The sequence below is a fragment of the Canis aureus genome, chromosome X (assembly GCF_053574225.1).
Source record: "Canis aureus isolate CA01 chromosome X, VMU_Caureus_v.1.0, whole genome shotgun sequence".
NCBI classification, from domain to species: domain Eukaryota; kingdom Metazoa; phylum Chordata; class Mammalia; order Carnivora; family Canidae; genus Canis; species Canis aureus.
The window spans coordinates 104,837,554-104,902,830 of record NC_135649.1 but is presented as its reverse complement, the minus strand read 5'-3'; the positions used below and the strand labels follow the sequence as shown (position 1 = coordinate 104,902,830).

General features: G+C 39.5%; 1 protein-coding gene across 1 annotated transcript; it reads right to left on the bottom strand.

The window, feature by feature from the left end:
• Nucleotides 1–22,600: 22,600 nt before the first annotated feature.
• On the bottom strand, nt 22,601–58,245 carry KLHL15 (kelch like family member 15). Its single transcript, XM_077887418.1, has 4 exons — nt 58,153–58,245; nt 57,378–57,578; nt 43,207–43,918; nt 22,601–27,989 (listed from the first exon to the last, which is right to left on the bottom strand). Exons 3-4 carry the CDS (start codon nt 43,909–43,911, stop codon nt 26,880–26,882), a joined length of 1,815 nt encoding a protein of 604 aa, XP_077743544.1. The 5' UTR covers nt 43,912–43,918; nt 57,378–57,578; nt 58,153–58,245; the 3' UTR covers nt 22,601–26,879.
• Between the last annotated feature and the right edge of the window lie 7,032 nt (nt 58,246–65,277).

Here is a 65,277-nt window from a genome sequence, read left to right as displayed (position 1 = left end):
GTGCTCATCACAAGTGCCCTCCTTCATCCCCATCGCCTATTTCCCCCATTCCCCCCACCTCCCCTCTGGTGACCATCAGTTTGTTCTTTATAGTTAAGAGTCTGTCTCTTGGTTTGTTTCTGTCTCTCTTATTTTTTCCCCTTGTTTGTTTTGTTTCTTAAATTCCACATATGAGTGAAATCATATAGTATTTGTCTTTCTCTGACTGACTTATTTTGCTTAGCATAATACTCTAGCTCCATCCGTGTCACTGCAAATGGCAAGATTTCATTCTCTTTTACAGCTGAAAAAAATATATATCCATTCATCAGTCGATGGACACTTGGGTTGCTTCCATATCTTGGCTATTGTAAATAATGCTGCTATAAACATAGAAGTGCATGTATCCCTTTGAATTAATGTTTTTGTATTCCTTGGGTAAGTTGCTGGATCATAGGGTAGTTCTATTTTGAACTTGTTGAGGAACTCCATCCTGTCTTCCACAGTGGCTGCACTAGTTTGCATTCCCACCAACCAACATCGCCCAAGTGTTCCTTTTTCTCCACATCCTCACCAGCACCTGTTGTTTCTTGTGTTGTTGATTTCAGCCATTCTGACAGGTGTGAGGTGATAACTCATTGTGCATTTGATTTGCATTTCCCTGATGGTAAGGGATGTGGAGCATCTTTCTATGTGTCTGTTAGCCATCTGAATGTCTTTTTTGGAGAAATGTCTGTTCATGTCTTCTGTCCATTTTTTTATTGGATTATTTGTTTTTTGGGTGTTGAGTTATATCAGTTCTTTATATGTTTTGGATACTAACCCTTTATCAAATATGTTATTTGCAATTATCTTCTTCCATTCTGCAGGTTGCCTTTCGTTTTGTTGATTGTTTCCTTTGCTGTGCAGAAGCTTTTTATTTTGATGTAGTCCCAATAGGTTTTTTTTTTCCAATAGGTTTCTTTTTGCTTGTATTTTCCTTGCCTCAGGAGACATGTCTAGAAAAATGTTGCTATGGCCAATGTCAGAGAAGTTGCTGCCTATGATCTCTTCTAGAGTTTTTAGTTTCAGGTCTCACCTTTAGGTCTTTCATCCATTTTGAATTTTTGTGTGTGTGTGGTGTAAAAAAGTAGTCCAGTTTCTTTCTTTTGCATATTGCTCTCCAGTTTTTCCAATACCATTTGTTGAAGAGACTGTCCTTTTTCCATTAGATATTCTCTCTTCCTTTGTCAAAGATTAATTGACTGCATAATTGTGGGTTTATTTCTGGATTTTCTATTCTGTACTGTTTATCCATATGTCTATTTTTGTGCCAGTACTATAGTGTTTTGATAACTATAGCTTTGTTATATAATTTGAAGTTCAAAATTGTGATGCCTTTAACCTTGCTTTTCTTTTTCAAAATTGCTATGGCCATTCGGGGTCTTTTGTGGTTCCATACAAATTTTAGGATTGTTTTTTTTAGTTCTGTGAAAAAAGCTGTTGGTATTTTGATAGGGATCGCATTAAATGTGTAGTTTGCTTTGGGTATTATAGACATTTTAACAATGTTTATTCTTCCAATCCATGAGCATGGAATGTCTTTCCATTGCCTTATGTCCTCTTCAGTTTCTTTCATCAGTGTTTTATAGTTTTCAGAGTCCGGTCTTTCACCTCTTTGGTCGGTTTATTCCTAGGTATCCTACTGTTTTTGGTGTGTTTGTAAATGGGATTGTTTTCTTAATTTCTCCTTTTGCTGCTTCATTATTAATGTCTAGAAGTGCAACAGGTTTCTCTATATTGAGTCTGTATCCTGTGACTTTACTGAATTTGTTTATCAGTTATAGCAGTTTTTTGGTAGATTTTTTTTTTTTTGGTAGATTCTTTAGGGTTTTCTATATATATGGTATTATGTCATCTGCAAATAGTGAAAGTTTTACTTCTTCCTTACCAATTTGAATGCTTTTATTTATTTTTTTTAAAGATTTATTTATTTATTTATTCATGAGAGACACAGAGCGAGAGGCAGAGACGCAGGCAGAGGGAGACGCAGGCTCCATGCAGGGAGCCCGATGTGGGACTCGATCCCGGGACTCCAGAATCACATCCTGGGTTAAAGGCAGGCACCAAACCGCTGAGCCACCCAGGGATCCCCTGAATGCTTTTATTTCTTTTTGTTGTCCAATTGCTGTGATTAGGACTTCCAATACTATGTTGAATTGAAGTGGTGAGAGTAGACATCCTGGTCTTATTCCTGACCTTAGGGGAAAAGCTCCCAGTTTTTCCCCATTAAGGATGATGTCAGCTGTGGGGTTTTCATATATGGCCTTTATTATGTTGAGGTATAGTCCCTCTAAACCTACTCTGTCGAGGATTTTTACCATGAATGGATTACTTTCACCATTCTTATTCAGCATAGTACTGTGAGTCTTAGCCAGTGCTTTATTGTAAAAAATAAAAAGGCAAAGGGGGAAAAAGGAACTAAGATCAGAAAGAAAGATTGAAAACTATCCCTATTTGCAAATGGCATTATTGTCTACATAGAAAATCCTAAGGAATCTACAGGAAAAAAAAAACACAAAACTTGTAGTACTAACGAGTTCAGCAAGGCTGCAGAGTATAAGATAAATACACAAAAACCCATCTATTCCTGTAAACTAGCAATAAACATGTGGAAACTGAAATTTAAAACAATACCATTTAAAATCACTATCCCCCCAAAAAACTAAAACAAAGTAGGAATCTTAAAAAAATGTGTAAAAGATCTGTATGCTGAAAAATTCTAAATGTTGCTGAAGGAAACCAAAGATTTAAATAAACGAAGAAACACACTGTGTTCATGAATTGGCAGACAATATAGTAAAGATGTCAGTTCTCCCCAAACCTGATATACAGGTTTAACACAATTCCTATCAAAATCCAGCAAGACTTTCTTATAGACAAACTTATTCTAAAAGTTGTATGGAAAGGCAAAGGAACTCAAATAGCTAAAACAATTTTGAAGAGGAATAAAATGGAAACAATCACTCTATCAGAAGTTAATACACTCTATAGCTACAGTATAAATGACAGTGTGATTGATATTGGCAGAGAAAGAGACACATGGATCAACAGAATAGAACCCAGACATAGACCAAAACAAAAAAAAACAAATTGATTTTGGATAAGCCTGCATAAGCCATTCAATGGAGGAAGAATAGTCTTTTCAGCAAATGATGCTTAAATAATTGGATATCCATAGCAAAAGAAGAAGAAGGAAGACGGAAGAAGGGAGGGGGAGGAGGAGGAAGAAGAGGAGAAGAAGGGGAGGAAGGAGGGGGAGGGGGAGAGGTAAAAGGAGAAGAAAGAGGAGAAGATTACCTTGAACCTTACGCCAATGTTTCTCATTTTTGGAGCTTGTCTCATTTTGGTTAATTTTTCATATGCCATTAATAGTGCTTCCAGTTATCTTTTCCTTAAATGTCTGAAAAATGTTTGCCCTTGCACAGGAAGAAGAGCTGGAACAGGAGCTGAATTATAGAGTCACTTTCCTTTTCTGACAAAACTGCATTTTTTTCTCTCTCCTTTGGTTCCAGACTTGAAGCTCCATGGTGGTGAAATTAATAGTACCAATATTCTGGTCAGACTGAGATGAGAGATCAACAGTGATAACAGGCAAAGCAGTGTGAAAAAAAAATTTTAATTTAAGTTTTATGTTTTCTTACCTTTTATTTATTTCCTCCCTGACTTTCCTAAAATGGTTCCCATTTTGGCCAAATGTTGAAGTACATTGATTGAAGAAGTTTAAATCTGCAAGTAAAAAAATGAATAATTTTCAAAGAGGAGAAACACAACAGCCTTTTAATCCCTGTTTTTCTGCTTCTGATAACTAATAAATGGTAGGTGCCCAGTCAAGCATGACTATGATTACAATCTTCACATAGAAAATTGGGCCAGGGAAAAATATTCTCAATACACAATGCACAAATTTTAATTTAAAAAATTTCAACTGCTTTGTTGAGGTATAATTGACACACAGTGAATTGCACATATTGAAACGACAATTTGATAAGTTTTGACATATGTATGTACCTGTAAAACCACCGCCACAATCAAAATAGTGAACATATATCCTCCAACATCCACAGAAGTGTCCTTGTGCCACTTTAGACCCTCCCTTCTGCCTTTCCCAGCCCCCGTCTCCCAGCAACCACTAATCTGCTCCCTGTCAGTATAAATGAGTTTGCAATTTCTAGAGTTCTGTAATAAATGGAATCAAATAGCATGTGCTCCTTTTTGGTCTGGCTTCTTTCACTCAACATAATTATTTTGAGATTCCTCGTGTTGTTGCATGTATCAGTAGTTCATGTGAGAGGCATTCCATTGTTTGGATAGACCACGTTTTATTTATCTGTTCATCAGTTCATGGATATTTGGATTGTCTTTACTTTTTGGCTCTTGAGAATAATGCTGCTATGAATACTTGTGTGCAATCTTTACTCCCTACCTCTGGAAACCACTGATCTCTATTTTATCTTTATAGTTTTGCCTTTTTCCAAAATGCTGTATAAATGGAATCACACAGTGTGTAGCTTTTTGAGCTTTGCTTCTTTCGCTTACCATAGTGCATTTGACGTTCTTCCATTGTTGCATTCATCAGTATCTCACTCCTTTTATTTTTTTTTTAAGAGAGAGAGTGAGCGCCTGAGCCGGGTGGTGGGGGAGGGGCAGAGGGAGAGGGAGAGAGAGAATCTTAAGCACCATCACAGGGCTTGATCTCCTGACCCTGAGATCATGACCTGAGCCAAAATCAAGAATTGGATGCTTAACCAATCGAGCCACCTAGGCACTCAAAATTCATTCTTTTTAAACGATTAATATCATTCCGTCTTATTGATGTACCACCGTTTGTTTACCCACTCACTAGTTGAAGAATATTTGGATTGTGTCCAGGTTTTTATGATTCTGAATAAAGCTCCCATACACATTAGCATGCAGGGTTTTGTCTAAACAAAACATAACATATGTTTTCATTTCTCTTGGGTAAATAGGAGTGGGATCGCTGAGTGGTATGGCAAGTTATATTAGTTTCCTATTGCTGCTAAAACAAATTACCAAAAACTTAGTGGCTTAAAACAACTCAAATGTATTCTCTTATAGTTCCAGAGGACAGAAGTCCAGCATGAGTCTTATGTGGCTAAAATCAAGGTGTTACTTTTGGAGGCCTAGAGTAGAGACTCATTCTCTTTGCCTTTTTCAGCTTCTAGTGGCCACTTGTATTCCTCCTTCAGTTAGAATAGAGGAGGATGGATGGAGGCCTCTTTTTCCATCTTCAAAGCGTATCACTCCAGTCTCTACTTCCATCATCACACCACCCTCTCCTCTTACTCTGAATCCTTCCGTCCCTCTTAGAAGGACCATTGTGATTACATCATCCCCACCCAGATAATCCAAGATAATCTCCTCATTTCGGTATCTTTAATTGAATCACATCTGCATGGTCTTTTTTACCATAGAAAAGAACTTTAACAAATGCCAGGGGTTGGTATGTGGGCATATTTGGGGGGCTATTATTTAATCTATGTATATTTAACTTTATAAGAAACTGCTCAACTGGTTTCCAAAGTGGCTGTAATATTTCCAATTCCCACCAGCAGTGCATGAAATTTCTAGTTGCCCCACATCCTTGCTTTGCCCTTGATACTATCAGTCTTTCTAATCTTAGCCATTTTTGAGGGAATAGAGTGGTATTTCATTATGGTTTTAATTTGCATTTCCCTAATGACCAATGATGTCAAGCAACTTAACTTTTGCTTTTTTTTTTTAGTCATCCAGACATCTTGTTTAGTGAAGTGCCTGTTAAAAATTTTTTGTCTAATTTTTAGTTGGGTTGTTTGTGTTCTTATTACTGAGTTTTGAGAGTTCATCATGTATTCTGCTTACAATATATTTTATCAGATATGTGTTTTGCGAACATTTTTTCTCAGTCTATGATTTGTCTTCTACCTTATTTTTTCCTTTTTCCTTTTCTCAACAGTGTTTTTCCAAGAGTGGAATTTTGATGAAGTCCAATTAATCAATTTTTGTAGATTGTCTTTATAGTGTCAGAGAGAAGAAATCTTTGTCTAACCCAAGTCACAAAGATTTTCTTCTAAAAGTTTCATTGTCTTAGGTTTTACATATGGGCCTATGATCTATATTTAATTCATTTGTGTACATCATGTGAGATATCCAATGAGGTTCTTTCGTTTTGCATATGAATGTGTTTGTTTTGCATATGAATGTTCAGTGGTTCCAGCAATATCTGCTGAAGATATCATCTTTCTAAAAATTGCCTTTTCGCCTTTGTCAAAAATCAATTGACCAGGGACACCTGGGTGGCTCAGAGGTTGGTCATCTGCCTTCGGCTCAAGGCCTGATCCCAGGATCTGGAATCAAGTCCCGCATCGAGCTCCCTGCGAGAAGCCTGCTTCTCCCTCTGCCTGTGTCTCCACCTCTCTCTGTGTGTCTCTCATGAATAAATAAATCTTTTAAAAATATCAGTTGACCATATAAGTGTGGGCTTATCTCTGGACTCTCTGTTCTGGTCCACAAATCTATCAGTCTACCTTTTTACCAATACGACAATGTCTTGATTACTCTAGCTTTATTATCATATCTAAAAATCAGGCACTGTGAGTCTTCCAGCTTTGTTCTTCTTTTTCAAAACTGTTTTGACTATTCTAGTTCCTTTGCCTTGCCGTATAAATTTTACAGTCTGCTTGACAATTTCTACAAAAAGTCTTCCTGGGATTTTGGCTGAGATTGCATGGAGTCTACCTGTCAATTAGGGGAGAATTGACATTGTGTTATCTATTACTGCATAACAATTTAGCCCCCAAATTAAGCAGTCTACAACATCAAATATTTATTATCTCACAGGTTCTGTGCGTAGGGAATGTGGATGCAGCTTAGCTGAGTAACTGCCTGAAGGCTTTTCACAAGTTTGCCATCAAGTTGTCAGCCAGGGCTGAGTTGAAGGCTCAACTAGGGGAAATTCTGCTTCTGAACTCACTCACATGGTTATTGGCAAGATTCAGTTCCTTGCAGGCTATTGGCTGGAATCCTACCTCAGTTCCTTGACCTGTGGGCCTCTCTATGGAGCAGCTCACAAGATGGCAGCTAGCTTTCCTCAGAGCAGGAGAGTGAGAGAGTGCTAAAGACCAAAGCCACAGACTCTTTACAATCTCATCTAGGAAGCAACATCATTTTTGGCACTTTTTAAATTAGAGGTGCATGACTAGGTGTTGCCCACACTCTAGGGAAGGGAATTATGCAAGGGTGTGAATACCAGAGGCAGGGACTATGAGGGGCCATCTTAAAGGCCACCTACAACAGACATCTTAACAATGAGTCTTCCAATTTATGAAGACATTATTTATCTAGGTCTTGATTTTTTTCATTGATGTTTTATAAATTTCAGCATACAGATCTTGCACATAATTTGTAAGAATCATACCTAAGGATTTCATGTTTCTGGTGCTTTTGTAAATAGCACTATTTAAAATTTTAAATTTCAAATTGTTTATTGCTAGTATACAGAAATACAGTTGATTTTTCTATATTGACCTCATGTTCTATGACTTTGGTAAAGCCACTTACTAGTTCTAGTAGTTTTTTGGTAGACTCCTTGGGTTTTTCTACATAGGCAAGTTGTTTGTCTATAGGTTTTATTTCTTCTTTTCTGATATGTGTGCCTTTTCTTTTTCTGGCCTTTTTCACTGGCTAGGACTTCCATTACAATGTTGAATATTGCACATTATTCCTTCTTATGTCCCAGATGTTCTTCCTAGAATCATATTTGTCCTTCTGGGACATGTTCTTTAAAATTTCTTTTAATAAAAAATAAATAAATAAAAGTTATTTTAATGATGTCTGTTTATGAAAACACATTTATTTCACCCTCATTCATAAAAGTTTATTTGCTGGGTATAAAATTCTAGGTTGACAGTTATTTCTTTTGCCACTTCAAAAATACCATTCCACTGCCTTCTGGCTACTGTTATTGGAAAATCTTCTGCTTGTCTTTTGTTATCCTGCAGTTTTGTTACTATGTGCCTAAGTGTGGATTTTTTTTTAATTACCCTGCTTGGAATTCTTGGGTTTCTGAATCTGAATATTGTTGTCTTTCATAATTCCTGAGACTTTATCTCTTTGTATATTGACTTTTCCTCTATAATTGTTCTTCTCTTCTTCTGGAACATACATTGAGCCTTCCCTATGCTCTACTTCTCTTAACCCCTAATTAATATTTTCTATCATGCTATCTTTTTTGTCTTATTGGTAATTTATTTAGATCTATCTTCTAATTCTTTAATTTTTCCCTGAGTTCTATCTGCTATTTATAGCATCCTCTGTGTTTCTAATTTAATTATTACTTTTTGGGGCACCTGGGTGGCTCAGTTGGTTAAACATCAGCTCAGTTGGTTAAACATCAGCCTCTGGCTCAGGTCATGATCCCAGGGTCCTGGGATCAAGCCCCACATTGGACTCCATGCTCAACGGAGAGTCTGTTTCTCCCTCTGCCTCTCCCTCTGCCCCTCTCTCTCTCTCTCCCACTTTCTCTCTCAAATAAAATCTTTAAAAATTTTTAAAAATTAACTCCTACTTTTTATTAAACTATTTGATTTTCTTCTGAATCTGTCCAGTCAGTTCTCACACTCTCTGCACCCTTATTCCAGTAACCCTATCTTTAATTCTTTATACACAATTCACATCACTGTTTTATACTCTGTGTTTGAACGTCTCACGATCTATAGTTTGGTGTGTGTGTGTGTGTGTGTGTGTGTGTACGTGCGCACAACCTGATCCTGAAGTTTGATGTGTATGCTGATCCTTGGGGATTTAGTGTTTTTTAAAATTCTGATTTTGTAACTTTATGATAATTCCTTGAAATCTGTCAAGGTATTCCTCCAAAGAAAAAATTTATTTTCTTCTGGCAGTTTTCTATGGGTACTACCAAGATCTACTTTGAACTCTGTCTTTGGCACAGGGATTATTTTGGGTCACAGAGATTCAGGTTTAGATCTGGCCCACACTCATGTGAGTTCGCTTGTACTTGGCTGTTCCCATGGAGGCCATGTCTTCCAGCTCTGTCTGCAGGGTGGGCTTTGTCCAGTTGAACTTCTTGGGGCTGTTGCTCTTGGGATCTCCTGCCTTTATGAACGGGTCTCCAAACTGACCTCTCATGCTGCTTGGGCTCTAGGCTTTGTCTCCTGTCCCCCATAGCAATGACTCATTAGAACTTGGCTCTAGGCTGTCAGGAATCAGCAGATACCTTCACAGTACACATGACCTCTAGTTCTTGTGGATTTGTGCTTTCCTATCATTTCTGTCCCTCACCCCATTACTTACCCACCACTACTCTACATATTGAAGTATTAAAACTGCTTTCTGAACTAGGACTTTCTCCAAACATCTAGCCAGCACATTCTTGAAAACATAAGTCTTGCTGTTAAAATATTAGTGTTTTCCCTTGCAGAAATTTTTCCTGTGTTGATGTATAATCTAATAAGAAAACCACATGTTTAGTGTGGTTTTGTATAGTGCTTCCTAACCTGTATAGTGCATGTATAGTGCTTGTATAGTGCTTTCTAACCTGTTGTTATCTTTTAGCAACATAATTTCAAACAACTTTTTACATAAAGAAATGTGGTCAGTGATGCTGTGGGTGTAGAAAGCAGACACCCAGACCAAGATTTGAGTGCAGGGAGTTCATTAGGGAGTGCTTTTAAGATCAATACCATCGGAGAAGAGGGTAATGTAGGTTTAGGCAGAAGGAGGACTTTAGGCAGAAGTGTAGTTGTCAGTCACAGGGCTTTGGCTCTGGAGCTGGGAGGGCCATACAGAGTTGTCCCAAATTGAAGAAAGAAGACTGGGCCTTTATACTCCTGTGAAGTTTGATGTGGGCTGCCTCTGGGAAGGGGATGTGACACTGGGCAAGGCAGCCAACCTCAAGTGAGTGCAATTCCTGGAGATAGCTGACAGATGAAGACTGTCAGCCCATAGCATTCCCAATATCTGAAGGCCTAAAGAGGGATCTTGGGAAGCACATCATAGTATCTGCCACCATGAGGTACACTTTGGGGTCCAAATAACAGAAAATCCAACCAACTTTTGCTTAAGAAATGGTTAATTATTCTCAGTATAAGATCTGCAGTGGATAAATTTTTTTTTCATCAACAGCATCTTTCCTTTTTATTAGGAAAGCAAAACAAACAAACAAACAAACAAAAAACCAAAAAACTTTCTCAAAGCTTCCAGTAGACTTCTTATATTTCATTGACCGGAACTGGATCACATGGCCACTTCTAGGCATGAGGGAAGCTGGGAAAGTGGGAACTGGATTTTCATGATTTTGTGCCTGGAGTGGTGAACATTGATGCCCTTAACAGTATCTGGGTTCTGTCTGTTAGTATAAAAGAAGAGGGAAAGTATTTTAGACATGCATCTAACAGCCTGCCACAAATAGACCTCTACAAAATTATTTTGGATAATACATGGAGATAACTTACTGAAAAAGACCCCATATTGCTGGAAATTTTTATTGTTGCCAACATTTTGCTATTATCCACGGTGCTACAATAAACATCCATGTTTGCCCATATCCTCAATTCTTTGCTCCGGATGAAATGCCAAATATGTCATTTCTGGGCCAAGAGAATGTACCTTTTTAAGGATTTTGATACAGATTACCATGATATACCAGGAATAGTTCTATAAATGTATGTTTGCAGTAGCAGTGAATGAAGAGGCCTACTTCCCCTAGATCCTTGCTGATGCTAGATATTAACATTCTTATTAATTTTCATCAGACTTACATTCTTCAAAAAGTATCTTGTTTTAATTTGCATTTTGATTACTTTGTATTCATCACATTTATTCATTTTTTTGAGTTGTGGTCCAAAAATAGAGTTTGTGTGGTTTCAGCATTTTGGAAACTATTGAAATATACTTAGTGTTTTGCTACTGCACTGCAAAGGTTAATTACAGCAGGTCTGTAATTAACCTGAGTTGTTTGCTTAAATTAAGGCCCCTGCTTAACACTGACTCCTGGTCAAAGTGTGAATAGTCGATGTATAATGTCTCTGTGACCACAAGTCCAAAGAGTTTCAGAGCAGTCTGACACAGCTGGTCAGCACTGTTTCTTAATAACGATAAGATTGAATACTTGTACCTGTATCACTTGGAGTGATACTCCCCAGTCCCCACCCCAGGGTTCTGTTGGTTCTGTAGCCAAGATATGCCTAGGTGACCAGCAACATATAAACAACCTCAGCAACTACTTCATTTTAGTATCCCTGCTTCCAAAGGGTTCTGTGAGCACATCAGTGGCTCCAGATCCAGGAGACATCTGGCCGGACCCTTACAGAAAAGGGACATTAGGAGCCTGCACCTGGCTTCTGCAAATGCCCACTGTGAGTCATAGGCTATGATGTATATTCTGATATTCATGCTCTTGCTATAGCATGTCCTTTCCCTATAATAAATTGTACATTTGCAGGCTTTGTTCTTTTGGGTTCTGTGAGTCTTCTTCAGCAGTTGAACCCTGCTTACATGCCCCTGTTAATAGAGCTATACAGACAGTGTTTGTACATGTTGCATGGACTTTGGGGGAAAAGTCGTAATGTCTAGAATACATACACATGTTTCTTTCCAGAAAACTACTAAATAAGACATTAATTATATCATTAATTGAATCTCTGTCCTTCATATTTTGATTGTTTACATTTCAGTGCCGTTTCCTGGATTTTTGTCTCAAATTCTTCTAACTTAAGTATTTTGATCTTAGGTTTTCTTTCATTTGTGTCTGCTTCTCATCGTCTACCTTCCCATTCTCTTACATTGATCTTTTTGTGTGCTTGTGTGATTGTTTTTAATTAACATAGAAATGATTTTTTTAAAATCTAGTCTGAGAAATTTTATTTTTAAATATGAGAGTAAGTTCCATTTATACTTCTCATTATAATGAATACATTTAATAAATTATGTTTCATCTTCTATGCTATTTTTAAATGCTTCTTTGCCATTTCCTTTGTTTGATGATTTGTTTCTCTTTTATGAGTACTGGCTTTTATCTTCTTCATTGCTTTGGAAGGCATATATATTCCTCTTAGAACTGGGATATATGGACTTTAAGCATTCCTTGGGTCTTGTTTTGATAGCAATAAATCTATCAGACATATTAGGATATGACAAAAGGACTCAGGGGCCAGCTCAAACATCCCCTTACCCACAGTTGGGATAATTTGAGCATTAATAAGCATAATTGCAGTGGCTAGAAACACATCAAATACGTGTGAATCTGTGAGTTCATATTACAAAAAAAAACTCTATTTACCTTTTAAAAAAGACGAAAACCTTATTGTTTTCCTTTAGTGGATATTATGGCACCAGCTGTATTTGGAAAACTGCTAAATAAAATATTGAAGTAGGACAACAATTTTAAAAGGCATTCTGTGGCCTGTATTTCTTAAATTATCAGAATTTTAAAAAACGATCATCTTTTAGTACCTACTGATTTGGCCAAGTTGAGCTTACTTTTATTATCCTTCCTCCTTCTTCTCGCTATTACTAAAATCTTAGATTCGGATACAGAGTAATCATGTAGACTTTTAAAAACTGTCATTTTGACACAATTTTCTCATTTTTAAATTTTTTTTTAAATTTATGATAGTCACAGAGAGAGAGAGGCAGAGACACAGGCAGAGGGAGAAGCAGGCTCCATGCACCAAGAGCCCGACGTGGGATTCGATCCCGGGTCTCCAGGATCGCGCCCTGGGCCAAAGGCAGGCGCTAAACCGCTGCGCCACCCAGGGATCCCCAATTTTCTCATTTTTGAACTTGGGTTTTTTTAATCCCTTGTTATTATGGTGTGCATTAAATTTTTTTCAGGAAATGTGTGTTGACGATATGAATTTGAACCCTGGAAGTATGGAAGAGCAGTTCACAGCACAGGCTCAGAAGATCCGATTGCCTGGGCCCCAGCCCACCTCTTAGGTAAGTTACCTACTCTTAGTTCTCTCATCTCTAACATGAGGGGTGGTAGTAGAGTGATTGAGTCAGTATATGTAAAGCACTTAGAACAGTTCCTATCACACAGCGTGTGCTTAATATTTGTTAGCTATTATTGTAAAAGACAATTTGGCAGAGTGTGTGAATCTTCAGTTAGCAATCCTTTTCTCTAAAAACTCGCTGTGGCTCCATTTTCTTCTGAAAGCTGATGCTACAGAGAAGCCTGAAATCAAACTGACTTTGTTGCCTTATAGCTTGGTGCCTGAGAGCTCTAGATGTGTCACCTCGGGCAACTTATTGGACCTTTCCAGCCCTTGCTGTCATCATCTGTAAAGTGGGGCAACTCAGAGACCTCCCTGTCTTGGGCCCTTTGCATTTGCTGGCCAAACCATCCTTCCTCTCTTTTATTTGCTAATTTTTCCTCACTCCAACCTTTTAATTCTGCCTGGGCTTATAATCATAGCACCCTGAGGCTCTAGCCACTTATCTCACTCCATCCTCTTGGCCCCTGCACTGGACTCGATGACAAGCACATGGCACAGGGACAATGGAGTCCTTCTGTGGCAAAACCAGAAGAGAGACTCTCTCTCTTTCTTCCAGGGGGACTGGGCTGCGATGACCTGAGCCCAGAGCTGCCTGTGCCCATCATCTAGAAGAAGCCTGTCTCCTCCAGCGTGGGCTCGAAGAGAGCCGAGGTAGCCAGAGAGCAGAGGGGTCCTGACCAAACCGTTGGACTTCCTGAATCCAGTCCACTTGAAGATGGGCATCACTACTTTATTGGGATGCCATGAGGTTTAGATGAGAGAACTCAGGGAAAGCACCAAGTAGCGTGCAAAACACAAGGTGAGCCCTCAAAAAATGATGAATTTTCTCCTGTCTTAGTGATCGCAGGGGTTTTTGTAATGAAAAGTTGTCCTTAAAAATCGTTGCCCCACTGTGTGGATGTGCGGGTGGGCGATTTTCCCTGAGGCGGGGTGAGTTCTTTCAGTCTGCAGATAGAGATGTGTCTCAGGCTGAGGAAAACCTTTTTCCAGAAGATCTTTCGTTATGGCCTCTGTTGGCCAGGAGCAGCAAGTACCTGTGTGTTGGTGTTGGCTGTCTGTTCTCCGTGTCTACCATCTCTCTCCTCCCCCTCTGAATGTTGAGCTCCCCGGGGGCGTGGACACAGGTGATGGTATTCATCTCCATAGTGGTTGCCCCTGGCTCTTCCCCCCTGCTCTTGGGCCACAGGAGACCCAGGCAAGGCCTCGGAGCCACTGGCTGCCACCAGCTGGGCCGCATCGGGAACGAGCTTCTGGGCCTCCCGGTCCCACTGGCCTTGTAGCAGCAGCGTCCGGGAGCTGCGAGGAAGGCGAGGGAGGTGTGATGTGGGGCTTGAAGCAGAGTGAACAGGAGGAGCCACTGAGTCGCTGGGTCCCAGGAACCCCCTCTGCTCAAGATGGACCCAGCTCGAATATAAAAGGGATTAAAGGGGAAAGGAGAGAAAACGAGTGGGAAATATCAGAGAGGGTGACAGAGCATGAGAGACTCCTAACTCTGGGAAACGAACAAGGGGTAGTGGAAGGGAGGTGGGCGGGGGGTTGGGTGACTGGGTGACGGGCACTGAGGGGGGCACTTGACGGAATGAGCACTGCTATATGTTGGTAAATCGAACTCCAGTAAAAAATCTACAAAAAAAAAATGGGCAGAATATCTGGGTAGATGTCTTTCCAAAGAGGACATGCTGATGGCCAACAGAAACATTAAAAAATGCTCAACATCACTAGTCATCAGGGAGATGCAAATCAAAGCCACAATAAGATATCACCTCTCACCTGTCAGAGTGGCTAATATCAAAAAGACAAGAAATAACAAGTGTTGGTGAAGATTTAGAGAAAAAGGAACCCTCATACATTGTTGGTGGGAATGCAAATTGGTGCAGCCATTATGTAAAACATTATGGGGATTCTTCAAGAAATTAAAAATAGAAATACCTTTAAAATTTTTTTTAATTCGTTGAGGAACAAGGGGAAGTGGAAGGGGAGGTGGGCAGGGGGAATGGGGTGACTGGGTGACGGGCACTGAGGGGGGCACTTGACGGGATGAGCACTGGGTGTTATTCTATATGTTGGCAAATTGAACTCCAATAAAAAAAATAATAATATCCAATAAAAATAATAATAATAAAATAAAGCTGCAAAAAAAAAAAAAAAAAAGGATGGACCCAGCTCTTCTCCGGAACCTCGTACAAGCACTTGTCCTCAGGCTGTGCCAACAGTAACCTCCGCAGGTTGTCGGAGCGCCACCCACTCCGCGGCCGGCCTGTCAGCCACCACCGTTGCCCTAGCGCTCAGCCCCCTTCACACTGCCCTGGCCCCTCCTGGCTCTGGGCTTCCCCCTTTCAGGGACCAGACGACCTTCTAAAACGTAAATCGCGTCAGCCACCTACTTAGAACCCTTCCATGACTTCCCATTTCCCTTAGAATAAAATAGAGACTTCTCCCCCAGCCTCAGGTGGCCTCGGGGGATCTGGCGCTGGTATCTGCCACCTCGGCGCCACATGGCCCCGGCGCCTTCCCCTCCTCAAGCAGCCGGGGCCACAGCCCTGCCCGCTTTCTACTCTGTGCGTTTCTCCTACTGATCCTTTAGCTCCAGCTACATATTCCTCCTTTAGAGAGATGCTCTCTAACCACCCAGTCTGACCTGGCTTCTCCCAGGCAGCCTTTCTAGGGCCAGTTGTTGGGTGTGGCCACCGTCATCTTGGCAGTGGTGGTAATTTGCACGGCCGGTTCGAGGGCTGCCCCTGCACTCCGGTGGTACCGCGAGGGCCTTTAGAGCCAGTGCCTAGGAGTGACCGGCGGTAGTAGGTGTTCATGAGGCATGTGGTGAAGAACTGAATGTCTTTTTCATTTTCACCTGCATTCTGGGAAAGGATGTCTTTTCTTAAAAGATTTTATTTATTTATTCATGAGAGACACAGAGAGTGACAGAGAGAGAGGCAGAGGGAGAAGCAGGCTCCATGCAGGGAGCCCGACGTGGGACTCGATCCCGAGTCTCCAGGATCACGCCCTGGACCCAAGGCGGCGCCAAACCGCTGAGCCACCGGGGCTGCCCAAGGATGTCTTTTCTTATCAGCAGGTGAATTTCCTATAAGAGCCTCTCTATTCTTTACTGACTGCATATGGATTTTAATTCTGTTGTCGCTCGAGGAATTTTCTTACAATCTTCCTTGAGTCAACTACCTTTTAGACTTTTGCTCTTCATCTACCTGGGACCTTTTTGCTTCTTGTGCACAGAGGTCATTGATTATTTGCAATCTTTGGAAGATGCCAAATAGTTTGGACTTTTTCTTCCGGATCTGAAAGCCAGGAATTTTCCAGAAGTATTTCCTTTGAGTCTTCCATAATTTCTTGTATGCCATAGTCTTTGCTTGTAGATCCCAATTTGGTTTTTTGTTTAATCCATACGTAAGTAGGGGAAGACCCTTCCTGACCCAGTGTGTCAATAGAACGTGGGCATGGCCGTTAGTCCCAACCTGTTATGCGTTCGGGTAGTATTCCCACCCCCTCAATAAATCTATAGCTGGGAAGTGGGTTAGTTGATGGGCATGGCTTCCTGTCCACACTCCAGCTTCTAACAGGCTTTCCCTTATTGTACCTCCTTATGCTATTGTGGTTTATCACCTTCCTCTTGTCATCTTCATCTGTGAGACTGGAAGCCAATGACAGCAAGTGAGACAGTTCTTCCTATGTCTGTGGTCACCTACTGTGAGTGAGTAATGAGGGAGGATACGTTTTATACCACGGCCAGTCTGCCCTTACTTCCTGCCTAGTTGATTAACAGGGTTGCTCTGTTTCAATGTAAAAATGGAAAAAGGCAGTGGGTAGACTAGAGGGGGTGGGGGTTGAGGGGCGAGAGCAGGGTGGGTAGAAGATACAGAGGGATTTCAAGGCCAGGGGCAAAACTCAGGAAGAAAACTTCCTGCCTCATAGTATAGCTCCTTGGGATCAAGAGCTAGAGTGCCCAGGCTTCTGGCTAGTAAAGGCCCAAATTCCTGCATCAGGGCACAATTGGTGTAGCAAGAACAATGTACCTTTAAAAAAAAAATCTTTCTCCAGTTGCTCTCTTTCATGAGGAGAAGCCCGAGTATCCCATAAGGTGAAGTATGCATCTCTTCTCAGTCTATTTGCCTTAAAATTATTTTCAAGGCTGTTCACAATTTTATATTATGTTGTCCATCAATCTCTCATCATTTTAATGGATTTTTATTATTTTTCTATAAGGTCATGGGACGTTTTAATAAAAAGTTGTGAGGGGTTTTACTGGTGGACTGTAAGATCCAATTTTTCTCTTATCCTTCAACAAAGAAATCTGCAGATCCACAGAATATTCATGAATATGATTTTTTTTTTTTGCTTAACATCTGCTCCCATAGCTCTGTCAGTAAGGAATTCATCATTCCCAAAGCATTCCATATGCTTTTCCACTCTGCATTTACCCATGCAATTTCCCCTGGCACAAAACCTCTTCATTTTTTGGCCTCTAGCAACTCAAGAACAGGATGTTTCGATCCTCTTCTTGTTTTGAGCCCGAGGACACTGTGACTCCATGTTTGTTAGTACAAACATTCTAATCAGAATCATGCCAACATCGAAGAAATTTTATGAAGAACATATTTTCCCAAGCAAACTCAAATCACTTTAATTCCTTGATATCAATTTTCTATATGAGGCAGATAAAATGTTTCTAGTATTTTTATTTGCTTTTATTTTAATGCAATTATTTTCATCTGGACAATTCTTATTCATAAAAATGTCACCATGATTAGTTTTAAAATTCGTCCAAATAAAAATTTTTACATTTTAACCTCTTTTGTAAGAGATAAACTCACTTGTGTGAATATACTTTCATGGTAATTAGGTCTGCCAGTTTCTTGTGTTGCAAATTTTATGGGCCTAAATTTTGTCAAGAAAATGTGGTTCTTCCGATTGTCTTGAACCACTAACAAACAGCAGATAGTAGTGGTGACTCACCCGTACCCCCCTGGCACTCACCCTTCAGTACGGAAAAATGGTAGTTGGCCCCTGAGTGCAAACACCTGCAACTGCCCCCAATCCTAAGCCAATGACAGATGGGAGTTGGAGGGTAAATACCCTAGCTTCCTCGTCCTCTGGTGGGATGACTCCCAGGTTTTTCCTAGGATCGAACCCAGTTACCTCCAGTGGAAAACTGCTTGAAGATGTACCCTTTACTGGCTCATCCCTGTCTTAACTTCCCCCTCCCTACTAATGATGCTTTCTGGAACGACCTCTTGAGTAAATTCCTTATACTCTCATTCTTCTCTAGGAGTCAGTTTCCAGGGATCCCAACTTAAGGCTACAGGTGTGTAAAGTCTTGTCATTGTCAGCTTTATTGTGTCATTTTTATGCAGTCTGTTTTTCATGGTCAGTGTTTTGTTTTTTAATTCTCAGAGTTAAAAAATGTTTTCATGAGTTAAAATGAACTCACTTTTCAGCTGTTTTTTTTCTTTTTTGCATCCAGAGCAAATATCCTAGGTGCTGTTTTATGTTGAGTATTTCTACCAGTACTAGAATGCACTTGGATAGAAGACTGATAGACTGGATCTGGGTGCATGCTTCATGTGACCTCCTGTGCTTTCTCTGCACATCCTTTCTTGAAACCCTTTTGTGTATTCACCACTTTGAGAAATCTTAATTGCCGTGACCAAGTAAAAATGCCAATAGCTCCATGAACCTTTCCTTGACTCTCATCAATAGTAACTGATATGGTATAGCCATACTATGGAACACTAAACAATCATGAAATATATTTTCAAAGAAATTTTAATGAATCTTGAAATTATTTCTAATACAATTTTATGTGAAATACAGGACACAAAGCTATAGTCATAGTGACTTCCATGAGCACTCTGAGCCCTTAGATGTCTACTGACTCCTTATCTTTCTGGCATGGCTCAGACTATGCTGTTTCCTTGCAGGTCTCATCATTTTTTGTTGGAAACTTGACGTTTTGGATACTATATGGTAGCAGCTCTGCATTCCGTGAGGCGTTTAAAAAAATTTTTTTTAAAGATTTTATTTATTTATTCATAAGCGACACAGAGAGAAAGGCAGAGACACAGGCAGCGGGAGAAGCAGGCTCCATGCGGGAGCCGGACGCGGGCCTCCATCCCGGGTCTCCAGGGTCATGCCCCTGGGCGAAGACGACGCTCAACCGCGGGGCCACGGCCGCCCTCCATGCGGCGCTTCTGCTCCCTTGGTTCGTAGGCAGGCGCTCTGTGATTTGCCTGCTGGATTTCTGCCAAGTCCCTTCCCTTCCTCCTCCCCCCCCACCCCCCTGTGTGGCCCCTGAGGACTCGGCTCAATTTTTTTTTTTTAACTTGGATTCCCAGAGATCACCCAGGTCAGCAGAGCTAAGCAGCCAGCGACCAACCGGAACTTACACTTCCATCTTGAGCCAGTAAGGCCTCCACTCCGCTCCGGAACCTGGGCGACCCCGGGAACGCATTCGAAGTTGGAGCAGCTTGCTAGGGCCGTCTCAGGCCCCCCTTGGGTGCACACAGCCTTGTCCGTGAACACGGCCGTCTGGACCACCAAGGTCTGTTCAAGTTTCTGGCTGCTCCTGTCGGCCAATCTGCTAACACCAATCACTGCTGAGACCTCAGGCTAGCGCAGCGTGGGCAATGGCGTGGGCAACGACGACAGGGGCTTGCCCATGCTCCAGATAAGGGCAGGCTCCCCTGAGGGCCCTGTGAACCTTTGTGCCACATGGGGGGGGGGGGAGCTGACATGGGAGTAGGCCCTGGCTCAAATAGCAGACTCCCACCACTCTTACAGTGGGTCTGCACATCTTGCATAAATGTTTCTCCGATTTGAGGTATGCCTTTGATCGATCTCCAGAATCTTTTTTTCTTTTTACTAGTTTGCTCAGTTTTATCATTGTCTTTTAGGGAAAGGATCTGCTGACCTCCTTAATTGGCGACTCTGGAAGTCCTCCTCTGTAAAACCATCAAAGTTGTACAGATTAATTATACAAACTCATCCTACTCCTTGGGAGAGGAAGTGGAACCTACCTTGGGTTGTCAAATCCCCAGGGTAAGGTCACTTTAGCAAAATGTCGACTTCAGCCTGGAAACTAACTGGATCTGCAGGAGGAAACCCAATTGTACAGACCAGAGCACCTGAATTAGTGGTCCTCTGTACTTGTTTTCTTCCAGTTATTCCCTAGCCAGGTTTTTTCAAGAGCACTCACGGATCATATACATTCCACACAAAAAAAGAGTTCTGTGGTCAACAATTTGATTTACACTAAGCTAAACAAAATCAAAAGGCGTTAACATCAGGACTTCTCAGAGCTTTTAATATGCTGCTGAGATTTTCTAGGAAAAGAAAAAATATGTGTACTGTTTTCTCGACATTGTGAACAATGAACACTTTTAACCCCACAGGGCATTTCAAGGGATTAATGGTCTTTGAAACACCCTTTGGTTTTACTTGAAATTTTCTGCCTGGATCAGAAATGCTGAGATATTAAGGGAAGAAGTATGTTCACAACTATGATAGCTGTATGCTTCAACCTTCTAGACACAGGGAATGGTTGGTAGTGGAAATGAATGGAGGAAATCCCTTAGGGAGGTTAATTTTAGCAGCCAATCAGGCTCTCTAATACAGTGCCCCTGCTCACCAGGAGCATTTCATTGGTAACCTTCCAAGCTTCTGTTTTTCTTTAAGGAGGCCTTCCTGCATGCCTGGCTTAAGTCAGCCTCTTGGAAAATAGAGACACGGTATCTGCCCTCAAGGAGTACAGTTAAGGGTGAGATAGAGAAAAGTCACAACCCGGGCCTCAGAAGGTGCTGGGGTTACGACCAACAGCACAGTGAACCTGGCCCAAGGCATTAAAGACTTGGCAAAGACTGATGTCCAGGCTGGTCCTTGCAGGTCAAAGGCAGCTTAGCCAGGAAAGGCAAGGGGGAAGAGCATGTGCAAAGGCAGAGAGGCCAGAGGAAACCATGTTCGGGGAGCTCCAAGTTGCTTACGTAGCTGGGACATGGGATGTAGAAGACTGGACAAGTAGTACTAAGGGAGCAAAACGAAGGGGCTTGTGTGGCATGCTGCTGAGTTTGGATCTTATTCTCAGGGTGAAGGGAGATTATGAAAGGCTCTTGGATCTCAGGATGATTTACCTTTTAAAAGCTCCCTTGCACAGCAGTGTAGAAAGGGGATCATAGAGGTAGATCAGAAAGCCAGCTCAAAGAGGCCAGTAAGCATTAACCAGGGCCTGAACAAGGGCAGTGCAGATGGGCGAGAGGGCAGCAGAGAGTCGAAACCGACAGGGCTGTATGAAGCAAGATGCTGGGGCGACGGGGAGAGACGCAGAGGCAGACTGTTGTCAGGCTACTGACTTGAACAATCGCAGGCAACGGTCCGGCCGCACAATGGGGGGAACACAGGACAAGGGGCAGGTGTTTGGGAAAGACATCATGTATTCAGGTTTGCACGCATTCAGCTTGAAATTGTGATTAAAAACGTGAGATGTAAAAAAAATAAAAAATAAAAAATAAAAAAATAAAAATAAAAACGTGAGATGTTCAGGAGATGGCTGGAACTGTGGGTTAAGACATACAGATTTGACAGGTGTCAGGATAGAAGTTGTTGAAGCCACAGGTGTGGTGAGGTTGAACAGGGAATGTGCAGACTGAGCAGCAGACAAAACTGGCAGGGGACTCTCTCTTCCGAACACCTACAGCATCTGCCTGTAACTCAGATGGAATCTGTCACGTGCTGCAACATTTAGCTTGTACCTATTGTGCACAAAAAGTATCCTGCTAGAAGTGAAGGTACAAAGGGGAATAAAAGAAGGTCCTTTCATCCACGGAGACTAGGATGTCGTTGTGGAGAAAGAATTATACCCCAGTGATCATGCAAAACGAAATGAAGAGCTATAAATATGCTGAGTGTAGAAGAGGCAATTAATTCAATGGGCGAGAGAACACAGGTTTCTGGAAGAGAGGAGAGCATCTGAGTTGGGGTGGGAAAATAAGGGGATTTCACAAGCAGGGATGGGGAAAGAAGGCAAGTAATTTGAGGCTAGAAACTAACAAAGATCACAGGAGAATGGAGTGTGGGAAGCAACGGAAAGAGGCTGGTAATGGTAAGGTGGCTTGAGGCCAGGACCCAGGGAATCCTGCTGAGGTTTCTCAGGAGTCCATTTTAAGGAAGGCACACAGGAGCCTATGTATATCCAAGTGCCTGCGATGTACCGGCTTCATTTCTGCCTTTTTTTGCTAATTTCAGAAATGCCTTTAAGAACAATCAATCATAAACGCTACAGGAAACCTACAAGATCACCACACTGCATTTCCACTCTGCAAAAACTCTGTTAGTGGAACTTTAATTACTTGGCTTCGTTATACAATTTCCATTGCATGTAAGTGTAAATAATTTCACTCTAATGTGCTCATTTGAATGTGTGGCTGAAAGCATTGGTAGAAATCAGTTTTATGGCACTTCCTTGGCACACTGAAGGAAAACAAAATGTATACTGTTAATCAAGTCATGAGTGACTTTCAAAGTGATGGGTTGCATAAAGATAGCAAATAATGAGATAAATATTTTAAAGATTAAAAATATTTTATTTAAACTTTTCTTCATAAACACTTTTAACATTTTTTTTCAATTTAAAAACAGAATGGATAGCATAAACATGTTTGAATAGATTATATTCACGGCTTGGGAAAAATTACCTGACAAAAATGTAAAGGCTTTCAAAACAGGTATAAAAGGCAAACCTTAAATTATTCTAAGATTTTTTAAATCGGCCCTAGGATTATTTGACTACTGGCCCAAAATGTACCTAAAGGTCAAAATATTTTTCTATAGACAAAGTATGCCCAAGAGGCAGAGGGCATATGCGAGTTAGGTAGAAAATAACCTCTCTGACCACCTCACTGGAACTCTCCTTCAGAAAGCAAACACCTAATCCTTACTGATATACTGATTAATAAGGTTTTTAATGCAGTTGTTCCCAAAGATGTAAAATGAAAATCCAAGAATATTAAAGGGGAACAAACCAAGCTGATGGCATTCTCTCAGTGTTGCTCGTGTAACACCAAAGTTACACGGGTGTATGTACTGAAAGGCTAGGACTTCCACAAGCTTACCTATTCCAGGCTATGTCTATTGAATATTTGACTTTATAAACTCTCAATAAACTAATTTTTCAGGACTTTAATTTTTCAGATAAATCTCTTTTTAGAAGATATTTATTCCCAAACCAACTCTAATCTGATTGAACAAACATATCCCTAAAAATGTTGAGTACAAAAAAAAAATCAAAAACGTGTAATAGGCAAAAAAGAAAAATGGCACTAGCAGTTTTACTGCCAGAGAGCCCTCAGTTATATCTAATTTACACTATTGTCTATGTTGTGTTTTACTTCAGTCTGAAACTTTAAATTACGTATTCTCAAAAGAGCTAGTCTTTTCTGAGATAGCTTATAAACTGAAATATCAATTTATATTATAAACTGAAATGTTATGACCTACAACCACATATACATATATAAAAATAGTCCCACTGAACGTTTGACATGTTTAGATTATGCAGCTCAAATAATTTGTTATAAAATATTTTAAAGCTTAGTTTCATGTAATTAAGACAAAACTCTCCATTTTTACCACTTCTCTCCACACAAATGTGTGTGTCCTTTACTATGACTCGAGCAGGCTTCCCAGAATGAGGTGTCCAAAGGTGCTGCTTTAGAAAAGATAAGTGAAGGGCTCAGTCAATATTTCACAAATTAGAGTAACACGCACACAGATCAGAGTAATGAGGACACAGAGAATGCTGTCTCAAGAAAAGCTAATAATTCTATTAATTAAGCTTTGCTTCTTTTAAAAACCAGTAGTATTTCTTCCAATACAAAACCTTCAATGTGAGAATCTTGAATTTTATGAAATGGTTGTAGTGCAAGGATTTTCTTTAAGCAGATTAAAATAAAAAACTGAGAAGGTCAAAGACACGGAAGAGAACAAACATTTCTAATTAAGATGTAATTAATGAAGATCAGCTATTTTTGTAAAGTCTGCTGTTTAAAATATAAAGTGAAAACACACAAAGATCACAACAGTTACACTGTATAGTTTCCAACCTGACTTTTAAAAAAAAAAAAACCACTATTTTGAGCACATACAACGTATATAAACAAAAATGGTTCCAAATGAAGCACACAAAAAATAAACTTGAAAAAAACTTCTATGAAAAAATTTTCCATAGATTAGTATAACAAAAATAAATCTCTTTCAACAATTAAACCATATTTTTAAAAGGGAATGTAAGTTAATCATGGGTTTAAAATAACCTATATTAGCACTACATTTAAACAAGATGAGTTTTCTCATACATTCAGAACCCAAGCAATAGCAACTATCCTTAAAGCTCAAAACTGATAACAGCTAACATCAGGTCAGACATGACTTACGTGTGAAGCTGAACCCAGAGTTAGTTTCAAGTTAAGATTTCACAAATTTTCCAAAACACGAACTTTGATCTTGGTCTTTGTGTCTTGAGAAAGGAAGACCAAGAATATTCAACTGTTTGCCCAGATCTTACCCTAACTAGGGCTATGAAGTCATATCTAAACAATTAAAGAGAACCACCACTGGTGTGTGAAAGCGTAAAAGCCTGATAGGGGTACCCTGTCTCGGTCTTTTCCAGCAAAAGACAACAATGAGGAAAATAATGAAGACGTTATTGTTATTTTCTTTAAAGCAAGACAGCACACACACACAAAAACACTAAACCAACTAATAACATTAGAAAAACAATTAAACGGCTAACCTAACTGCTAGTTTTCAAAAGTAAAATGACTAACAAGGATTTTTTAAAGGTAGGAAAAGACTTTTACCCATATTAACCATGGGAAAAAAGGTACTGAATTTTATTTCTAGAAAGTGAAAGTAAATGATAGAACCACTTAATAAAAATTTAAGTCTCATATACAAAAGAGTATCATTAATTTTATTTCTAAAATCAATGCCAATGTTTCTTTTTCTCAAAAACTACTTGTGTACCTGACTGTTTCTCAAATGCCTCCCAGTTCTGGAGTTTTAAAATCAGGTGTTTTTGTCATAGTTGTCTATCTCAATTAACAACAACAACAACAACAACAAAAAAAAAACACAAAGCAAAAGTCTTCACATTTCCATTTCCATGACTTCACTCTTCCATTTTGTGTTCAGTGGTGGCAGCAGCAAAAAAAAAAAAAAAAAAAAGAAAAGAAAAGAAAAACTAGAAAATTTATACAACAGCCATAGAAGAAGGCATTGCAATATTGCACCAACATCCTAAGTTCTGGCAAGTTTTGCCAGTGTAGAACTAACTTGTCTGTATCAGATATAGACTCTACTCAGGAGAAAATGGTATCAATTTGAATGATCCACTCCCCAGTTATTCTTGCTTAATTTTGTCAACTATGTGTTTTTCCTTCGAGTTTCAAGAATTGAAAGGTGCGCGGCTAATCCTAAAACACTTATCATAAATGCTTTTAAACAGTTATTCCTGAACCATTCTGAACTTTGAGGTTCCCATCCTTCATGCTAGTAGCTTTCAGTAAATAAAACAAAGGCTGAGGGCTTACATCCCCAGTGCGACTAAGTATTTTGTACTAAATAAACAAGTAGATATGACCAGTAAGATTATAATTCTGTTTCTTACCTCTAAAGTCAAAAATGAGCTCAAATTTTCCACGAGTTGCTACTTTCCATTCAATAACAGATGCAGCAGCCTTACTGAATGTAAAGAATGGGAGTTGCACTTACTTTTAAGGGGCCTTTATTTAGGAGTCTGGTATTACCTAAATTCTCTTTAAAAGTGCTTGCACGCTGCAGGGCCAGGGCTGCGTATACCAGTCCGATTCTCACTAAAAACAGGGTAACGTTAAACAGACTGCAAAGAAAAACAATTTCAAAAAGAAGACATACATTGATAAGGAACACTAATGTTTACTTGTGAAAATAAAATATAAAATGTTAGTTTTCAGAAATCCATACATGTTTCAGGAATACAAGGAGCTCAGATATTACTGAATCAGTATGGACTGAAGATAGGCTACTTTGATACCAAATGAGGACTCCAGTTATTTTAACTTTCTAAAAATGTTAATACATGAAAAGACGTTACATCTAAAATTCAACAAGTATGGCAAACTGTGTGTGCAAGTGCACTAGCTTAAAAATATAGAATCCTAACCACGCATAAAAGGAGATGTGCCTTATATGTTCATAAGATGTATGCAAGTATGGATATGCTTTCACTAACACAATGCAGATAAGAGAAGGCAGCTTAGAAATAGTGTTTTGAATATAAAAAAGTTACTTTTGTAGAAAATTTATATTTTTGCATTTTCAGCAAAAAGCCATGCAAAAAGGTCAAGAGTTTTAACCTTAAATAATAAAACCAAAAGGTCTAACAGACTGTAATACACTGAAATAAACGTTTCAAAAAGATTTCAGGTTGAGATAGGAACCAAAATTACACCCAGTGACACTTATCAGGTCTTCTCTTAGAAGATGCAGGACTCCTACGCTGACATCTGAAAGAAATGTTTTAAAGCATAAAATCAACTTCCCAGATAAGTGGATCACTCTATTCAACTGCTTCTGGAAGTAGTTTCAAGAGCTAGCGCTTAGAATGAACTTATTGCATGAGTTTGAGGCCACTGAAAAGAAAAATAAAATGATGCTAGCACAGAATGAAACATTTTTTACGCTATTAGACCAATGGCTTCGATAGTAAAACTGGTGAGGTTTTTCTTTATGTTTTTTTTTAATTAACTACTTTGTCACAAATGAATTTTGTGTTTGGCTTTTTCGAAAGGGAGAAAGACGTCACTAGTTGCAGCGTCTGACCTCGTCCAGTATGTACTCCGGGAAATGCAGGTTGCACACCTGTAAACCATCCAGCTTGCAGGGCATCCGTGGGTACTCATCTTCCTTCCACTTGTTCTCTTCCGGGTCAAAAGTAAGAATGGAATCGCTGTAATGACCGTTGTAGCAAAGGCCTCCAAGAACCATTATCTGTTTGTCCAGCACAGTCACACCATGGCCACTTCTGCCAATTGGCATGGATGCTAAGATGGTCCACTGATCAGTCTCCGGGTTGTACACTTCTGTGGAAGGGCATCCCTGAGATTCAAAAGAGGCCCTCAAGATCACACAGACACCACCGAAGACATAAAGCTTGCCGTTGTAAGAGATCATCTTGTGAAAGCATCTCGCGTAATTCATCTTGCTCTTATTCTCCCAACAGTTGGTAACCACTTGCGTTCTTCTGGTCCGCTGTTCTATGGTCCCTTCTTTACTGGGGTCAAACACGCACACTTGTTTGGAGGTGGAAGATGAGGTGATCCCACCGGTGATGAACAACTTGTTATTGAGCACTGTCCCTTCATGTCCATATTTGTTAACGGGATAAGGATCCACGAATTCCCATTTATCATTGGTGATGTCGTATCTCTCAGTTGAATAGAAGGTCTCATCTCTGGTTCTGCCTGCCACGGCATAAATAAACTTGCCAATAACACCAACTGCGAACTCTGAACGTGGCACTGACATGTCTGCCATCCGGAGCCAAGAGTTCTGCCTTGGGTCATACCTGAACACTTTGGAAGAAGCATGGAATTCACCATCTGGGCCCAGTTCTTCACCACCCAACAGGAACACAAAGTTGTTGACGATAGCAAGGCAGTCCGGGCGCAGTGGAACCTGTGGGCCCTCCAGTTCCCACCAGACTCTTGGTTTCTTTAACAGGAGGATTTTACTGTTAACCATGCTATGTCCAATCATTCCTCGGAATACTGTAGTCTGGGGTTTGGCAGAGCGGATGCGGCTTGACTTCATGTCCAACAGAGGCTGCTGGTGAACATTCTGAAAGTAATTCAATGCTTGGTCAACTTCATAGCGCAGCTGTCGGGAGTATCTATAAAATTCGGATGTCTTAACCTAAGAATACAAGTAAGAGAATTTAACCAAAAGAAAGAACATCAATGGCAAACAAAATATCAAAGCCAACTAAGATGATTAGTGTGTGATTCCAGACTATCCTAAAACTGCTTTTCCTGTTACTATCACAGACTTTCTTTTTAAACAAAGCTTTTATCCTATTTGTTTTTATAATAATCTATGCACATCCCCAAGCCTTTTAAAGTAAACAAGCTATTTTCAAGGCACAAGCTAAATTCTTCTAACAAAATGTACTAATCATCTATTCTAGGCCAGGCCCTGGGATACAAGTGGTGTCTGTGAGGACAGAGGTTTCACAGTAGAGGAAATCACAGCCATTGTTGTCTTAACCAAGAGGAACAATGTTAAGACCAACCATGACTGAATAACTTGGGCAATCAAGTTAGTGAGTTAGTAAAAACTTAAACGTATACAAAATTCTCTGTAGGTTTTTGACAGAAAGATTTGGTCTGATCGCATCAACTCCTAAAACCATAAGCCGGGTTGGCAAGGTCCAATTTTTTCCTTTTTGTTTTTGGAGCTGGAACTACCTCATTGTGATGACTTTTTTTTTAAACCAAGATCTTATGAAGCACTTTTAAGTATTGTGCTAAGTTATATAGGGAAATAAAAATCTTATGTATGAGACTGGGTCTGTTTCCTCAAAGAACTTTGAATATGTTTGGGGAAATGAAAACAGATACAGATTGGCCAACAAGTAAATGAGGCCGTTACCAATCGGGAAAAAGAGTGTATAGCACATCTGTGAGTGCCGCAGGACTAAAGATGTGGCACATACCACACTGGCCCCAAATGCTCACGGACTCCCTTGGAGAAGAGGCAGGGGGCTGGACAAGCACGAAGAAAAAGCCGGGATCATAATGTCAAGGATGAGATGAGAGTCTTCTATTTCGGCGAGAAAATCTGACATTGAGAGAGAAGATGGGCAGAGGCACATGACTGATGTGAAGCAGCAAGAGGGTGCAAAAGTGAGGACTCGAATTGATCTGAGGATTTAGACTTGAGGTGCTCTGGAGAGTGGTATGGTTAAGGGACACTGGAGAGGCATGCCACTTCACTGGGGATCAATCTGAACTGCTGGGAGGATGCTGAGGTGGAAATGTCTCAGAGCCTGTGGGAAATCTGGGGTGACTGCTTGGGAGGGAGCCGACACCAGGCATATATATTCAGGAGCTCCCTCTTTCTTTCCTCTCCTCTTTTTCCTCCCTCCTTCCTATCTTTCTCATTTACTTCCCACCTTGGTCCAAAAATAAAGTCTGAAACAGAAAGTACCACAAATATGTTTTAAGTATTTTGCTAAGTGTACTTCAATATAACTGGCTTCCTTTGTAATCCCAAGCATTTAACTTGATTTAAAAATCGTTATTCTGAGAAGGAGTCCTTTCGTGGGTTTCACAGGGCTACCACAAGGGTAAAGTGCACAAAAAAGTTTGACAATTCCTTGTCTGACTATATACAAGAGAAAAAAAAACAGGTAACAATACTGCACTGGAGCTTTACGTGTCATATCTCAAGTTAAGTTATTTCTCCCACCAGAGAGTAATAATCATCCCTGTTTTCCTGATGAAACCACCGAGGCAGAGAACCTTAAGTGACCGGCCCCAACTGTTCACGTGTCTCACACTGGCAAAACTGGGATCCAAATCTTGAACAGGACAGTCTTGCTCCAAAGCTCAATCAATTTCTAGAAGGGGACAGCACAGCTTCCACTACTCTTTAGGAAACTTTCTAGATGACAAACTCATTTATTAAAGCACTCAACATGTTCAATGAATTAGTCTAATGACCCTTCTCAAAGAAAAGATAGTATAAGGACTCTTGAAATAAAGACTCAATCATGTGGATCACAATGACTGGGCATCCAACCCCAATCTTCCTAGCAAAACAGCAAGTGTGGAAGAGATCAAATAATGAATAATGGTCAAGAAGTAATTTCAATAAAGAGACTAATAATAAATTTAAAAATCTAAGATCTGAAGTCTCACCCTCTACTACTCTTACTTCACATGAACAAAGGAAATGAAGTGAGCTTTGATCTCTTATGATAAACAATGGAAACCTGTACAGCCATCAGCACTGAGTATGTACTGACACAGAATGATGTGCACAATATATTCAGTTTTTAAAAACCAACAAAAACAGGGTAGCCCTGGTGGCTCAGCAGTTTAGCACCACCTATGGCCCAGGGTGCGATCCTGGAGACCCAGGATCGAGTCCCACGTCGGGCTCCCTGCATGGAGCCTGCTTCTCTCTCTGCCTGTGTCTCTGCCTCTCTGTGTCTCTCATGAATAAATAAATAAAATCTTAAAAAACAAACCAACAAATACACTGGTATCCCAATTTAAAAAGATTTTGTGTATGAATGCCTGCATTAATACTGATTATCTCTGAAACTCCACAAACATCTTTGCATTCTTTTTTGTGTATCATGTTTATAAACAAAAAGTCTTGCCATTTCAAAAGCGGGTCTCTCAAAGTCATCAAAAATGTATTTGCTGGGATCCCTGGGTGGCGCAGTGGTTTGGCGCCTGCCTTTGGCCCAGGGCGCTATCCTGGAGACCCGGGATCGAATCCGACGTCGGGCTCCCGGTGCATGGAGCCTGCTTCTCCCTCTCCCTATGTCTCTGCCTCTCTCTCTGTGTGTGTGTGTGTGACTATCATAAATAAATAAAAATTTTTAAAAAATGTATTTGCTTAGTAAAAATGAGCATCTTTTCATTTTTCCATTCATTTCTTCTATGAATTGCCTAATAGTGTGCCTCACCCATTTTCCTCATCTTTTTATCTGCAAGAGCTAAACAGCAATACCCTGGAAATCAACAAGAAACATAAACCTCAAATTAAATATTTAAGTGCCTACTGTGCACAGCCAGTGGCCTGAGCTACACGGGTTTTGAAGTAATAGAATCCTGTCCAGCACTGTAATTAAGCACCACATCAAGCAGCCCAGTGTGGCAATTAAGAATCCAATTTAGAAAATATCTGACTTTGGCACTCACAAGTTGTGGGATCTTGGGCAAGTAACTCAACATCCTTATACCCATTTCCTCATCTGTATTACTGGGAAAACAATAATAGCACCTATGCCTCATAACCCTAAGGTAGGAGACAAGCAAGATAATCTATGTGAAAAGGACAATATGGTGCCTGTCACATGGCAGTATACAACAAATAACAGCTATTATGAGCTACTATTACTGACCAGTGGACATCTGTGGAATGTCAGTCAGCTTAAGTCAATGCATTTGATGATGTGTTTTTGGTCTGTGTAAAAATTCAGCCTTTCAGAAATGAGAGGAAAAATGAAAGAAAACTTACTCTGGACCTAATCCTGCCCAATAAAACATGATTGGTAAGATGCAAGGAGGAGGAAGCTTTATAGAAAGCAGCCATGTCATTTGGAGATCGAGAAAGGAAGGGGAATGCTGCACATATTGGATAGGCAGATTTCAAGTTTTTTAAAGGAAAATTAGGATCAATTCCAAGATCGGAAACTGTGTAAAGAAGCTCAAGAAGGCTTGGAGGCTCTCAAAAGCATAATGCTGACTGCATAATTGCAAAACACACTGATGAGGGGAAGAAAAGGGGAAAGTATCTAAAAAATCTGATGTGCTGCACAGAGAGCTTTCTGGAATTCAGATGTTAAAAAACCACTTACGACAGATGGTAAAAAAAAAAAAAACAGGCACATAAAATAAGTATTACAAAGGGTGAAACGGAGCTTTAAAAATACTGTGAACAAGGCTAAAGCCTCAGGATGAACTGTGACTTAACAAAGTGCCAGATAATGAACAAATGGTGTCTTAGAGGTTAAAGTGAAAAGGAGTAGAGGCAAAAGTGAAGCCCCTCCTGGATGGAGTGGTTAATGTAATATTAACAAAGACCAATAGCCTTCTATTTTATTTCCATTCTTGGCTAAGAATGTTTTATTCTTTCTAATCTGAAGATCAAACACAATGACAAGAAGAAACTTAAATCCAAGATGGCTGAGGAAAAAAGAAAAGAAAAACTAGATAGATATTCTCACCAAGTTAAAGTCATTTGATCTCAAAATCACATCCTGGAATCCTGAGAGGCTTCACAGATAAAGCTGCTTAATTGTTTTCTGTAATCTGTGTGGAATCATGAAGAATGGGAAAGTACTATAAATCAGACTTCCAAACTACAGACTGGTTAGCCTGAGGCTGATCCTGGATTGTTAAAAACAAAAACAAAAACAAAAACAAAAAACATGCCAGTTGCGATAAGAGCACTACACGCTGGGAGGCAGCATGACTCACCCAGCAATGGCAAGACTTGACCATTTCCAGTGTAATGTTTGAGGATGTAACAGAACTGGTAGAGAATGAGAGAACCTATGACTTTGGCAAAGTAATTAACAAATCTAATCATAAAGAGAAACACCAGGGACCCACGAACCACCTGAAACTGCAGCAATAATTGTTTTAATGCATTCGGGGGTGGGGGTGGGGGGGTAAGGTGAGACGATGAGAAGTCCACAGCTTTTATCAAATGCTCCAGGGATCTGTGAACTCCAAATGTAAAGCTACAACTGACTATCCTCAACACGAACTAACAATGTAATATGGCAGAGTAACATCGTGGACTGAATTAAACTAGACAATCCCACCCTCTCCATTTGATGAAACCACAGCTAAGAGGGCTGAGTTCCATTGCTACAAATTAGATATCACTAAGTGGACCACATCCCAAAGACAGTAGAGGGATCCAAACCATAGGAAAAATGGTAAAACTGATGAGGAATGTTCAAATTCAAGAGACTCTGGAGAAAGATAGCAACTGTTTTTAGGACCAGTAAGTGGAAGTAAGAAGGAAGATCTTGGGCTGGTCTACAATCTTTACCATATGCAGTCATTAAAAAGAATGAGGCTAATCCACATGCACTAACACAGATGTTCAAAATGTCAAATGATAAAAACTGCCTAAGAGTATATATAATATTCTCAAAAAGTAAAAATGGACTGTTTTATACAGTTGGCAGTATATTCAGAGGAAAACATATGTCTACCCGTACAACAGTTACCAGTGAGCTTTTGGGGGACTTGCCCCCTTTCAGGTTCTATATAGGTCTGTATTTGGCTTTTTTACAAGGACTATAGTAAGAAGGGTATGGATACATATTTTCCCCAAGTCAGGACTGTCTATCTCTGGAGCCAGTGAGCAATCTTGCCAGTGGAGGTAATCCAAGTGTGACTGTGGATCAGGGGCACAGGAGAGGGGTTCTGGCATCACGTGAGGACGAGGCATAATGGACTGTGACAGCCTTCCACCTTCCAAACCCAGGCTCTTACAGATCCCATCAAACTGAGTCAGCTTAACTGCTTCTTACAGTGATTTTCCTGTCTCTCATTTTCTATCCAATCTTCAGGTTCCTTTGTTCTCCTCTCCATTCATTCAACTGTGTTCCTTAGAAACTCAAGTTTCAAAGTTTAAAAAGTTACTTCAACTCTTAAAATCCACATAACAGCTACCTATCTTTATCCAGTATATTCTACCTGTAGGCCCTCAATAATGGAAGTTGTGCCTTTGAGATAATCGATTATACAGTAAAAAGTCTTCTAACCAAAGAAATTTAGCTCCTAATCCCTGCCACAGCTAGAAGTTCTAGATCTACCTTGTCCTTTTCCCAGAGCTACAATTCTCTAAAACCACACAGTATCAATAAGCATAATTAGTTTCTTCTTTCATGATAGAAATGGGGAATTAATGCCTCTTTGATAATCCTGGACAAAGTAATTACAGATATACTCTGCTTTAAAACAAAAAGCATAGGGCTAAAACCTATGTGAATGGAGTCATTTAAATGCATTAACAAAGGGAGCTATCAAAAAAGAAACATGTGGCTCATCTTTTTGTAGAGAGAGCATTTCTCCCAACATTCACTCCTCACATAACAGATTATCTATAGATCAGGTGTTTCCAAAGGCAAGATATGGAGAAAAATGACATTTCTTTCATGTTCTAAAGAACTACTTTCCTTATCCTTTCATAGGATTAAAAAAGCTGTCTTGTTTTAACACTTAGAATATATTATCACTTTTCTTACTTCAATACTTAAAAATCATATTACAAAAAAGTTACCTCTTAAAAACAGTGATCTGAAAATCTTAAATTGGCCATTTCTTCCTATGATTTTCTTTTAATTTAATGTAATTGTGTGTGTGCATATAAAGGAGAAAATGTGAGAAATTATTAATTTTGAATGTGGTTCCTGTACATATATAGTAAGTTGAAGAAATAATAGCTAGCCATTACCACTGGGCAAAAATTCCATGTTTTTCCCTCTGCTGTCAAAATGTTACATAATCCATTAAAATTTTAACTTTTAAAGGTAATTTGTATATACCACTCTTAATTTTGACAATTAAAACATAAACAGCAATGTAACTAAAACAGGCATTTTCACAGAGCTTATTACCCTTATTTGATTAAAAAACTGCAACTTAAAAAAGCTACTAAAACTGGCTGCAGTCTAGGGTGCCTGGCTGGTTCAGCCAGTAGAGCATGTGACTCTTGATCTCGGGGTTGTAAGTTTGAGCCTCATGCTGAGTGCAGAAATTACTGAAAAATAAAATTAAAAAGAAAATAACTGGCTACCATCTAAACTTCTTTTAGGTCTTTAGTCAGCCAATTTCAGATATTATCTATTTCACCTTTGGAAATGTATTTTAAATGCCCACTATAAACTAAAAACCAAAAACAACCCTCGTCTTTTATTAGTTTATTCATCAGTGAGGGTGGGAGGTGGCCACTGGTAACTGGAGTAATTCCTTAACTAAAGAACCCAGGTCTTAGGCTTGACATTGTCCCCAAGACACTGTGTGACTATGGACAAGCCTCTGGTTTCATATTTTCTCCTTATAAAAGGAATCAGCTGCATGAAGACACCTCTGGCCCTTTCTACAACCAAAAAATGCTAACCTAAATTTCAGAATGATGAATATAAGGTGTCTAGTGGAAGGAAGATGGAGTGCTGGCTATCAGTTTTATCATTCCCTCTCCATGATCCAATCTGCTCAAAAGAAATATCCAGAAACAAAGCAGTTACTAAAACAAATTATACCCTTGGGAACCAAAGCTACATTTAGTATTATTTTGATATTCAGCAAAATGTGGAGCAGTCTTTATGTACTGTATTACAAAAGCATCCATCCTGGTATGAGAAGTCTATTTATAAAATCATGCTCAGAACTGAAGCTTCTACTCATTTATGTTACAATCAGCACAAAAAAGCTAGGTGCAAAATACCTTTAATTAATCCCTTTGTCCTGAAAAACCAAGTTAATGACCAAGGATAAGGCTATAAAAAAAATCAGTTCCTGCCAAGCACAAATCCTCTAATACTGTAATTGCAGTCAAATACCAAACAGTAAAGACAAATTTTAATAAGGATTTACCTATCCTCTCTCCTTCAAGCAGGCAACAGTCTAAATTACCGAAAAGAACTTCAGAAGTAACCAGTATAAATGGGGATGAGGTAGACCCTCATTAAGATAATACTCTATCTGAGTTTCAGCACAATTTGGTTAGCTCTATCCCTTCAACTTCTCTAGAGTGAAAAATATGTAGTTCAAAAATAAGTATGCTCAGAAAGTCTAATTTCCTTCCAATTTCAGTGCAATGGTCAGAGAACACCACTAGAAATTAAGCAAGTGTGCGTGCACAAACCTAAAAGGTAGAAAATGATGTGATTTCTAAAAAGCCGCTTAAGACCATATTATCTGATTATAGTAATATTTAGATAGCACAACTACATTCTAGAATTTTTCCTATTTATGGAAATACTCTCAATTATGTAAATATTTTAAAACAGAAATAAAGCCAAAAAGTTTTAATCCTAAAACTTCTGAATGATCAAGGCTTACCTATGACACATGAAACATTTTCTAAGTAAATACTGAGTTTGAGAATTAAAACATTAAAGCCTAAAATCTCAGTATTTGCCCTTGTTCCTTTCCTGCTCCTAACCTTGTCTCCATTTTCTGACTTCTCTGATCTTGTTTGATGTCTGCTTATCATTTGGTTTCTCCCTCGTTCATTAAAAAAATTTTCTCCTTTTACAAGTCAATATAACTATTTGCACTCCATCTCTTCCTTCACTTTTACACTTCATGGTTAATTTCCAATTCTAGGCTTTTCATTTCTCATTTATTTTATTTAAGAGAAAAATCAGCAAGACTGAATTTGTAAACTCTCATTTTCAGTAGGTTCCTGCCTGTTTTATACACCTCGCACCACACTCTCCCAGGGATCTAACACCAGTCAGCACCCTGAATTACTGCACCCTCCAGGAACCTGCAATGAACCCAAGTTCAAAAGCAGAAAACAAGAGCACTCTGCTTCTGTATGTAGAAGATAGAAGACTTGAAGAGAAAGACACTTTGAGTGCTTTTTAAAGAACTGTGCATGTGTTAATTACAATCATACAAGTCCACAGGGCTGGGGAGGAGGGGTTGGCAAAAAGCAGATGGATGCAGAAAAAGACACTAAGTGAAATGCAAAAGTCCGCTTAACCTATTGACCTAGTTTCTACCCGAAAAACTGCTCATCTCTGTGCTTTCACTCCAAGGGGCAAGTGAGCTGATTGTTCATTTAAGCAATTTCAAGTTTACAGCTGGTTAAGTACTATTTAATATATGAAGGGAATTTTAAACTTTTTCAAAAACTCAAACTTATTAGGAACTCTAAATTTCACATTTGAAATCTAGGTTACTGATTTTGTAAAAATTTTGTATCATCAAACACAGCACTGCTTATGTTTCTCATGTACTTCTGTGAGGGCTAGAAGCAAATCTTTTTTCCTCTAGATTTGTCTGGCTGTAGTTGAAGTCATTAGAAATAAATTTTTTGAGTTTTCCACTAAACTGTGGTACACTACAGGTAATGGTCTGGTTGCTGGACAGAAATTTTGGCTCACTCAACTGCTAGATTAGTCAAAACATGTCACAGTAAAGGAATTCTGGAGGGTATATGGCACCTACACTTTACATAAATGTGTCCTTACCCATATGATATTGCTCATTACAAGTGGTCTGTACCTCAATTAACCTGAATATCAAATCATCCGAGCATGACATTAAGGATAATCAATGCCCTCAAGTCCACTGTTAATGCTATCTAAATCAACTATGCTAACAGAGAAAATATTTGGAAGTTTATCAGTGTTTTGTGAAGACCAGTTCTGAGAGCTACTAATGTTGTTAAGTATCCAAGGTATACTTGGACACTTAATTCGTAATCCTGGAATTCTTTCCATTTCAAGGTGAGCATGACACATTATCCCCATTTTAACGTGTAGCTTTTAAAGCCACAAATTCTGTACCTTAAGTAAAATAAAAAACCTTTTAAAAAAAAGTATTAGTAAGTTCTTCTGAAGCTTTTTAAATTCTGATCCTAGGATCAATTTTTACTAATAAGAAAGCTGTCTTTTTTTTCCAGCAGACTATCAATATTATCTCAAAGTTGTAAATACAAAAAGTTTTCATAAAACGCAGATATGGTTTGTTAAATCCAAATATATTCTCAGTAAAAGAGAACTTTTTTTCTAACTAAAACATTAGCTTTGTTCTTTAAAAGTTACATAAATCCAAGTTTCGGGGAATATGATGAATTACATTTATTACATGAAGAAAAAAGCACATTAGGGAGTCTGAATATCAGGAGGTAGTTTATAAAACATTAGGAATAAAGAATACATCTTTATATTCTGCTCCTTTACTAAACAGCCAATGAAAAATCAACCGTAAAAGCCTAATTATAAGCTGAACAAATGTGTTTTTTAAATCTTTACAGGACTGAGAGTTTCTTCCCTTTTGAAAAATTGGAAGATATTATGATTAATATAATTTCTAAGGGAATCATTGGCATGCTCTTACCTTATACATATTTATGATACTAAAGATTCCCTGGGTTCAAAAATATTAAAGTGTCACTGTACTAGAGAATCAACATATGGGTATTTTAATGAATAATTTAACAATTTTGCTACAAAAAAGTATAATACGTATTTTGCCAAATTTACTTCATAAAATGTTTTTAATAAAGCAGTAATTGTTTTTTAAAAACCAAAAGACCACAGAAAGCAAGGTTTAAACTATTTAAATCTTCACATCACTGAAATTAAAGTGACAAATGTCAGGCATTATCTCTGTTAACAGATGCAAAAAGACCCTCAGAGCTAGGAAAAAAAAACATGCCAAAGACATGTGTGGAAGTAAAAACTGAAAATGAAGTCTAGATTTAAAACTGGGAATCCACTATAGATAAAAGGAATCATGAGAACTCTTCAACAGCTAGTATTAAAAGGAGATACTTAAATTTCTTTTCAGCTTTCTTTGATTACACATTGAAATCCCAGAATCGTGCTTGCACATATGAAAGTTTTCCTACACCTTGTACCTTTTTCAGTACCATTAAATTTCTCAGGCTATTTTGTTCACACAAACACACTGGGACTTTCCTGACTCTATATTCAACAACTTCAAAATGACCCAAGCTGGGCCACAGGGTAAGTGTTAGCTTCTGCCCCTCAGGGTCCTGTCTCTCCCTGCTCTAGTGGCTGTGATAGGAAGCCCTTGAACTGGGAAGCAAGCAGACCTGCGTTCCATTCGGAGCAGTGCCACCTATTCTGGGAGAAGATTCCTAACCTTTCTGAGCCCATTTTCATATCTATAAAATGGAAATAACCTACAGAATCTACCTATGTGTAGAGCACTCAATGCACAACGTGACATATATAAGGTGTTCACTTAAGTAGATTCACTGCTTCTAACGAACTCTGGTAAGGAAATCTGGAAGTCTTGATCTCTTGGTGATGGTCACATAGAGTACTCAGTACAAAAGTTAAGATCGTCTGTTTTCAGCTGGGGAGAAAAGTAGAAGACAATGGGGAAAGATATTGCAGAAGAATAAACCCAAGCATTTCAGCATAGCTAGAAGGCATGGTTCAGGTCCCTGCGATGAAGGAGGGCTATTCCTTGGGGGAGAAGCAGAATGCCCCATTCCCTATGAAGCCTCTGCTCAGATCTGTTGATAACTACCAAAGGAAAAATTAAAGTCTCCACAGGCTTATTTCACCAAGCTTTGTTCACTTGCTTTTTATTTTCCTGATGCCAGGGTTAAGGATTCTGACAGAGATGCTATACTCAAGTTAACTTCATCAGTCATTCTATGGAACAGTTAGGTAGGTAGGTAAGTTCATTTAACGCTAAACTGCAGAGAACATCTCAAATGGCTGAGAAACCAGGAGAAGGGTTTAATATGTGAGAAAGGCTGTTTACTGCACACATATTCAGAGTTTCTAATGAACAACTCACTCCTTGAACTTCTAGAGCAGCGCTGTGCAACAGAAATATGAAGAGCCACAAATGTGAGCCAATGATTAATTTTATACTTTCTGGTAGCCACATTTAAAGTAGTAAAAATGGTGAAGTTGATTTTAATAATGTATTTTATTTAACCCAGTATACCCAAAATATCATTTCAAACTATAATCAATATAAAAATGAGTAACGAGGATATTTACCTTTTTTGTCATCCTAATTTTTTAAATCTTAATTCAGACTTGCCACATTTCAAGTATTCAATAGCCACAAGCAGTAACCATATTGAACAGCGCAGCTCTAGAATCATAGATATACACTAATTTTTTTTATTAGAATGAGTAATCTTATTCTTGACTTCAGCTAGTTTTAATCCCATTAAATTGAATGGAAAGACTCTCAGTTTTTTCGTAAGGAGGTAAATTTTAAGAATCTAAAAGAAATCTAACAATACTGTGAATAAAATACTTGATTATCTTAGTCATAGGATTGGGCTACATAGCCTAATGAAAAAAATGGTAAATTCTAAGTTTGATCAGAGTTGGTAAGTGCCAAGATGTCTTTGGCATTACAACATTTTCCTATAACTGTTCCTGAAGAAACACAATGCTGAAAAGTAGGTGTTGTTAACAGGACACGTAAGGAAAAGAGGAACTAAGTTACCACCAACACAAGGAAATAATCTGATAAATCTGGGACACACTAAGACAACCAGTGTTCTGATCTTTCTCACACACACAAAAAAAGAGCAGGGAACTGTTTTAGATTAAGATTAGACAGAAGTCATAACCAAAAGTAATGCATAAATAATGACTGGATTCTAGGGCATTCTGAGAAATGGGAGAATTCAAATATGGACTAGCTATTAGATGATATTGTTAATTTACACCTAGATGGAATGGCATTGAACATGGGTAGGAAAGAGTCCTTATTTGTATAGGAGAGGCATGTTAAGTTTTTAGGGATGGAAGTATTATGATGTTTGCAACTTATTTTTGAAGATTCAGCAAAAACCTAGATAAAGCAAATATGGTAAAATGTTAACAGTTCTTGAATCTAGGTGACAGCTACACAGTTATCCACTATACTACTCTTCCAACTTTTTGTATGCTTGAACATCCTCATCATAAGCAAGAAAAAGGAGAGAAAGTTCTAGAGTCAAAGACATAATAACTCAATATGTGGTATGAACCTTGATTAAATCCTTAAAAAAAAGCTAAAAAAAAAAGACACTTGGGGGACAAGTGAGAAAAATTAGAAAATGAAGTGGATATCACATGACATTAAGTAATGACTGTTAATTTCAACAATGGTATTATGGTTATGTCAAATTTCCTCACCCTTGGAAAATGAGCTGCTAACTCAAGTAGTTAGGGATGAAGTACCATAATATCCACGACATTCTTTCAAATGGTTTTACATTGCTAAAGCCAATGTGGTAAGATGATAACTCTAGTAACCTATAGTATATGTTTATGGGTGATCATTCCACTATTCTTTCAGACATTTTTTTATGTTTAGAAAATCTAATAAGTATTTTTAACAATTTAAAGCTAAAAATAAGTGCCTATCAATATTCCATTTTTCAAATTTCAGCTAATAGGAAAAAAAACACAAATCAAAACTGCCTGTAGTTTTCCCTGTGTAAATTCTTACTAAAGAGATCAGCCCAGATGTAACATATCTTTATTTCTGTGCTCTTTCTGGCACCATGCATATATAATAGGTATTAAAATGGTTCTGTGTGAGACCTGCAGCATACCAAAGGTAAAGGAAAAATAGATGGGCCCTATTTTCAAGGGAGATCAAAATCGTATGGTACAAAATAGTTCAACCCAATTTTCCATTTTAGTTTGGTCTATGAAGAGCAGTTCTCAAAAATCTGCCTAACATAGTGTTTCTCAAAATTGAGAATGCCATACATTCCTCCTAAAACTAATATAACAATATATGTTTAATTCTACTGGAATTAAAATAAAATAGGAAGCCACAGATCCCTTTGATAAGCATTAATTCTCATACATTGCTAAGACCAGAATCACGGACTACCATTTATCTTACCAGTATTACTAAAATAAAACTAAAAGATTTCCATTATATTATCAAAAACAATGGTTTCTCTGTGGCCAGGGCCTTATTAAGTTTTTCTAAGAAATTAACTCAAGAAGGAAGCCTTAACATTTTTATTCTGAGGAGATACCCAATACCTGGCTAATGGTTAATAACCACCTCCTCTGCTATTATAAGCAAACAAAATCCATCAGAAGGTACAAGTGATGCTTCATATAATTTATAAAACTATCCAATGGTATTAACTTTCATTTCAGACACTGTCACTACCACATTGAATTGGTAATTAGAATATAAAAAGGCTCTGCGCTCAACTGCTAACAATTATCCATCATATTGTCCCACAAAAGGAGAAGTTTTATTTCCTATTTCACCAGTACTTCCATCTAGATTGAAGTTGGAGGGTTTTTGTTTGTTTTAGTAGTAGGAAAGCATTTGCATTTAATGTATAAAGACAAAACAGGATTCCCCAGGGAAAGAGAGCAATAAAAACATATAGTAAGGGAAAAAAATCAAATCAGACAAATGATTTACATAGTTGATGCGGAGCCGATTATCACCCAACAAAAAGTAATTAAGAAATGTATTTTTTAATTTCAATAATTTCTGCCAGATCAAGTACATTCTGAGAATAAAGATAAAATCCTGTAAAATTGGGTTTTCTATTAAAAGTATAAGTTAATGATATTCCATAGCATTTGGGGGGGGGGTGGAAACATGCCACACTGCTGAGTGTTATTTTTCAAATGGTGTAAACAACTCCCCCTTTGCAAATATTATATTTTTTATCACCAGGTGTGGTAACTAAAGCTGAAGAACTATTTAACATGAAGGGTGTCGAACCAAAGATTTAAGTGTGCTTTCTAGAAAGAAGAAATGATGCAAGAGGTAAACAGAGCCCCAGAGGTAACCATGTGATTAGAAACCAATTAAGTTAAGCAATTACTGAAACTGCTTTCTCTCCTTTCAGCACGAAAGGATCACAAGTGAGACTCTGATATAAAAATGAAATATGCTTGCATACAAAAAGGCCAAGGCTGTTTTGGAGAAAGGATATTTTTCAGATAGCAGAACTATTACACGGTAAAATGTGCACAGGGATGTTTCATTGATGTAGACAGAGGATTTATAGTCTATTAGTTAGAAATGCCAAAACAATGGTTTTAGACATAAACGTTTTCATGGTTAAATTCAGTTAGTATTCATAGTGAAAGAGGAGAAAAATAGAACTACTTACGAGTAGGGGAAAAAATCAACTAGGTCAGGGTAGGGGAGAATCACCACTAGAGCCTACTGGCTTTCAAGAGTAATTTTATGTTTACTCACTACAGTTTAGAGGAATACGGAACTGCATTAACGCACATCATTCAAAACTAACGAAACTCCTCTCAATTCTAATTTCAGCATGTATTACTTAAATTAATTTTTAAAAATAGAGCTAGCCTGACCCAGTTCAGATTTAATTACTCTGTGAAAAGAAAGAAAAGTTAAAGCAAACTTGGAATATTTTGAGTTAAATACTTATGTTCCAACTTTAAAAGTACTTTTAAAATAAAACTACTCTACTACCTACCTGGTTCATCTTTCACCCACAAAATGTGTTTCTTAAACCTAAATGCAAAAGCTACAACAAATCAGACTGCTTGTACATAAACTATTACAAATCAGACTCCTTGTACATAAACTATTCTCTTTTTAACTCCTGACCAAGCCTAGAAATCTTACCTTAAAAACATACTGCTTTAACTAAATAAGTCCTATCTACTGCTTTCAAATGCACTGACCTTCTCAAAAACACTGGATGGAGTCATCAAACAAAACCTGATGTTCTGAATGATGGTATCGGTATGTCTCCAGCGTCTTCTATCATGCCGCAGCCAAGACTGCACAGCCTCGTACAGCTCTATCTCTGGGAACCTGCTCAGATGATCATTATCCAAGTAAGACATGAGCTTCTCAAAGCTCAGATAAGACAGGAAGTCAGGCCTGGACATGAGTGGTACAAAGTTGTCTAGCAGAAAGGCGTCCAACTTCTCCCTGACTCCCTCGATGTTAACACCAAAATCATCTAAGAGTCTCATAATTTCTGCACAATTTTCTAAGCAGATTTTCGCTAATAGAAAAGAGCAGCAGAACTTCACCACTTCTATAAGTTGAACATACATGGCAGCCTGAAGGATCTCATGAACAGTATTCATACTCAGTTCTATAGTTCCATAGTACATAAATTGAAGGACGTGGCTGAAACCAGTAGCAGTTAGACCTTTTAAATGAATTTTGTCCTGATCTCGCTCCCTCATGTCTGCAGTAAACATAATTCTGAAGTAATCACTCTGGGTGGCCAAGAGTGCTTTATGGGCCTGGAACTGATGATCTTCAATAACCAGAGTGACATCAAGAAGCAATCCCTCCTCATACAGTGCTCTGAACCCAGCAGAGACACTGGTGTCATGGATGGAGGAACAGAATCCTTCCACGTCCCCTGCCATGAATCACCTGGAAAAAAGGTAATCAAAGAAAACTGTGTTAATCATTTCCATGCATTCTGAAGACATTATTAATTTAGGAGCTTAAACAATTTTTCGTAATTATCTCAATTTCACTGCCTCAGTCTTAAATGTACAAGCCCTCTGGGAGAAGACAACCTAAAGGCTTCCCTTTTTTTGGCTTCCTCACCTGGGGAAAAAAATCTATTACATACCTATCAAATAATGGTAAATTGTTAACTTAACAAACAGTATATGCCCAGCCCATTGGTTTTACACTGTTCACCAAGTATATTTCAATATGTCCCCAAATTATCAACACAAAAAGATTTCTCTGCCAAATGCTGAATTATGAGGAAAAAGCAGCAAAAAAGAAATCAAACCAAGAAGCATTGCTGTTGACCTTGAAAAAAACCTAGAAACTTACCCAAAGGAAGTAATCAGATAAATATGCCAAGTTATACATACAAGATTTTTTCTTTCTAGCCTTACTTATAACAGAAAACTGGAAAATATTCAAAAGCCCAACAACAGATTATTAAATAAATACAGTGCTGTTGTCTAATGGATTACTGTAACAACTAAAAACAATGGCAGCAATCTACCTATTCTGACAAAGGATGTCTATTAGGTATTGTTATGTGAAAAAACACTGAAGGAAACTGCAGTTTATTGGGTCTATTTTCCAAAATAAAATATACATGTGTATGTTGAGATTCGAAAAAGTCTGGAGGAACATATACCAAAATGATATCCCTGGGTAGTAAGATTTCAAGAAATTGAGGTTTGCCTTCTCCTTTTTACTTACCTCATTAACCTTATTCTAAAATACAATGATCACACATTGCTTACATATTTAAAATACAAATAATTTTTAAAGGGAATGAAACCATATTTTTTGCATACCAGAGAAATGAAGCCAAGATAGTTAGAATAATTAAGATCTCCTAAGCAGAATAAACTAATTCAGTCTATTAGACTGTTTATGAAGCAAATTTTCTCCTTTTCACACAACCACCCTCCTTCCCACCCTGTCAGCCAATGGCCATCTATCCTCTTCTCAGTCTTGCACAGCTCAGGGGCCTCCTCCCATCCCAAATTCCCTCCCTACCCTTTCCTCTGTGCCCAGTGGAACCTTGCTTCAGTGTAAACAAACTTCCCTACCAGCTCCTGCTAGTCACCAAATTTTCTCCACAGTCTGATTTAAATACCAAAAAAAACCCTCTTGTACAGATTAAAACCTACCTTCTAAGCCTTCTTGTAGGTTTCTACTGTCCTTTTTCTAAAACATGCCCTTTTGCTCAGATAAAAATCCATCTTCTATTCCTTCTTGTCACTTATCAAATACACACATCCTGATCAATCACTCTCTCCTGCAAGTTCACGGACAACTCTGGCTGAAGCTCATGTTCTCCACTTCTTCAATGTTGGATCACTCATATGCAAAACCCGAAAAGTCCAATTTCCCTAGCCACCTCAACTCCTACAACCCCCCTCCTTACTCCATTTTAAAACCTTATTCCCATACCTGTTGGATCTCACCACAATCGAAAACCGGTGCCCATCTAAAATCTAAACGGTCAACTTTTCACTCAGGCTTAACCTCCACCTCTCTTTTTACTTGGCCTATCACTTCCAAACTTTACCTCTGTCCTCCAGCTTGGACTTTCTGGTATTAGACCCAATCTCCCCACTCTATTACCAAGCCCGCCTCCTTTACTTGCTGAAAGAGTGCCTCGTGTGTGCCAGGCATTATGTTAGGCATGGAAGTATGGGCCTTTTGGGAATCCCCTTTGCACCCTAGGTTTGGCAGAGCCCTCCGATATGACAGTGAAAAGGCAGCTTCCATGGACATGCTAAAAGCACTATTTCTCCACTCTTGTGAGTAGGTGATCACTGTGTTTTTCTATTTTGTCATCAATATGTTATCTGTGAAACCCTATGTTTAATTTTTTGACACATTAACCCATTGATTCAGCAGTTATCTCAGTCTAAAGTCATCTTAACCCACAAAACTTTGTGAATTAGCAAGAAAAAAGTCAGAAAGGATAACATACCAAAATGTTAAAAATGGTTATCTCAGGATGGTAGACTATCAAGCAGTTCTAATTTTTTCCCTTTTGCTAAACTGTGTTTTCTAATCTATCTGCCACAAAAGTGTATTATTGTTTTGAAAGTTCATTTTAAAAAATCTTTTTAAAAGGCCGGGGGGGTGGGGGAGTGGCGCCTGAGTGGCTCAGTCAATTAAGAAGCTGTCTTCAGCTCAGGTCATGATCCCAGAGTCCCAGAATCCTGCATCAGGCTTCCTGCTCAATGGGAGTCTGCTTCTCCCTCTCCCTCTGCTCCTCCCCTGCTCATGTTCGTGCTCTCTCACTCTCACTCTCAAATAAATAAAATCTTAAAAAAAAATAAAAAAATAAAGATTATATCCTCGTCCCTATTTCTCAGAATCCTTCTGCAGCATGACTTACTCCCTTGGTTCATCACTTTCTCAGTTTCATGACACTATTTCCCTGATTTTCTTTCTATTCCTGGGCTACTTCTTTCTCAATCTCCTCCCTGGGCTCATTTTTCTTGAATGAACACTGCTGTTCCCCAGAATTCTGCTCTCAGACCTTCTTTCTTTTCATCTAAACATTGTGTCTCCTTAAATGACTTCTTAAAAACCCATGGGTTCTCCTAATACTTACCTTTACCAATACCTTGACCATCTCTGTCCAAATGGTGAATGGTCCACTAGATATTTCTTCTGGGTAACTGACTGGGATCTCAAAATCATCATGCCTAAAAATAGTCATAATTCTACTCTCTCCCAATCGGTTCTTGCTTCTGTATTTCCCATCTTACCAAGAGGCATTCTAGGTGCCTCTTGTCCCAGTTTGTCCCTAACTTACCTTTCAGTCTTATTGATTAAACGACATAATATGTTCACTTACCTAAAACAGCAAGTATGCACAAGGTGAAATTATTATCAAGTTTATTAGTACTCCATTAATCCAAAAGCTATACTTTCATTTTGGAAAGGCAGAACACAAGAGGGCTGTTTATCATTTGGAAAAGAGATATAAGATATCTTAGACACTGTAAGCAGAACAACTTTACTAATACATTCAAGATTAAAGTAAACTACTAGGGTTTTTCTTTCCCCCGTGTTATTTTTAGAGGTAAAATTAGAATTAGAGCTTTGAATTTTCTAAGTGATATGAGGCATATACACACAACTGCATACTGGGAAGAAAAGGAACATCACACAGTGTGGTATCTGAATAATCGAACATTATGGTTAATAGAGGACTATCCACACATCACACTAATAATCAATTTTCAAAATAACTGGAATTAAAAAACAGTAAATTAAAACAGATGAAATATCTGATATTTCATTATCTTTCTCAGGATCACTATGGACACCAATTATCACTCTGACTTGTCAAGATATTGGTCACATTGAATGAAGATTTAGTAATAGAAGATTGGACATCGGCATTCATATACTGAGAGTAGATTGCTTTGTGTTTTATTAATGTTATTTTGATTAAAAAAATAACCTAAAATACCATATATTTCACTGCCTGTCAAAGTTAACCCTCTCAGGACACCTGGGTGGCTCAATTGATTAAGCGTATGCTTTCGGCTCAGGTCACAATCCCAGGGTCCTGGGCTCCATACTGGGCTCCCTGCTCAGTGGAAAGTCTGTTTCTCCCTCTCCGTGCTGCTCCCCCAGCTTGTGCACTATCAAATTAATTAAGTAAATAATTTTTTTAAAAAACAAAGTAAACCTATTTAACAGTTATCACTATCTGAAAAGGTCTCAAACAGCTTTTACCTTTCTGAAAAAAGTTCAATCTAAAGGAAATTTTTAAAAGGAGATACTATACTGCAATAAACAAAGAGGTGCATATACCTTTTTGGACTCCTGTTTTCGTTTTCTTTGGGTGAATAGCAAGAAGTGGAATTACTGGGTCATATGGTAATTTTATTTTTAATTTTTTATGGAACCTCCATACTCTTCTCACAGTGGCTGTACCAACCTGCAATAGCCAATATATGGAAGCAACTCAAGCGTCTAGCGATTGATGAATTGATAAAGATCACGTGGTGTGACACACACACACTACAGAATATTACTTAGCCATAAAAAAGAATGCAATCTTGCCATTTGCAACAAGATGGATGGACCTAAAGGGTATAATGCTAAGTAAGTCAAAGAAAGACAAATATGATTTCACTCATACGCAGAATTTTAAAAAACAAATGAACAGGAAAAAAGACAAGAACAGAGTCTTTTTTTTTTTTTAAAAACAGAGTCTTAAATGCAAAGAACTGGTGGTTGCCAGAGGGAAAGTTGGTGGGGGGGAATGGGTAAAAAAAAAAAAAAAAAAAAGAGGATTAAGAGTACAGGTCTCCCTTTTTTTTTTTTTTTAAGAGTATAGGTCTCTTGATGAGCACTGAGAAATGTCTAAAATTGCTGAATCATTATATTGTATATCTGAAACTAGTATAAGACTGTATGTTAATTATACTTGAATTTTAAAAGAAGTAAAAATTAAAAAATAAAAGGAGAAACTATGCTTTCTAAAAGAAGTAAGTAAGTAAGTAAATAAATAAATAAATAAATAAATAAATAGAAGCAATCTAGGTTCCAGATACTTACTATGGTAAAAACATCACAGGGCAAAGAATCAAAGAGGGGGGTGGGGGGGCGCGGAGAGGAGAAACTGGGAGTCAAAAGACCCTTAAACCATAAGGACAGCACTCGTACTCCTCAGGGCACCCAGCCCACTAAGGGGGACTCCAACCAGGCAGGCTTCCACTCCGTGATCCTGTCTAGTCACATAAGGTCAGAATGGGTTGGGAAACATGAATCAAGATGAACACTCTCTTGTCAAGAATTTAGAAAAGGGATAAAAGAGACATGCACTGACTGTATGTATGACTGGACCTGGAATATGTCAAGGAGCAGCTGTGGGCACCAACTTCTGCCTGCCACGCAGGCTGAGTATCAGAGAAAGCCAATGGGCTAAAGAATAAAGCTAAGATGAGAGGATAGGGAGTGCTCCCCAACACCCTCATTTTTCCAGTTGCTAATAGGGCCCACCTCTATTCCTGTTCCCGGGTTCTAAGAGAAATTCTTCTATGCTTAAACTAAATCCCTTTTTTACTACCTCGGGTGGGTTTTTCCTTCATATTACCATCAAGGTCCCTAACTAACATGGCTTTAGAACAGAAATTGCTATACTTGAAGTTACTCAAACCTTGGTCTTATCTCTGCATCTGTAAAATTGAGAGCATTTAACATGAGCCACCCAAAATTTTTAGTCATAAAATTCTCACTTATTCTACTATTCTCCTACAGAGGTATAATAATGCACTTACAAAGGCATACAGTTATTTTTCAAGTCTTAGCAATTCATTTGTCAAGTTTACTTGATCTAAATGGACTTCTAAAATTAATTTGTGATAGCTGGGACATATCAGTAACTTCTTTTCTCCATGAAAAGGCTTGGTGCATCTATCAGTAAGACTAACAGCTTTAAAGCAGCAGCAGTATTTTACATTTTAATAGGAAGTATGTGTATAAGCAGAAAACGATAAAATATTCAGTGATTAACTGACCCAAGATTTAATCTCTAAATGAAAGTAGTGAATTAAGAGTACAGGTGTGGAGTTAGAGGCCTATGTTTGAATACCCGTTCTACCTCTTACCAGCTCTGTGACATAGGGGCAAGCTATTTACCCTCTCTGGGTTCTCATGTCCTTATCTGTAAAAAAAAAAAAAAAGTGACATCAAAGGGGCACCTGAGTGGCTCGGTTGAGCATCTGCCTTTGGCTCAAGTTGTGATCCCAAGGTCATGGGATCGAGTCCTGCAACAGGCTCCCTGCTCCATGGGGGGCCTGCCTATCCCTCTCTCTCTGCCTCTCATGAATAAATAAAATCTTAAAGAAAAAAGTGACATCAATATCAATAGAACCTTCCTCACACAGTGCTGTGAGGATTACATCAGTTAATACACATAAAGACTTAGAACAGTATATTTTATCTGTTAAAATAAAGGACACCAAAATGTTAGGGCTTATTATTATACCTCTTCAGTTGGTGCTACTGGAACCAATAAAATAGACCTGACCCTTTAAAAAGTCTGGTTGTCTATGGAAAAACCCTTCTCCCTAGCCACAGTACTTCTTTCAAACCCCAACCTGCCTTATCAGTTAAGTCTCTTAGGACCCAGGCCAACTTAACTTGATAGACACTAGGGTTGATGGGTGAAATTTTTCAAGGTCATATGACTAGTTAAAAATAGAGATAAAACCAGAATCTGATTTGCAAAAAATATAAAGAAATTTGTATTCTGTTGTAAAGAGCAAAACTTTGAAATTAAGAGTGGTTCATTAGTACTTACCACCTGCATGATCTGAAGAGTCTGTTAACTTCCTGACTTCAGTTTCCATCCACACATTAGGAATTATCATCACTACCTTATTATTGAGTGGCAGTGGTGATTAAATGAATTCACTTAAATGCCTAGCCCAGAGCAAGGCACTCCACCAGAGGTCACTCAATGTTGGCTCCCATTGTCCAACTCTTGCCTATTGCTCTTTTACCATTCACAAAACCATAGGAACTTGATACCCCTCAAAAATCAACTCTACAGATTCCACACCCTCCTAGAATTCATCACAACGTAAGTTTATGAGAGATCAAGAGATGTACTAGTAGTCCAAACACTGGACCTCATTTTGCAATGCATTTTTTTCCATTTTTTCTCATCACACAAGTTTTGTAGCTTGTATGGGGCTCTTCAAGTTTTTCTGCCCTAACCAGAGTAGCTAATTTCTACATATGTGCTTTTCAACTTACAAGCCACTAGCTACAGGGCTATGGAGCACTTGAAATGTGGCTAGTCCAAATTGACATGTGCTGTAAGTATAAAATAAATGCCAGATTCTGAAGAGTTAGTACAAAAAAGAAAGTGTAAATTTCATTTACACAAATTTTTGTACTGATCACATGTTGAAATAATATTTTGGATATAATGGGTTAAATAAAATATATTAAAAGTAATCTCGGGCAGCTCCAGTGGCACAGTGGTTTAGCGCCGCCTGCAGCCCGGGGCGTGGTCCTGGAGACCTGGGATCGAGTCCCGCATAGGGCTCCTGCATGGAGCCCGCTTCTCCCTCTGCCTGTGTTTCCGCCTCTGTCTCTCTCTGTGTCTCTATGAATAAATAAATAAAATATTTTTTAAAATAAAATAAAAACATAAAAGTAATCTCATCTATTTTTTACTTTAAAAAAAAACCATGGCTATAAGAAAATTTTAAATTACATGTCTTATATTCCATTGGACAGCACGGATCTACAATATCAATGCTTAAGGCATCAACCAACCAAACTTACAAATGAACACATGAAACAAAAACAACTTGTTCACAGTCCATACCCTGGAAGCTACAAAGAAAAGGAAAAAAAAAAAGTGAGGCTTAAATTAAAATAAAAAACACAAAACACACATATAAGCAAATAAAAAATATTAAGTATTAAAAGGAAAGTGTAAGAATACAAAAAGTAAAACATAACTTACACATAAGAAATCTCTAAGAATTATAGCAACTTACAGAATAAGTAATTTTAAGAATCACTGTGAAACTAAACTCAAGAACTACATACCTTAAAATAATAAAACCAACCAACCAACCAAACAAAAAAACCGAGGGGCCCGCTTGGCTCAGTGGTTTAGCGCCGTCTTCAGCCCAGGGCGTGATCCTGGAGACCCACGTGGCTCAATGGTTTAGCGCCGCCTTCGGCCCAGGGCCTCCCACATCGAGCCCCACATCGGGCTCCCTGCATGGAGCCTGCTTCTCCCTCTGCCTGTGTCTCTGCCTCTCTGTGTCTCTCGTGAATAAATAAATAAAATCTCTTAAAATAAATAAATTTTTAAAAACTACATATCAATGAGAGCTGGTTAAAAAAATCCATTAAGGGGATCTGAGGAGAGAGATTTACTAACATACAAAATGTTCAATGTACAGAAATTCTGTATCCTCACTTTTCAAAAACGGATCATCAGATTAAAGGAAATCATGGTTTATAAACCCATATATATATATATATATATGTATATATACATTCTACACTTAGCCTTCAAAATTTCAAATGGCAGGTTTTATTCAAAAGCGGAACCAGGGCAGCCCGGGTGGCCCAGTGGTTTCGCGCCGCCTTCGGCCCGGGGCGTGATCCTGGAGTCCTGGGATCGAGTCCTGCGTCCGGTTCCCTGCATGGAGCCTGCTTCTCCCTCTGCCTGTGTCTCTGCCTCTCTCTCTGGGTCTCTCATGAATAAATAAAAAATCTAAAAACAAAAAAAAAAGCGGAACCAACTTAAACTAAATGACAAGACATACACTACTGCGAAAAAATACTTAAGAGTATTTCATCAACTTGGCACTGATTAAAGAAAAAAAAAAGCCTCATATTTTCTACGCATAACAGTGATTAGTATAGCAATTTCCAAAATGTCGTCTAGGGACAAATGGGGTCCTAGTCCCCTAAAGGACTCCGCCAAAGTCAAAACTATTTTCATAGTAATGATTTTAAAAGTTGGGTTTTTTCGGGCAGCCTGAGTGGCTCAGCGGTTTCGTGCCGCCTTCGGCCGTGGGCGTGATCCTGGAGACCTGGGATCGGGTCCCGCACCCCGCTTCCTGCATGGAGCCTGTTTCTCCCTCTGCCTGCATCTCTGCCTCTCTTTCTCTCTCTCATGAATAAACAAATAAAATCTTTAAAAAAACAAAAATTAAAGTTGTTTTTTCACTTTCATTCTCTCAGTATTTTCTAGAAGCTAGACGTGTGATATGGTTAACAGATTAAATGCAGAAGCTGATAAGAAGCCCATTGTCTTTCATTAAGTCAGACATTAATTAGATCTGCAAAAAGGTAAAAATGATGCCACTCCTCTCACCAAATTTTGTTTGGTTTTGGAAAACATTTAATTTTCGGCAAAAATGCTAATTAGATTTTTTAATTTTCTAGTTTTAACTTAAATTTGGTAAATATAAACAGATACAACCCACATAGCTAGAAGCTCTTTAGGATCTCCAAAATTTTTAATAGTATGAGGTCTTGAGACCAAAAGGTATGATCAAGAGATCAATGCAACACACGCATATACACAAAACATACTTTTCCTACCTCTGCCCTGAAAGACTATTAATGCTATTTATATCACAGAAATTTCTAACAGTTTAAACTCTCTAGTGACCAGTAAAGAAAGAAGTCTAGTGGGGGTAAAATTGGACAGGAAATTAAAGGCAAAGAAATTAAATGCTTCCTTTTCAGTTAGAAGGCTGCCATTCCGATTTGAAGGCAAATTCTAGGCAATTTAATAGAAGACATTTCAAAATTAACCTCCATGTTTATGCCATAAGCAATAATTAAATGCTTTCATATTCCTCCCAAAGCTCCTTAAAAATTCATACAAAATCCTAAGTCATTTGGAACAAAAGCTAGATTCTCAGAGCTTGATATACTTTTTTCAATGAAAAATTTAAATCATTTCATACTACCTTTATCCTCAAACCGGTAGCTTACCAAAGTTGATAACTAATGCAGAAAATCCCATACTTGCACACTGAAAAGAAAATGCAAGGCTTACTACGGATAAAAATAGAATTAATTTCTGAGTCATAAAGTTTCTCACCATTTCTGTAACTTACAAAGAAGAAAATTTAAAGTCTGGGAATCTCAAAGTGGCTAAATTCTCAATCTAAAAGGCAAGAAAAATTTAAAAACAGACTCATTGTATTAGCTCTATCAACAGTCATCTTACTCTTGGATAACACTATTCAAATGGAGAAACAACTCAGTTTAATATGGAAGGAAAGGCTGCATAACTTTAATTTGTTTAATACTGGAAATTCTTTCTTGTCTATCTAAATGTTTTTATAGCTCAGTACCAAATTGCAAATGACCGTTTAACTAAGCTTTTAGGAAGGCTCTGGGTTCTCCAGTCCCAGGTTGGCACCCATTATCCAAATTACTTCACTTTTCAGGTATGTTTAGCATTTAATCATTCTATAATACAAGAAACCTTGTAAGAAAAAAGCCACTCATGCTTTAATGCTATTTTTTCATCAGGAGATTTTCATTTAATGCTCCTCTGCCTATTCCTCAGTACGAGCAGTAGTAGTCCAAGAGTGATGTCATGGAAAACAGCTTCCCTAGCCTTCAGAGATTGGATCCAGTGAGAATTCTAGGAAAAGCCTCTATTGGGGAATAAAACCCCAAATCTTCTAAGTTATTTCCTAACAAGAAATCATCAACATTATAACGTTAACATCCTAGTTCTCTACAAGAATTATTAAAAAACTAAATCTTTTGGAAGGTCCTGATGTTCTGATACAGATTTCCTGCAAATCTTTAAGTGATGTACAATCATTAACTAAATTCAATGATTTTATCAGAGACAAAGGAATAAATTTTCTATCTGTTCTTATTTGTTTCAATGATTCAGCCAGATGAGCTTTAAAGGCCTTATATTAAAAACAGAGTATCTTGAGGAAATACCTTGCCTTTTCTAGTTTCTTCCAAAGTAAAAATTTCTAAATCTGAAAAGGCCTTCCACTTTTGGACCAGTAGCAGTACAACATATACCTACAACAAATATGAATCATGAGAGCCCCTCCAATGATTCTTAAGATGGTTAATAATAATGCTCTATTACTCTCCCCCCTTGTTCATCCTGCCCCGATACACTGGCCTCTTTTGCTGTTTCTTGAAAAACAGCCACACGCCCACCTTAAGGCTTCTACACTCACTATTCCCTCTGCCTGGGATGTTCACTACATTTCCAGATATATAGAGAGCTCCCTCAGGTCTTTATTCCAGTGTCATCTCAGTGAGGCCTTCCCCAAACCCCATCTTTAAAAAAAAAAAAAAGAAAAGAAAACCCAAAAAATCTCACCCGCCCCCACAACCAGAAATCCTCACTTTCCCTTTCTGCTTTATTTTTCTCCATAGTATATTAAAATAGAGGTAACAGGCTCTTTTACTTATTTAGTTTACTGTTGGGTTTTTTTTCTTTTTTTTCAGTTTTGCTTTGTTGTATCCTTCACAACCTAGAAATAACAGCACTTGGCACATAGTAAGTGCTTAATAAATATTTATTTGTTGGGTAAAGAGATAAATTTAATCCTCATAACTCTCCAAGTTCTGTAACTATCCCTGATTTAAAGATGAGAAGAATCAAAGCTCACAGAGGTTAAGAAACTTGCCCAAGGCTATGATTCTTAAGTCGTGGCGTTGGGGGTCCGCCCCACTTCAGAGCCTCTGTGTTTAAACAGTGTCCTACAATGCTTCACCAGTGACTTCTTCAATAAAAAACTCCACACCAACTACACCATTCCAGTTAAGGGGAAATATATGCTAATAAATTAATTCAACCCCTCAAATTAAATATTCATTCTCCTCCCAGTTAATATTATTTACTCTTAAAATATTTACAATGTGAAGGGCAAGCTGACAACAGGCCAGCTAATTTTCAGGGCCCGAGCGAAATGAAAATTTGGGCCCCCTTATCCAAAAGAAGGAAAAAAATGTCATTAAAAGTACTAAAATAAAAAGCCTTCTCCTTTCTTCTGAGGCTTCTCTTGACTTGTCATGGTGTTTTTTTTGTTGTTTAATGCGTTCTAAGTGAAGAAAAATTAAACATTTAAATTAGCATGAATTTTACCATTCACCTTTATATTGAACAATGCCAGTTTTATATGCAGATTATTATACCAACTTCAGGGCTCTTCCGAACACCCACAAAGCCAACCCAGCCCTGGTTCCAAGATTTTAGCCCCAGAGAACCCAAATCAAGGCAGAGAGAAGGTCAAACCTTGAAATTCCTAATAAAGTGGTGATCTGCCAAAATTTTATCTTCAGGACAAACGATAAGTCCAATGTATAAAAGCTAGAACATTAAAATAGGCTCTTCCATTTGCTAATTTAATCCTGCCCGCTTAAATTATTTTGTCTTTTTACACAACACAAAGCCATCCTATACAAAAACAACTGGTATTGGATTATAAAATAAAACATTTCAGAAAAAAATCAGAAAACTATTTGCTAGCTAAAAATAATAATAATAATATAGTTAAAAAATGCTTCTTTCACTTTTTGTGAACCATTTTTAAGCCAAACCATACTACATTTTTGATGTACCCAGTAAGAACAATTCCATACTGTTACACATATATATTATAAATTCTGACAAATAATAAATCCAATTTCTCAAACCACAAATATTTACTCCATTATTCCTAAGTTAAATCAGCAAGAGTGCAAATTAACACCCATTCCCACTGAAAAACTGGTTCTAAACACCTACTAAGTGCTGTGACGATTTAAAAAGAGAATTAAATTATATAAACACTATTACATTGTCAAAAAGTTCAAAATTTCTACATTTCTAGATCTTTTAAGAATCACAGACATCTGAATGCATTTGTAAGCTCTTCAAAAACAATTCTCAAATTAGTAGATATTCAGGCATCCTGTTCCCTAGACACGAAAAAACTGCATTAAAATTGGAGTATATATCTTAAAAGCATTTTCTAAGACACAATTTAATGAAATCAACAAAAATAAATGTAAATTCGGAAAATATGTAAGACTAAAACATAAGTGTTAAATAAATATTCCGAGTAAGAAAAAGGGCATAAGCGGCCTAGAAAAATGAAAAGCAAAGCAGTAGAGTAACGTTAAATTTGAATTAAAGAATACCGTTATTTAAATAAGCAGTTAGCATTTCGTAGGAAGAAGGCCAAGCAACGTGACTATTATATATTTCTAGTCGATTCACGGCACTGCTTCGCTATTCCGTACTTATTGCTTATACTTATAATACGGGGGGGGGGGGGGGGGAGAGGCAGCAACAGTTAGCCACTACAACATTAACCACTCTGGCAAGGGTTACTTAAAAAATTGCTTTGCATTTTTACAACACTTTACAGCTATAGGTTATTTTCACATATATGACCTCATATAGTCCTCGCTACCCTGTGATGTGGCTATTACTGACTAGATTTCATAGATAAGAAACCGAGGTTCGGTAAGCGATTTTCTCAGCGTCACCCAGTCGAACCCAGACCTTCTTATTCCACGTTTTATGCTTCGCATTTCGCATAGTTCTATTTCAGGCATAAACAGAATTTTTAAAGGGAAGGAACGGGTTAGGGAGAAAATAATCATGGTACCTGCAGCTGTGTGCTGCAAAAAATGGCTGAATTATGCTTCTTCCGTTTTTTTTTTCCCCTCCTTAAAAAAAATTATATTTCAAACAATTTAAGTAAACTCAAAGACAAATTAGGTCCCGGCGTCTACCAAATGTTTGACTCGGGTCTGAGCAGAAAAGGCTACCGAATCCGTGCCGGGCACGGGGCCGCGGACGAAGCCCGGGCTCCCGCAGGCCGGCGGGCCAGGGGCGGCTACGCACCTCGGGGGTCTGTCCAGCCTCTAGTGGACGGCAGTCTGCATCAGGAAGAAGCGGGCCGGCGGGCCGGGCGGTGGGCGGTCGGGCGCCGGGATGGCACTCGGCAGGCTCCTCGAACCTCTTACAAGGGGCCGCTCCCGGGCCGGGCCGGGGCGCTCAGGCGGGGGGCGAGTCTGCGCGCCAGCGGCCCCCTCGGAACCAGTCCTGGGAAAGAAGACAGCGCTGAGTCGCGAGTCGAGACAGTCGGGCTCGGCGCGAGGCGGCGCGGCGTCGGGGCCGGGCCCGGCCTTGCCAACACCAGGGGCCTCGCGGCGCCCGGCGGGGCTCGGCTGGAGGACCGACGCGGGGCCACAGGCGGGGGAAAGGGCTGGGGGGCCGCGGGCAGCGGCAGAAGCGCCGGCGGTAGCGGTGTCGACGACGGCGTCTCCGGGCTTCTGCCCCGAAGCGCGCCGAGCCTCAGGATCACCCACGCCGGGGGTGGAGGAAGGCGGGAAAGGGGCGGGCAAGGGGCGGAGCGTGCGGGGCCACGAGCCAGGGGCCGCTCCGGGCCGCGCGCCCCCTGCGGGCCGCAGGAGCCGCCCGGGGCCGGCCCAGGGAGGCGGGGCCCGCCGGCAGGGGGCCCCATGCGGCGTCGTCGCAACACGGAAGCCTGCCACGCGGGTAGGGAGGTCGAAGGGTGGGAAGGCGAGAGTTGGAAAGCAGGCTTCGGAGGCGCCGTCGGCCCCCATCGGCGCCTCGAGGGGGCCCGCGCGCGGGCCGCGGCCCGGAGGGTGTTTACCTTCCCCCTGGTCGAGCGCCAATGCCGCCATGTTTCAGCCAGCGCGCGTCACTTCCGGGACCGGGGGAGCGGGAGCGGGTGTGGGAGCGGGGTGGGGGCAGGGCCGTCCCACGCCCGCGGGGCCCCACGCTCAGGCCCGCCACGCCGGCGGGCCCCACCGAGGGAATGAGGCGGCCGGGCGCTGCACTGCGGGCGCGACCTAACGCGTTTTCCCTCGTGGCGTCGCCGTCGGGGCTGGGAATGCTCGGTGGTGCTCGTCCCGCCGCAGCGGTCCCGCTCGGTCTGCGCGAGCCGGGGGCTCGAGCTACTGCGGCGCGCCCACCCTCCACAAGTTGTGGAGTGGGACGCCCGGGAAATGTCTTTTTGCATCTCGAACACCACGGTGGGGGCGGGGGAATCTGCGACGACGGGGAGGAAGCCTTGCCATAGCTACCTGTTATAAAATTGACTACATCTGCGCCAAATGACATCATTTTTGCACGGCAACTTGCAGGGTATAATTGCGTCATAGTTCACTCGGCTTATTGCACAACAATTACACGTTTCGGAAATGCATTTCCCAGAGGTGGGAAAATTCATGGAAAACGGCATGTCTGCACCGCACAGAAATGTCGGCTCTAAAAGCGCTATTCTATTTGCGTCAAAATAAGATGGCAAGAACGCACATTCAGAGAGCAGTGATTTGGGGAGGTTCTTTTTAAATAAGGCAGCTGTAGCGTTCTAGCGAATGCTTTTAAAATATCGCCTTTTTTGATTTAAGAATATTAAAACTACTCCATAGGACTGCTCTGTAAATTTGTTGTGAAATCTCTTTGTGAGAAAAATGCAAATAACAGAAATACACAGCTGGAGGCCAGTGGTTCTACAACTAACCTTAAATTAAGCCATCCATTGCCCATTTCTAATCCTAAACTGAGGAATTTCTCCTACCCCCACCCCCACCCCACCCCCCGCCGCCATTTTCTCTCTAGACCAATATCCCGATGAATTTACAGTGAGGTGTGTGGCTGAAAGCGATCATTATCTCTTTCTAGCAAACTTGAACATGCCATGTTTCCCAAGAGGCCAAGATAGCACACGGTGTACTGTTTTGCTGAAGTAGCTAGTTCGTGGGAAAAAATAGAGAATCACCTGAACCCTTCGGAAACAGGGAAATAAGCTTACCTTTTCTAACTTAGACTATAAAAACAAGCTTTAAAAAAACTATAAGCCCTAAAATATACTTTAAAGTGGCATACGAAAAAAAATGGCATACGTGCAAGTTTGAACATTTGAGTTTTCAGACCTTATTCTTGAGCATTTAAAAGTAACGAATTTTGATTTCTGTATATGAGCCAAATAACATTAATTTTGAGGTATACATTACATAGGGTAGCAGCGACCTGTCCAGAGAGAAACTTACGTTCTTCATTCAAGCAGGAACCAAAATGTGTCTGTGCTCTGTGTAGCTGGTATATATACCTACAGTGAATGACACAAACCATAAACCATTCTGACCAGTACACCCTTATTATGACATTAACATTACATAGCCTCATATGTGATATTTCATTATGTCCAAAAGGTCCTTTTTAAAAATACTCTCTGAAACTGGGCTGCATCTTTTCACCAAACTATTTACTATGTAGAGTCCATTCCTAGGGGTAAAATGTTCTATGTAATGACACCTCTTTCACTCTCATTTTTTTAAAGTATTTTATCGAAGGGTCTATACTACAGTAAGGAGCATTCTGCTTCCCTGAGACCAAAGTAAAACCACGTCATTTAGATAAACTAACTCCTCCAGGTAATTCTTGTATTCAATTACTTTCCCCACCAATTACTGGAAAGTAATGGGAGCTCCCAAATACCTTGAGGGCATCCTTCCACACTGGTGGATTCCCACGGGGGCAAATGGAAGCTGTCTTTTCCTAGCCCTCTAACTTAAGTGTTTGAGAATGCTCCTCAAATCTGCTACCTTGCAGTCTGAAATGTCCTGAGGCATGCTAGAGGCTTGGGTCTAAGAATGGTGGTAGAGTCGGAAGGAAGTTTCTACCTGGAGGTTCTGAGAATTTAGGATACTGTATAATCTTCCCCTGCCCCACTTTACTTATTTATTTTTAAAAGAAGTCGAGGCTTGGGACGCCTGGGTAGTTCAGCGGTTGAGCATCTGCCTTTGGCTCAGGGCCTCAGGGCGTGATCCCAGGGTCCTGGGGTCCTGGGATCGAGTCCTTGGGCTCCCTGCAGGGAGCCTGCTTTTCCCTCAGCCCATGTCTTTGCCTCTCTTTGTGTCTCTCATGAATAAATAAATAAAATCTTGAAACAAACAAACAAAAAAAGTCGAGGCTTTTTAGAAACCCAGACTCTACAGTAAGGTAATTATCTTGGTAATCACTGCATGTATCCAGCTCCCACCTTAATCTATGGGAATCAAAGAATTATATTTTCAGTGAACTCTAATAAGGTTACATATGCATTCTCTTTCCCCTTGAAAACTGTTTTGACAGGCACTCTATAGCTTTTCAGGGGTTTTAAGGCATCTTGTTGGGGTACAGTCTATCTCAGTCCCTCAAAGTTCAATAGCCTCCCCCCCAAATCAGTACCAATTTCTGCCAGTACACACCAAGACCTATACACTGACACATTCCAACAGGATGGTGGCTGTTGGGCAGCTTGGGTGGCTTAGCGGTTTAGTGCCGCCTTCGGCCCAGGTTGTGACCCTGGGGTCCCGGGATCGAGTCCCACATCGGGCTCCCTGCATGGAGCCTGCTTCTCCTTCTGCCTGGGTCTCTGCTGCGCCCTCCCTCTCTCTCTCTGTGTGTGTCTCTCATGAATAAATAAAATCTTTTAAAAAAAGGATGGTGGGTGTTGTCCTAAACATTATTTTTTGGTCCATATACCACAGGGAACCTTCAAAATGCAATCTGAGGGGTGCCTGGCTGGCTCAGTTGGAGGAGCGAGCAACTCTTGATCTCAGGACTGTGAGTTTGAGCCCCACATTGTGTGTAGAGACTACTTTAAAAAAATAAACTTAAAAAAAAGCAATCTGAGAGGCTCCACCAATTTTCCAGCCTTTAAAATTTGTTGTTTTTACAGCCCAATAAGTTGAGCCTTTATGTTGCATGACTAATCGGAAATCCGTGTCTTCATGAATGTTGGAGGATTCCTAGCTAATGCCTACATACCTTGGTTGTTGCTGGTCACCTGTCCCTTGGAATTATTCCTTGTTTTTTTTTTAAGATTTTATTTATTCATGAGAGACACAGAGGGGGGGTGGGGCAGAGACACAGGCAGAGAGGGAGAAGCAGGCTCCACACAGGGAGCCCGATGTGGGGCTCAGTCCCAGGACTCCAGGATCACGCCCTGGGCTGAAAGCAGCACTAAACCACTGAGCCACCCGGGCTGCCTGGAATTATTCCTTGTAACTTCTCTCCTATTATTTCTAGCCTTCTGGTCTGTCACCACCTCTCCACATTTCTCCAGGTCTCCCTGTGTACTTCCCAACTCACAAACTTGATTTTCCCTCTGGTTCTCTAGCAAAACAAAAAACTAAAGCCATCAGAAGGAAAATTCAATCTCTTTAAACAGGACATGGTTTCTAGAGATCCCTAGACAGGGATGTCTTCTCTGGTCATCTCTAAGTCAGATCTATAGCCATTAGGTGGGAACCCTTTCTTAAGGATAGGAAAGGGAGGATCCCTGGGTGGCTCAGCGGTTTAGAACCTGCCTTCATGCCCAGGCCGTGATCCTGGAGTCCTGGGATCAAGTCCCACATCGGGCTCCCTGTGTGGAGCCTGCTTCTCCCTCTGCCTGTGTCTCTGCCTCTCTCTCTCATGAATAAATAAATAAAATCTTTAAAAAAAAGGATAGGAAAGGGTTTGTCCCGTCTCTATTCCAGTTTCATGAGCCTTTAAACCCATCCCCGGGCCCTGCTAGGAGAGTACCAGATCCCTAAGTATCCGAAAGGAATGTGGGCACACGCAGAGAAAACCTTCAAAGGGTACTCCCCCACCACAGAGTATATTTGAAGTATTTACATTTGTGTTATTTCATCAATGTGGGGAGTTACCTCAATGAAAATGAATTGATAGCTTGACTTAACCTTGTATGACCAAGGGGACTCAACAATGTGATTCTTTCTGGAACCAAATGCTTCTTCATATTTCACTTCCATCCATAAAGCCCTAGCAAGTAATTCTCTGCTGGCAGTTGTGAGAATAACTGCTTTGTGCTTGTGGCCAGCTAACAAGGGTTTAGAAAGATTCAGGTTTGGTCTCAGAGTCCCCAACGCATTGTGACAGGTTTAGACCACATGGGTGCTCTGTGAGCGAGCACAAAGATAGAGGGATATAACCCGGGCTTGAGAGGGTCAAACAAGGCTTCTCAGAGGCAGTAATTTCTTTTTTTTTTTTTTAGATTTTATTTATTTATTTGATGGAGAGAGAGAACAAGAGAGCCCAAGCAGGGGGAGCGGCCGAGGGAGAGGGAGAAGAAAGCAGGCTCCCGACGAAGCAGGGAGTCCCAACGTGGGGCCCAATCCCAGGATCATGACTCGGGCTAAAGGCAGACACTTAACTGACTGAGCCATCCAGGTACCCCATCAGAGGAAGTAATTTCTAAATTCAGTCCAAAGGGAAAGGGAAGAGAGTAAAGAACCTCCCATAGCACAGTCTGTTCCAGGCCTAGGAGAGGCAGCAAAGCAGCTTTATTCAGAGAACTACTGATAATTTCATAGGCTTATAGTGTAGGACACAAGAAGGACAGAGGGAAAAGAAGAAAAACCAGACCGCTGAGTATAGACTGAGGACTTCCTGCGTGGCCTCTCTCACCATGCTTTTTCAACTCTAATACTATTATACTAATGAACATATTAAATGATCTTGCATTTTTACTCCTATATAATTCCATAAACTGTTTACTATAGTAATCTAATCAATACTAATCTACGCTAATTTACTTTTTCATGCCATCAGTATTTATGAGTGCCTACTGTGTGCCAAGTCCTGTACTAAGCCCTGGGGATCTGTCAGTGACCAAAATGTATGACAGCCCTTGCCATTTCAAAGATTAAATAAATGAGGTAATAAATAAGCAAATTATGTGGCCTCAGAATGTGATAAGTGCAATAGGAAAAACAGAGCAGGACAAAGAGATTAGGAGTGTTGAGGAGGAGGACTGTTCCAGTTTTAACTGGGATGGTCAAGTTAGGAGGTTGCGTTTGACTTAAAGCAGGTGAAGGACCAGACTGTGTAAAGCTTTGTAGACCATTGTAAGGGCTTTGGCCACTGAGAAACTGGGAACCACTGGAAGCTCTTGAGAAAAGGCGCAATATAATTCACACTAAGGCTGCTGTGTAAATAATAAGAGTTTAGGCATATGTAATGTACAACATGATGACTATAGTTAACACTACTGTATGGGATATTTGAAAGTTGCTGAGAGAGTAAATCCTCAAAGTTCTCATTACAGGGAAAAAAACCACATTTTTTTCTCTGTATGAGATGATGGATGTTAACTTACTATATTTCACAATATGTTTATGCCAAGTCATTATGCCATACACCTTTAACTTATACAGGGCTGTATGTCAGTAAAACTAAAGAAAAAACCCACTGGACATATAACGCACATACACATATCAATAATAAAATAGGCTATTTAAAAATTTAAGTAGACAAATGTGAAAGCAGGGAAATGGGTAAGGAGACTTGTCTAACAAAGGAATAGAACACTGGCTAAAGGAGAAACTGTAGGAAGTGGCCAGACCACAAATATTCTGAAGGTATAGCCAACAGAGTTTCCTGGATATTGGGATAAAGGGAAGACAGATGTCAAGGATGTCACCTAGGTTTCCAGCCTGAGTGACTGGAAGGATGGAACTGGCATTTCCTGACATGGGGAAGATCTCAAGAGGAGCAGGCTTGGAGCAGGGGGTGGGGGAGAAAGGAGAAGGGGGCATGCCAAGGGGAGGGAGCTATCCCGAACAGGGAGCTGGTGCAGAAGACTAGAGTGTGCTATGCTTACCAGCTGGAGAGATAGGTACTAGAAGTTGCTAAATGTCTGTCATCAATAAAAGGTGCATGAATGTTGCCAATTTAACTGAATAGATTACTTGGAAATGCAGAGTAGACAAGGTCCCCTTGAAAATGAACAAAGAATAAATGTTTAAAAAGCTAATCACTTTTGTACTCCTGCTAAAACAGCAAAAAATAACACTATGTTTCAGAAGCCTCAACATTGCAAGCCACATGTTCATGAGGTGCTTATGAGATTACAAAGGGGCTGAATGAAGTAAAGCAAGGACTGGGCCTGAAGCACTCCAATATTAGGGAGTCATCCAGGAAAAGATAAAGAATTGTCAAGGAGACAAGAGGAGTAGCCAGTGAGATACGGGTAAAACAAAGAATGTGACATGCCAAGCCAGATAGAAAAGTATTGTAAGTTGTTAAACATCCACTATCTATAAAAAACGAAATGAATGTCACCGTTTTTTAATGGACTATATTTACTTTGAAACACAAAGTAGACAATGCCCCCTTGTAAATGAATGTGTGAAAAAGGACAAATTCCTCCCCCCCAAGTTAATCATTCTTATGTTCTTTATGAACCAATGAAAAGCAACACTATACTTTAGAAGCCTCAGGGTACAAGCCACATATTCATAAGCACTGCATTTCAGTAGATGTGCATGAAAACACACACACACACACACACACACACACACACACACACACCAAGTGTGAGCGCCAGAGCTGAGGTGAGTGGGAGCAAAGAAGAGCTGCTATATGGTGTTTGCTCAATGAAAGAAGTGAAAAAAAGCCTTCAGTAATAACTGTTGCCAGAAGCACAGCTTTAGGGTTTGGGGAGTGTGGTTAAGGATAGAGACGGGATTGAATCCAAGCTCTGAGGTTATTTATTGGTTCTAAAACTAAGTTCTTAAAAAAAAACAGTGATTGCATAGCTCTCTTGGGACAAAATGTCTTTGTCGATACAGGGTAGAGAGGGACTTTAGGTAAGTTAGTTCTGGCTGCCACAGCTTGGGGTGGTAGCTGAAGTAGAAGCAGGGAAAGCATTACATGAACAGCAGGGCTCAAGCCTGGCTGAAAGGACCACTGAGCTTCATGCTTTCCAGCGACTTGAGAGAGG

Excerpts from the sequence above, each read along its gene's own strand:
- KLHL15 (XM_077887418.1), bottom strand. The coding sequence starts at position 43,911 with ATGGCAGGGGACGTGGAAGGATTCTGTTCCTCCATCCATGACACCAGT. Across the intron at positions 27,990-43,206 it reads CATCCAGTGTTTTTGAGAAG|GTTAAGACATCCGAATTTTA; the intron begins GTCAGTGCATTT and ends TTGTATTCTTAG.